The 60,948-nt window shown below is 47.9% G+C and overlaps 1 protein-coding gene across 5 annotated transcripts; it reads right to left on the reverse strand.

The window, feature by feature from the left end:
- Positions 1 to 12,755: 12,755 nt before the first annotated feature.
- Positions 12,756 to 50,332, reverse strand: Pcgf3 (polycomb group ring finger 3). Of its 5 annotated transcripts, XM_074042796.1 has the most exons (12): positions 50,138 to 50,247; positions 40,818 to 40,959; positions 39,484 to 39,523; positions 39,059 to 39,198; positions 37,499 to 37,616; positions 36,430 to 36,526; positions 33,643 to 33,698; positions 27,151 to 27,258; positions 25,885 to 25,973; positions 19,948 to 20,085; positions 16,994 to 17,074; positions 12,756 to 16,238 (listed from the first exon to the last, which is right to left on the reverse strand). In XM_074042796.1, the coding sequence occupies exons 5-12, from the start codon at positions 37,605 to 37,607 to the stop codon at positions 16,191 to 16,193; spliced, it is 726 nt and encodes a 241-aa protein (XP_073898897.1). In that variant the 5' UTR covers positions 37,608 to 37,616; positions 39,059 to 39,198; positions 39,484 to 39,523; positions 40,818 to 40,959; positions 50,138 to 50,247; the 3' UTR covers positions 12,756 to 16,190. The 5 variants fall into 5 exon arrangements, with proteins under 5 accessions (XP_073898897.1, XP_073898898.1, XP_073898895.1 ...); XM_074042797.1 differs by lacking the exon at positions 40,818 to 40,959 and having other exon boundaries at positions 39,005 to 39,198; positions 50,138 to 50,332; XM_074042794.1 differs by lacking the exons at positions 40,818 to 40,959; positions 50,138 to 50,247 and adding an exon at positions 48,416 to 50,054 and having other exon boundaries at positions 39,005 to 39,198.
- Between the last annotated feature and the right edge of the window lie 10,616 nt (positions 50,333 to 60,948).

Below are 60,948 nucleotides of genomic sequence, written 5' to 3' on the forward strand. Positions count from 1 at the left end.
CGGGTGTCTCCAAGATCCCAGTCCATTCTCCGGAGGGCAGAGCTGCCCCTTCAGGGTCCCAGCGCCCAGGGCGAGCCTCCACAAGGGTCAGACTTCCTCACAGCTCTCCCAGATCCTGGGGGCCTAAACTTGAGTTCCTGCCCAGCCCCAAGATCACGCTCCTGCTTGTGGGGCGATCTCTTTTCCCTGGAGCATCAGGTTCCACACCTTTCTGAGATGGCTGTTAACCCAGGCTGAGGCTGGATATTGTGACCTGTCAGCTCTCTGGCCTGGAATGGGCACCCCAACCCAAGCCCACAATGCCCTGTACAGCCCAACTTGGAGGTGCTGAGGCTTTGTCCTCAGACAGGTTTGATTTGATCTCTCTTTCTGGGGCCTCTTTCTTGGAAGCCAGCACATTTGGGTGTCCTGTGATGTCCACACAGGGACCTTCCAGGAAAGCCTGCCCAGTCTTAGTGGGCAGAAAGGCCACAGGTGCCCTTCTCCTGCTGTGGTCCTCCTGGAGTGACCCTGCTCTCTTTCAAACAGAAAGGATGCCTCCAATGTTCCTCCCATGGCTTCTGGGGGAGTGGACACACTCATGTCCTTCCCACTGCCCAGTAGGCCGTAGACACATCCAGGCCCCTTCCATTGATTCTGAGGGAGTGGACCCAGCTCCAGGCATCTCTGAGCTGACCAGGTGACTTTCCACCTGCTGAGGCTGCAGCAGGCCCTCCTTTCTGGAAGTGCATCTCAGACCAAAGTCTCTTCAGGAGATCTGTGGCTTTGCTGCAGGCTGCTCCTCATCCCAGACCCATTGCTAGCATCCACTCCCCTCCATCCTTGTGCCCCACCTCACAGCCTGGTTTGGATCTCTCTTGAGCCCAAGCAGTAACCTTGGATGTGCTACCTGACCCAGAACCTTGACCAGCTGCTTGTCTAGCAATGAATGGGTGCCACCCTGGCCACAACTGTCCTGAGTTGTGTTCTAAGGCCCCAGGATAATCAAGGTCCCTTCCCCATAATTGGTTTTCTAGTGATGAGAGATGCGTTAAATATATACTGTAATAATTGGAACTTCTGCTTGGAGGAAAATCGAACGGGATAAGTGGGCAGTGAGCAATGATGAAGCTGCTATTTATGAGTGGTCTGGAGGGTCCCTCATAGGGAGTGATGTGCAGAGACCCAAAGGAACGGATGCAGGGACCACGTGGGCAGAGCAGTGAGACTGGGGTGTTCTGATAGGCTTCACTGTCTTCAGCAGTCTCTTTCCCTCTGGACATTTAATGCATCTTGAATGGTATTGCATGCACTTGAAGCTGCTTTTGCTCCAGAAACTGTCTTCCAGTGTCTGGTCACATCCTCCGTCGCAGCTCTTGCAGGCTGCCAGCTCCTGGTGGGCCCAGTAGGGCTCTGCTTGGACTTGGTTCTTCCCTCCCCTGGGGACCTGCACTTGAAGGGCAGGAGGCACTTTCAATTACAAACCACCAAGGCTTTCCGGAGAAATTTTAAAAGGTCCAGCAATTAAGGACCATTTTGTCTAGCTCTGCTAATCCGTAGCTAGACAAATCCTGCTCTCCACCACGAAGCCAGCAGGGTCAAGGAATCCTGGGTCTGGGCCACCTGTCCACACAATTTGGAAACGGCTCTGCTCCAGTTCTCAGCCGGCTCCCATCAGTTCTGAAAGGAGGGGACGGTTCCGGTGAGCCAGTTTTGCCAGAAGGGATGGTGAAGGCTGCCAGGTGACATGACCCAAAGATAGAAGGGACCTTGGGGCAGGACCCAGGCCCAGTGCCAGGCGAGGCGCCTTAGAACCATGTCCCTTATTCAAATTCGCCACTGCCGGATGCCGCACGTGGCGTGGGGCATCGGTAGACCGCCGCAGCCCGGAGCATCGGGCATGGAGGGGGAACTGCCGGCATGTAGGCCCTGCCCCTGCTTGAGCTGATCATGGAGTGCCACAGCGGGCTCCATGAGGCCCCAAGAGGGTCACATGTGGAAGCCTGACCAATTAGAGCCAGAAGATGCCATTGCCTCGCCCCCGTGGCCCCCACGCAGGTCGGGGATCTGGAGGAGGGCTTCCCTCCCAGGGTTCTTCTGCCTGGTGCTCTCAGTGGCCTCACCTGGCCTCGGATTTCTTCTGACCCTCCCTGGTCCCGTCTCCTCGGCCACGCCCCCTCACCGCCGGCTCCTCCCCTTTTGTTGCTTTCTCACTTCCAGGCTTTGCAAGGGCCCTTGCCTGCAGGTTTGGAGCCCTCTTTGGCCCTCAGGCCGTTGACCCTACCACGCCCACAACGAAGAAGTCCATGGGGTCCCTTCCCAGACCCCCTCCCAGCCTGGGCTTCCCCTTTTAGCCCACCCACCATCCTGCTGACTAAGGGACCCTCATGCTGTGCCAGGACATGTAGGAGACAAGCCAGGCATCCACTGACCCCTGGCTCTGGGTGGAGGACAGGAGTTGTGGGGTGTCTGTCACGGTGGCTGCCCAGACCCTGTGAGATATAGGTTCATCTTGTGGAGGACAGAACCTGGGGAGGGACTCCAGCTCTGCACAGGTCCCACTGTGAAGGGTGGGCTGGGTGGGTGCAGCTGGCCAGTCAGGAGCGCTTCACTCTTCAGTGGGTCTGGTGCTGAAGCTCAGGGAAGGCTGGTGGCCAGGGGGTGGCCAGAGTACTGGGTGTCCCCAGTGTTCATCCCAGATTGATGCCGGATGCTGCCAGTGGTTCCCTGGTGGTGTCTGGGATGGTTTCTGTACCCCAGAGTCTGTGGCATCAGAGTTGAAATTCAAAGTAAAAGACTATCTCTTGCACCCTTCAGTGTGTTCACTGAGATTTATGCTGCTCAGAGAGCAAAGGACTTTGCCTGAGGAGGTTGAAGGGCCTGGTCAGCTGGAAGAAGGCCTACAGCTGGGACTGGATAGGAAAGGGCCTGACAAATCCAGGGGGAGGGTCTGCTGCTCCTAGAATGAGATGGGGGCAACAACTCCCCTCCACACTCTAAAATGGACAGTGCACAGGAGGTTCTGAGAAGGCAGATGTCCAAATGTTGCTAACTGAGCTTCGGTGGAGCTGGGCATGAACCTGTTTCACTGTAAGAGGACTTTGGTGTTGGACCCTGGCAACAGAGCATGCCTCCTCAGCACCCTCCCACAAGGAGTGCCTGCACTCCAGAATCTGGGTCTCTCAAAGGAGTCCTGGACTTCAGGGTCTGTCAGCCAGAATTCATCCTCTGCCCACACATGTCCACCAGGCGCTGGTGTGGGGTCCAAGGCACTTCCCATGGCACTTCCTGGTCCCCTTCAACTTCCCTCCCCCACAATCCACAGCAAGGCCAGAAATAGAGATGGCAGCCTGGTGGGACTCCAGGCAGAGTGGCACCCTGTATTAGCAGAGGGAATAAAGTTTAATAATCTAACTTCACCAACCATAAGGCTAGAGGTACAGTGCCTGTCTAGCAAACACTGGTCCTAAGTTCAAACCCCAGTACTGACCAGGAGAAATCAGGACTGGGGCAGGAAGTAAGGAAGTGCTAGAAAGCAAACAAAACAAACTAGCAGCTGGGCGCTGTTTGGCTCACACCTATAATCCTAGTTAGGAGGCAGAGATCAGAAGGATCATGGTTTTAAGCCAGCCTGGGCAAATAGAGACCGTATCTTGAAAAAACTGATCACAAACAAGGGGTGGCAGAGAGGCTCAAGTGGTAAGAGTGCCTGCCTAGCAGGCAGGAGGCCCTGAGTTCAAAACCTAATGCTGACAAACAAACCGGCAAGATAGCTGACTATTCCCAATGGTCAAAGCTGAACTGGACCACAGCCACACAGGGAGAGATGTGCACAGGTCCACAGAGACATGATGACTGAGTAAATACATATGTGGGAGAAGAGTGGCGTCTCCCATACAGAGGATTCCAAACAATTACGTGGTACTCTGCCCTGAAGGAGGTGGACTCCTCCTTCCTTAATCTAGGGCTGTGCAGGGTGACTTCTGTTCAACAAGTGCAGCATGAATGCTTTTGCAGAGGTGTCACCTGCAAACACAGCTCTCCTAGTGGTCAAGGTGACCACTGCCAGTGATGTGTTGTTGGCACAGACCCTGATGAGCTCTGCTGAGAGTGCTCATCACTTCTGTGGTCTTCCTCCCGAAAGTCGTGACACCAGCCCAGTTGTTAGAAAAACATCACACTACCCCATTTGAGGGACAAAAGGCCTGACCAGCACTTCTGAAAACTGTTGAGGTCTAGACTGTGGGTGTGGCTCAAACAGTAGAGAGCCTGCTTTGCAAGTGTGAAGTCCTGAGTTCAAGCCCCAGTCCCACCAAAACAATCAAGCAAACAGAAAGCAAGTCTGAGAAACACCCTCCCAGAGGAGTCCTGAGTGGAAACCCAAAACTGAAAGAGGGAAAGTAAAAACCGAGGAAACCCAAGTAGAGAATGGACTTCAGTTAAGCAGTGTGCCAGTGCTGGCTCCCTCATTTGCAAAATACACTTCAAATCCAGGAATATTTACATAAATCAACTGTCTTTGGAGCCAGAAACTAGTCCCAACAATGGAGTGAGGATAAGACCATCTGTGGCTGCCTCAGGGCCTCTAGTCTACAGATGAACCACAGAGAGGTGGTCAGGAAAACCCTATGTGTATGGAAATTAAACTGCTACATCATCCAGTGGTCAGAGATGAAAATGAACTGTGGTGGGTTTTTTGTTTTTTTTTTTCTGGTAAGCACTCTTTTGAAAGTTTTGAAAACTTTGTTTAATATTGTTAAAGTACTGTTCCTGGTAAGCCTTTGTTCAATCGTTGTTTTTAATGTAAATCACTGCACATTGACCATTGAAACAGCAGAATGTGAATAGGCACGCACGGCTAGAATAGAGGGATTAAGAAAACGTGGCACAAGGAGGACATGGAGAGGAATGAGGGCAAACAGGAAATTTAGGAAGGTGATGACAATGAGTCCAGATATCCACGTATGCCCTGGGTGCCCTGCTGTGTCCCAGGAATCAATGTCCTGCTCATCTCCCAGCTGCTGGCCTCTATACTCCACCAAATGCCTTGTTCTAGAAGGCCACTCTGCTTGTGTAAGTAGCTGGAAGTCCCTGGAAACTGATACCCCAGCACTGGGCCTCAGCTCCTTCCACCCTGGAATAAAAAATATGGACCCCTCTCAAGGCATACATCTATTGGCTCATCCCTTTAGTCGCCTGTGGAGCCTTACTCCAAAACCCACGACTGGTATCAGCATCAGGACACTGAACAGTTTAACAACTGGCATTGTCATTTCCCAGGAGAAAGGATAGCTACTATGGGAATTGGGAACCTTCGTAAGAAAGGTCTTCTTACAGAATTTGGGCTTCCTCAGGAGATTGAGGAATGGACTTTGCTTCGCACTGGATGCCCTCAGAAGCGGGGTTACTCTGTAACTGGGCATCGGAAGGGGTGAAGCCCAAAGCTGGGCTAAGGCTGGGCCCAGAGCAGTGGCAGCCATCATTCCCTTAGCTACAAGAGGGACAGCTGTTTGGTCATTTCTCTTAGATAGTGCCTGCACTTTGGCCATGTCCAGACATGACTGCACAGGGCTCTTCTTTGTGACTTGATCCACAAGAGCCACTGAGCATTTTGCCTGACAATGGTATCCTGTGAGACTGGCCATTCAGCTGGGAGTGCAGGCCACTGCTGTTGGTGTCACCAGTGTCCTGAAGGGAGGTGACAGTTTAGGTGAACACCCCCCTGGGGGCTGCTGTGACAGCTAGAGACCTCAGGCAGCCTTTGAAAGACCCTGCTTTTCTGTACTGGAGGGCAGGTGGGACTATCCCTGGCCAGGATGGGGCTGGGAGCTGCAGAACGTAGCAGAGGCAATGAGGGTTTCCTGTGCGGAGTTGGTTGCACTACAGAAATCTGAGACTCCATATTCCCACACAGCCCCACCCTTGCTAGAGGACAGGGGTCCTGGAGACGTAGCAGGTGCCTCACAAGAGGATCAGCCTCATTAGCAGCATCATAATATTCACAGGACCACCCAATGAGGGATCCTGAGTGTGCTAGGCAGGTGAGGGACAGGACTGTACCTGGAGCAGAGAGAGTCTGCGGACACACAAGACCCTGAGACTCCAAGACTTCAGTCCTGGCAAGGGCTTTCTGGAGCCAGTCCTAAAATATAGCATGTGAAGAAAACCAATGTCCTGCTAAAATAAGATGGAGGTGGGAACAGCAACCAGGGAATGTGGAGAGCAGCTTCAAGTCTACTTTGGCTATGGTTTCAATCCAAGGTTGTCTGGCTCAATTGCTCTGGGCCTGAGGTAAGGCTGACCATGGCGGTGGTAAGAGGGGCTTCCCCCATGGTGGTCAGTAAGCAGAGACTCAGAGAGGAAGGGGCTAGGGACAAGATACTCCTTCAGTGACCTGTTTCTTCCAACCAGGTCTCGCCTTTAGTGATTCCATTACCTTCGATAATACTGTCACATTACAAATCCATCAGTGGATTAACCCATTCACGAAGTCAAGAGCCCTCATGATCCAGTCACTTCCAAAAGTTCTACCTCTGAACACTGCTTGCATCAGGGGCCACATCTCCAATATGTGAACCTTTTAGGGGACACTTCATATTCAAATTATAACAGGTGTAAACCAAGGAGTACAATTTCTGGATCATATGGTAAGAATATGTTTATAAGAAACTTCTTGCTGGGTAATCCCAGCTACTCAGGAGGCAGAGATAAGGAGGACTGAGGTTCGAGGCCAGCAAACAGTTCGCATGACCTATCTCAAAAATTCCTAACACAAGGGCTGGCGGAGTGGTTCAAGCAGTAAGAGCGCTTTGAAAGTGGCTGCCTTCCACCAGCAGTGAGTGACAGCTCCTGACCAGCATTTGGTACTGTCAGTGTTCTGGGTTGAGTATCAGTCACTCTAACAGGTGTATAGTTGTTTCTCACTGTTGCTCTAATCAGCAGTTTCCCAATGACATGATTCTGACCATTTTTCATATGTTTATTTGCTATCCGTATATCTTCTTTGGAGAGATGTCTGATCAGAATTTTGCCCATTTTAAAAACTGAGCTGTTTTCTTGTTGAGTTTGAAGAGCTCTTTTTGTGTGTTTTGGATACCAATCCTTTAACAGACATGTGACTTGCAAGGATTTTCTCCCAGTCCACAGCTGGTTTCTCATTCCTATAGTGTCTCTCAGAGAGCAAAGGACTTCATTTTACTAAAGTCTAACTTCTTGGCTCGTTCTCTCCTGGAGTGTGTCTAGGAAGTCACTGCCCTACCCAGGGCCACCTATATTCTTTTCTCCTCTGTTACCTTCCATAACTTTTGTAGTTTTGTGTTTTACCTTTAAGAATGTGGTCTATTTTGCTTTCAATTCAGAGTTGTCAGGTCTGTGTCTAGTTTCTTTTCTTTTTTTTGCATGTGGAGGTCCTGTTGCTACATTTGTTTAAAGTCTGTCTTTCCTCTGTGGCATTGCTGCTGCTCCCTTGTCAAAGGCCAGCTGGCTGCACCTGGGCTCTCGGTTCTGCTCCGTTGCTCTGTTTGTCTGTTCTCTTACCAGGACCAGTCTTGATCACTGTAGCTTTATGGTAAGTGTTAGGAGTTGGGTCCTCACCTTTGTTTTCCCTTCAGTTTTATGTTGTATTCTGGGTCATTTGCCTCTCCATATAACTCTCAGAATCAGTTTGATATGCATAATCAAACTGTAGGAATTTTGATTAGGATTGCATTGACCGTATAAAACAAGATGGGAGGAATGGACATCCAACAATACTGAGTCTTCCTATCCCTCTCCATTTATTTTGTTCTTTCATTTTTTTCCATCAGACTTACGTAGTTTTCCTCATATAGATCTGGTGTGTACTTTGTTACATGTATACCTATGTGTTACATTTCTTTTTATTGCTAATATAAATGATAATGTTTTTTAACTTCAATTTTTAAAATGGACAGGCTAAGTGTGTGGCTAAGTATATAGCATGTGGGAGGTCCTGGGTTCAGCCCCCTAGTACCACAATAAATAAATAAGTGCATAGATAAATAAAAGAAAAAGAAAAACAAGGTTGAACAAATCACACCACTGTGTCAGCGCTTGCACAAGAACAACAACTGAGGCACAGTGGTGCTGGCTGAGGGATGGACAGGCTAGAGATCAGAGTCCAGAACAACTGGCAACCATAAGCAAAAAACTTAAACCTTGATTCAAACCTCACACCTTACACAATTAACTCAAAAGATATCACAAAAATGAAAACCATAAAATATCTAGATGGAAACAGAAAAGAATCTTTGTGACTTGGCATTTGGCAAAGAGTTCTTAGATATTACAGCAAAAGCATAATCCATGAAATAATCCAAACAAGAAATGTTGATAAATTTGACTTCATCAAATTAAAAAAAAAAAAAGTGTCAAGAGAAGAAAAGACAAGTTAAAGATGGGGAGAAAATACAAGTCACCTACCCAGACTAGGACAGGTTCCAGAATATGCAAAACTCTCTTAAAAATCAGCAGTAAGAAAACAAACAACTCAGTATAAAAGTGGGAGAGGCTTGAACAGCTGCTGCACCAAATATGATGTACGTGTTACAAACAAATGCACCAAAAGGTGCACAGCATCGTCAGCCCTGAGGCAAGCAGACTCAACTGCAACGCTACAGCACCTCCTACCTACAAATGGCTGAGAACAAAGCCATCATGGAGCACACATGGAGTCAGGTGGGGCGGAAGGAGCTGGGCCCTCAGACCTCACAGTTATGGATGCAAGGTGGTGCAGCCACTCCAGAAAGCCAGTCTTCCCCAGTGACATGGCCCACTCCCAGGTATCTGCTCCAGAGAAACAGGCACTTATGTCCACATAAAACTGCACAGAAATGTTCATGGCCATTCTACTCTTAGACATCAAAAACTGACATGCAAACACTTCTCACCAGGCGAACTGGTAAACAAACTGGTGTCGCCCATCCAATATTATCCAGTACTACAAAAGGGCAAACACTGATGCACTCAACAACTAGGATGGATCTCAAGGGCATTAAGCCGAGAAAGGAATCCAATCACAAAGGGATATGTACATAGGTTCTATTTATTTGGCATTCTTGAAAAGAGGACTAAAATTCTGGGAGTTGGTGGTGGCCAGGGTGCTAGGGTGTAAAGACAGCAGGTTCTCAGTGAGGAGTTCCCTGGGATGGCAAAGCCATTCCACACTTTGATTACAGGGCAGGTTACATGAATCTCATGTGTTCAAACTTCAAAGAAAAAAGGTTAACAAAAGCTTTTTAACTTAATAAGAAAATTAACATATATTCCCAATTAAACTTTTTCATAAGCTGTAACAGGAGGAAATTCTCAACTTGATAAATGGTATTTACTGAAAACCTACGACTTGAGTCATACTAAAACAAGACACTACAAATACTCCCATTAATGCCAGGAAAGTGCAGGCTGGCTTGGTATCACTGCTAACTGGAACAAGGGGTAAATGCTGGAGGAGAGCTGCAGTGATAGCCCTTGTGGAAATCCAACAAAACCCTTGTCAAGTCCATCACAAAACCAGTGGACATCTCCACCTACAACACACAAGTCCCTGATGGAAACACACCGAGTTCAGACAGGAAGTACTGAGAACTGGGTGAAGAAAACATGTAACGCTTCCAGAAGATACCAAAAGAGCATGAATAAACAAGCTGCCATCTGTGGGGGAGGCTTTTGAAGGCATTAGTGACTCACATGGTGAACTGCAAATCCACTGCAATCCAAACTGAAATTCATGGACTCCGGTATGTGATTGTGTGAGCTGCTTCCAGACTGATCAAGCAAGGAAGAAAAGCCAGCATCAAAGACAAGGAAGGAAGGAAGGGAGGGAGGAAGGGAGGGAGGGATGGGAGAGGAAGGGAGGGAAGAGAGAGGGCAGAAGGAAAGGAATGATGAAGGGAGATTTCTGTATTAAGCAAAAAAATCTTCTGGGTCCATCCTTTCCCATCAGTGTGACAAACACTGAGAATCAACTCTCAAGGAGGAAAGGTTTCTTTTGACTTACAGTTTTGGAGGTTTCAGTGCATGGTTGGTTGGCCATGCTGCTTTTAGGACTGTTATGAGTATAGCTAGAGAAAGCAAAGAGAGAGGAAGAGGCTGGGCTCCCACAATCCCATTTGAAGGCACTCCCGCTAATGACCTAAACACCTCTGATCAGACCCTACTTCTTAAAGGCTCCACCACTTCCCGATAGCACCCCTTGGGACCAAGCCTTTAACATAATGGTCTCTGGGGGACATATAAGATCAAGACTATAGCACCACTGATTCTGACTCCTTACTGAGGTCCCCCACCTAAGCAGTCTGGATGTGGACAACACACTAAGTATAATTAAGATAATTGGAATCCTCACAAGCACCAACTCAGGACAGTCAGGAGAGTTCTGTAGCTAGAGAGGTGGTGCTAGGGACCAGTACATCCCCAACATGTTGACCACCAGTCCTGAAGGTAAAGGATGCACTGGGTCCCACCAACCACCACATCCAGTGACCTCAAGACCTGGACCTCTACATCCTGTGACACTGACTTGGACCTCTGCCTCATGACCCCACTGACCTGGACCTCCACCTCCAGTGACCTTACTGACTAGGTCCTTTACCTCCTGTAACCCCACTGACCCAGACCTCCACCTCCAATGACCCCACCGACCTAGACCTCCACGTCCTAAAGAAAAAGAGCCAAAAGTCAGACCCAGACTTCATCTCTGGGATTAGTAGATCTGTGGATTAGTAGGCATCATGGGGCCTCTGGATAGAAATGCCTACCAATGCCAGTCTCCACCATACCAACGTCTGTTTCCCTTCCACCATCTGCTGTATACTAGAGGATATACTTGGTCTTCCCAAGGCCACACCTGAGTCTGTGATAACAGGGGCTATGTGGTGCTTGCACACAGAATGGCTCTGTAGAAACAGCACCATCTGCCAGGGTGCAGCGTCCAGGGGCCCCAGCCTCACAGAAGCAGGCTACCAAGCTCTGTCTGCTGCAGAAGGAGCAGCTGTGGCAGGCAGGGACATAGCGCCTGCTGAGTGAACTCACAAACTTGTCACTTCTTCCTGGGGGACAGACACTGAAGTCCTGGTCTTGGGTAAAGGTGGAAGCTCAGACCCCTGGTATGCACTGACCTCATGGGACATGGGGGCCTTCTGCCAACATGGAAGGCCTGTGAACATCCTGACCCTAAGGACGCGAGTCTGCCACTCGCTGTGTTTTCTCCAGCACTTGTCAGTGCTGGGCTCTGGTGGAGTCATGATCAATACCTCTGTAAGACGAGTAAATGACTTGCTAAAAGTAAAAGCCAACTTTTAAGTCAGTTTCTTTAGAACAACCTTATTTTTCAAGCTTACTGATTTTAAGGCCATGAGAATATAATTTTGGTCACTGTCTTCTTCCCCTCCAACTCTAGTTTCCTCAGGTTTTCATGTAACTTTTAAAAACTGAAGTCTGGCCAGTGCTTTTTCCCTGTTTTGGGCGAACTGTTCAACACATTTCCAGTCAGCTCACCGACGGGAAGCAGCAGGCTCCCTTCCAGAAGCTTCACTGACTTCCTCTCTGGAAGTAGAGAAGCAACACACACTTCAGAGTTTCTGCCAAACTCTGTACCCAATGCTGGGCCAATTTAAATGAAGTTTTGTACCCACGCAACATTTTACAAATGTTTCATGGAACAAAGGAGGCAGTAAACCTGGGAGGGGAACATGTGCACATGTGGGATTATGGCATGTGTATGCATGTGGTGAGAGTGTGCTCCTGAAGGAAGGTGAGGTCTACCTTAGTGCCAGCACCTGTTACACTTGCAGGGATCCTTGTTATGAGGTGGGGGGTGAGGGGAAGGCTGGACCCCCTGCAGACACCGGACTCCACAATACTTGTAGTACCTTATACAACGTAGTGTAGTTTAGGGAACAGTGACAAGAAAAAGTCTACTTTCACTTCAAAAAACTTCTGAATATTCTCATTCCATGACTGGTTGAGTCTATGTGTGCAGAGTACAAGAGTACAGACAGCTGGCTGTATTCTATAACAGATCGTCTGTCTTGCGCTCTTACATTTATTCTATGTAATAAATATCCAGCCCAGGAGATTTTAGTCAAGTTTTCCTTCTGCTTTTATTACAAGCATATAATATTAGTTGGCAAAACACTGAATACAAGCTTCACTATCATAAAATCAAAACATTAAGCAATAATCCAAAAAAGATTTTAGACAAAAACTAGCCACTGATGGTACAAAAATTACACACCAACACAAGCATAAAAAATGTAAACTTTCAAATTAAACAGTAAAAAACCTGTATCTGCACCATCATTTCCATGTGTGACAGCTTTCCGGTTTGCCGCACCCCAGGGCTCAGGGTGGGGCTGCTGTCTTGAACCTGACACTACTTTTACTTGGGAAAAACATGTCCAGTACCCAGTTGAGAGCAGGAACAGATGCTTATGCTAGCGCTTCACACACATACCTCAGGGACACCCTTCAGTCCACTTCAAAAAGCGCTCGTGGATGGGTGTGAATCACACCCCCAGCAGGGACACCGGGCAAGGCAGCTCAGCCCCTCAGTGTGTTCCCTATGGGAGCCGCACTGGTCTTGCCTGGCAGGACAGTGACATGTGTGCAGCTTGTGGTACACTTCAAGTGCTGGTTTTCTAATCTACGCATCACAGCCTGTTCATGTGTGTGCTTCAGTATCAAGGTGAAGTACATTTGTTTTCATATAAGGTCATGTGATGTGATGGGGCTTAAATGATTTCCTGAGGAAACAGAAATTATTTTTGTATGTGTGATTTAGCAATCTGCACAGAATTTATTTTTAATGTTTTGAAAGCACATTCAATACCCACATACAATGTAGCAATCAGCTGTGTGTTCCTAGAACATTCTATCCAAGGACACATTCCAGAGCACTGTGAAATGCCATCCTGTGTGCCCTCAGAAATGAAAAACTCCAGGACTTTGGTGCCAAGGCAGGCCTCAGAGCCAGCTGTGAAGAGCAGCACTGACAGGTCTGTGGGGTTGAGAACGTGATCCCAACCGCTGGGGTGGCTGAACTGCAAGTACAAAGGCTCCAGGGCACCAGGACCTGGGGGGGCCTCTATGGCTGTGAGCCTGGCATGGTGACAGTCTCATCACTTCCTGCCCAGCTGCTGGTTTCTGAATATTGCTAGCAGGTATTCCCCACATGGACACACAGTCCCCACAACGGCATTCTTACAATAATAAAGACGAAGAAGGAAAACCAAACAGCCGAATGTACGCATTTTGAAATTCCACCTACAGTCCCTTTCAGTTTGGCAGAATCGATGCTAGATCACAATTTAAACACATCTAATAAATGCATGTTGGAACCTATTGCACAAAAACATAGAAATGCTCTTCATCCCTATAAAAAAACATATGAACTGAAGGCTATGCAAAGTAAAAGAAGCTTGCAAAACATCTCACAATTTCATCTTATATGCCTGTAAATAAAGCTGGACCACGGAAACCAAACAATTGGATGGGAAAATATGATAGAAGGCTTAAAATAGAATAAATAATTTTATAAAGTTTTCTTTTTTTAACCCCCCAAATCTTAAATTCAATATTATATATTCTATCTGAGTATTCTATTTTTGTGAAAATGGTGTCTGGAGAGACCTGGTGCTGGGAGGCTGGTCCCGCTGCTGCCGACCATTGCAGAAGGTCGCCTGACAGCACCCAGTTTCCCGCACGGCAGCTGTGAAAACGACTTCGCAGAAGCTCAGCCTGCTGGGACTTTCAACAGGACCAATTGCTAACAATCCTGGTGATCGTGCTGGAAAACAAAATTCAGCCTTTGATGTCATTTGGAGCTTGACAGGGGTGAAACGAGGTGGCCGGAAGCTTCCATTTGATGCAGGTTAACTCTGTATGTGTCTGAGCGAGGTAAGGCTACAGGTCAGACCTAAGGGCAGAGCGCACCGGGAGACGCCTGCAATGCAGACTGGTGTGCGATGGAGCCTAGAAAAATAGGACTTTTGCTGCTGAGGTTTCTCAGGTTAACGTGGTGACAGAAGCAGGGCTGTGGGGCGGCGCCCGGCCGGACGTTGTGCCAACAGTGACGTCTGCCTCGCTGTACACTTCTATCTATCAACTTAGCACCATAGCAAAGTCAAGTGATTCCAAAGGTAGCTACAAAGTTACAAATGTATGTCATGAGATTATACAGCGATACTAAGTTTGATCTGAACTGTGAATTAGCTTTATTTGAATTTGGAGGCTCCTAACTGTTTAATCTTTCTTTAGCTTCACCACACAGGAAAACACCTAAATCCTAATGTTACATACACTTCAGCTGCACTGTGAGAAAGAACATGGTCATGCAGGATGCTTCTGTAGTGTGTGCTGAGGTAGACAGGTAATATTTACTCATAAACCCTTGAACAGGAACTCCAGAAACAATCTGGATGAACAGTGTCCTCAGGAAACTGAGTCATCCAAATAGTCCTGGACTTAAATAAAGAGGTGAATTTTGACCAATTCCTAACAAAGAGCTTGTTTTTTGTGTTTTAAAAAAGGCCTCACATTGAAGATTGCTTGGATGAGTTAATTTGGCTGTTTCCTCATCACTAACATTAGGTCTCAGTTGCTGCTTGACATTTTGTGTATGTGAAAAGTAAGCAGAAGAAAACAAAACTGGTTGTCACCGAGCCCAGCCACAGCTGTCAAAGCAAATTCAAGAAGAAATTCCAGTTGCTAAGGTGAAGACTCATGGACACACTGAGAGCCTCATCTACCCAGCAAGAGCTGGTAGGCAGTGGCTTAGAAGGACCCACTGGGGTAACCATTGGGCTCATCCCACAGGGCCTGAGAAAGGAAGGAGGGAGGGGCCCAAAGTTCAGCAAGAAGTAGCAGACACCCAGCACAGGTTCCCAGGGGACCCAGGACAGCACTTCAACCACCTTGGAAACGGCCCATTCCCCTCACTCCTGCCTTACAAAACTCCATCTCTGCCTTAAGGTAACAAGTGTTTATGTGCTGGCAAAGAGTTTATTCTCTAATTCAATAAAAAAAAAAAAATTACATTTGGGAGGAGAGAAGAGTTAACAAAGAGCATCCTGCTTGTGACCAAAAAAAGCAACTTCTGCTGGGCGGAGCAGTTTCCTGAGCAGTTCGGCCTGCCTGGCCCAGTCCCACAAAGTGTGACTCCAAGGCCACCTTTTGTGGACAAGGGCCACAAAGCACATGCACCATCCCCACCAGCAGGAGGGCGAGCCTGGAAACACCTGCCATGGGAACATGGAGCCGTCTCTGTCTTGCAAAAGGCACCCTTCCTGCAGGCAAACATACCTGCAGCCTTCATCAGGCCTCCCTGCAGGCCGGGTGCTTTCTGACAAGCACCCAACAGCCATCACCACAGCTCACGCAGAACGAAAACAAAGGAAAGCCAGGAACACAAGTGATGGCACCCAGGAATTTGTGCCCCTTTTCAATAAAAGCAACTTCTAAAACAAGAACTTTTCTGCAAGCTAGCGCTATGCTGGCCAAACCAGCTCTGGTCTACCCTGCTGAGTGTGCTGGAATCGCAGTGTGAAGTCTAGGGTAATTAAGGAACCCTGTCTTGCCTGGCCTGGGCCGGCCAGCCCAGGACACACAGCACAGGCCATGAGCTTGGGAGTGGGCCTCTGCTGTGCTCTACAAGATGGAAAAACAAACACCGTGGTTAAATCATAGCATTACTGCAAGCCTCTTTGGGTATGCTTTTAAATTAAATTTTTATATATCTTCTAAAGTCTTCAGGAAGGTAAAGGCAACATAAATATCATTTACCATGAAAAGACTTTTTCAATAACTTAGGAAGGACTCAATAAAAGTACAAGTATTTTTGAGGCTTAGCATGAAACCCAACCCATGAACTAAACTGAAATGAACTCAGATTCTCAAGGCAGGAAAGCAAGCAAAGGTGCTCTGTGTCAGAGGTGACTTGGAAGCGTTGCCACACTACACTTAATTCTCTGGCCCATGGATCTGAAGCAGAGAGGAGCACGTCTGGCCACACGGAACTGCAAAGTGTTTCCATCCTCTGTAAACGCGTGCTGGTAGTGTCTTGTTGGGCGTGGATTCTCTCGTACAAAAGTTATAAATATCCTCTATTCAGAAATCTGGTCCACATGGCACCCAGAGGTGACATTCCACGGCAGGGTTGCCGCGTGGAGCCCGGAGCGCAGCCAAGTCTGGCCGGGTCACAGCAAGTCCATCTTGGGTCTGTAGTGCAGCAGGAGGGGTGCCTTCTGCAAGACAGAGATGGCTGCTCAGAGGGAAGAAGGGGGAGGTGAGGGGACCAGATGGCTGTCTCCTCAGAAGGCTGAGGCCCACACTGTGGGCAGACAGACAAGGGCACAACTGCACCTGCAGTACCACATCTGAACCTTCCAGTCCTAGATGATGTGGAGGTGTACAGCAGCAGATGGAGGAATGAGCCCCACTTCCTTGGTGCCCTGTGCAGTGTTTGGGAACCCTGCCAGGGCCCTCACGACTTCACTTTCTCCTCCTGCCCATCAACTGGCTCTGGTCCTTCCTATTCTGTCTTTCACACTCTCTAGGCCTGGTACTGCTCAGCCCTCATGTTGATGAGCCCCTGCCCTTGGTCAACCCCAGTCCCTAGTCATTCTGCCCTCCCACCACCCCACAATCACTGTGGCCTTTGATTAGCCCTGTAACTGATCAGTGGCTCAACTGGAGGGGGAGGACCTGCTCCCCAGCCCTAGGTCAGGGATTCACCACCAGTTTCCTGCCTCAGTAAGGTACTAAAACTTGGGTGTTCACTCTGACTATAGCAGTTGCTGCCCCCTGTGACCTCTGATGTCTGGTCCCTTGGACTGGAGCAGGGAGTGAAGACCCTGGCTGGGGTAGATGATTCCAGAAAGAAAACTGCTTCACAGCAATCCCTGGGATAGGAAGGAACCATCACGTTCAAGCCAGCTATGGCAAGCAAGGACCAGCCTGCAAAGTCCAATGACCAGGAAACAAGCACATATGGTCTTACCTTGAATCTCCACCTGGTGACAACCACGAACTTGAGGGTGTGATCCTTGCCCAGGATCTCCTCATTGCATAAAATGTCCAGCTGGGGGGAGAAGAGGCTTCAGTTAGGGACACATGACACACACCAAAGCGGATGACAATGGTCACAGTGTAAACTGTGCTGCCATAGGCCTGAAGCTCCTGTTCTGTGGGAACGGCACTCGTGGGAACCTTTACTTGGCTCATCAAACAGAAGCCTGATACAACACAAGCTACCACATTCCAGGAACAGTTATGAGCACCAGACCTTCCTCAAGGGTACAGACACAGGTGGTTCCATGAAGCTCAGCCTGGGTGCTCAGTGTGCCAGTGATGCCCGGTGACCAGGCCCAGCGCCTCTGCTCCCTGAAGCTGCACATGGCTTGTGCATATCCAGCTCACTGCTTCTTTACCTGGAAGCCTCCCAAGTTCCCTCACTGTACCTCAGGTCTCATTATCCTAGGCCTGAGGCTGTGTGAAGGCTATTACTACTCCATGCACTGGCCCTTTGGGCCTTAAAGTCCTCTAAAGTCACCAGCATTCAGTCAATCACAGGGACGGTACCAGGTACCTGGTAGTACAGGTGCAAGGGAACAAAAGAGAGGTCACTGGATCATTTCTGTCCTCACAGAGCACACGGATGCCTTATGCACAAGAGTACATAAGGACCTCGTCCACAGAGCACGCAGAGCACATGGGGCCTTGTGCATATCCCCTCACAAACAGGTTGCATCAACAGGCTGTTTTCACCAAGACTGCCCTGCCCTTTCTTCCTGGTCATCCTGTCTTCTCACTTCGATAGAATAAGGAAATTGGCTTCCATTTTCCTATTATATACTTTATATCTTAGAGTAGTTTTAGGTTTCATCAAACTGATCAGCAGCACACAGTTCCCACTGCCATGACCCCACAAAGGCTCATCTGGTACACGGACTAACACAAACTGTGGTACCTTCAGCCTTGTGTGAAGCCACCTGGGTATCAGTCAGAGTACTGTGCTGTTCTCATCCCTGCCAGGGGTATGTACTGCTGTAGCTGCTTACCTGTCCAGCACTGGGGCCTGGTGCTCTGGGCTCATCTATCTGGCAGTGGCCACCCAGGACCCAGAGCCACTTGAGGATATGTGTGTTGCTGCTTCACAATTGTTTCTATCTGCATTTCCCTGAGTGCACAGGATAATGACGCAGTCTGGTTTTTTGAGCTTCTCCTTCAGGCACAGGACAAAGCTTGCCCTAACTGTGAGTTAATGGTGAGTGGGTGACTGGCTTCTGGGTCCATGGCAGCTTAGCTGTTTACAACCATTTCTATTAAGTGCTGCTCTGTTTCTTCATACACAGGCTTCACACCTGTGTGGTACCCAGTAAGGCGTGGTGTTCTCACCCTGTGACAGGTCCTATGCTGTGGACCTCAGAGGAAATCCTCTGTCTTGCCCAATATCTGTGAAGGTGGTGCTCACCTTTCCTGCATGGCCTCAGGGACCCTGGAGCTGAGAGCAGAGAGACCTACCTAGAATGCCAAGTTGACCTTGGTCAGAGCCCCCAAGAAGGAAATGTCCCTGTACCTGGAAGCTGACCTCCCCCATGTGTGCAGATGCCCCTTGCAGACAAGTTTGTCACCTCCACCTGCATACACCCAAAGCTCCTCTGCCCCATCTACTTCCTCCTCTCCTCTAGTCCCACCACACTGGACTCAGTTTTTTCATGCACCATTGGTGGCTGGTTCTCAAGGCATGCCCTTACTCTGACTGCTATCCCCTCCCCAGTCTTAGTAGAGCAACTCAGGGTTAGGACTGGGCCCCCTGATGGCCTCTCCAAGACCCTGGCTCCTACCCTATAAGCACCATTCTGGAGCCCAGTGTTCTGAAACTGGGCTGTGGCCAGGCTGTTGGGTGTGTCTGTGCAGCTGTAACAGAACAGTACAGACCAGGTAACTGGTAAAAAAAACATATTATTGGTCACAGTACTGGAGGCTAGAGTCAGGTCATGGGGCCAGCATCTTGGGAGGCCTTGCCTGTGTCCTTGCAGACCAGACGAGCAGAAGAGAAGCCACTCCGAAGCTGGAGTCCTTGTGACCAAAATGCCTCCTCAAAGGGCTAGGCTCTTCACACCCCCACCTCCAGCACTGCACAATGGGATTGAGTTTCCAGCATGTGGATTTGGGAGACACACTCAGATCACAGAGAAAATCCTCCTGCCTGAGTTCCTGGGCTTGTGGCCATCATTCCAGTTTCTGCCTGCCATTTCCTGGCCTCCTTTACCTGTGTCTCAAATCTTCCTCCACCTCATGTTTATGAAGGACTCTCATCACTAGATTTAGATCCAGCAGATAACCAGGGATCACTTCATGTCAACATCTTTAACATGATCACATTTGTGAAGCACCTCTTCCTATGGGTGAGCCCACAGGTTCTGATGGGGACATGGGTTCTCAGTGGACTGCGCTCCAAACCAGTCTCTCAAGCCACATGCTGGCCCTTCTCTCTTGCAAGGCTGACGGTACATTTTCAACATTGTCTGAGGGGTCTTTCAAAACTGTGCCTCACATCATGGACTGATCAGAGCCAGCTTCTGCTTAGTAGTCTGCACCTTCACGTAAGTGCCACTGCTAGGGGTGGTTCACTCAAGCTCAAGTGCTCAAAGTTCTCCCTGACAGCCTCTCTCCATGGTGGGCCTTCAGGTTTGCTTTATTCTCAGTTATTGGTCACAACCTTAGAGTATCACATCCATGCACCATTCATTCATCTACACACATACTCATTCATGAAATGAAAGAACAGAATTTCTCCTTATTACAAAAACCTCTAACCTACTCAAAAATAATCTATTCCCTGGGCTTTTCACAGCTCTTACTGCTGTTTCCTATCGTACTTACTGGCAGAGTAGGAAAGACAAATTATGAATTCTTTTTTCTCATTAAAATCTTCAAAGCTGTTGCTACCTCATTAAAGGAGGAGAGGTTGAGCTTCTTGGCGATGAACTTCTTCAGGTGCAGAACTGTTGCCTGGGCTGAACATCGAATCCATTTCCGCTTCAGGCCCCGGAGTTTACTGCTGTTGCATTCCAGACAGATGCTCACCTGGAGAGGGAAGGTGGGACGGTCAGGAGGGATCTACTGTCTATTCTTTGGAGTGCTGGCCTTTTGGAAATTGGAAGTCTGCTTTGCCTCAGTGTGGCAGAAGGGATTTCGTACCAGTCATTCTCTTAAAACATGCTTAGTGCCTAATGAGAAACACGCTCTGACCTATCAGCTGCCTCCCTGACCTACAGTAGCTTAGAACACTGAGTTCCTGGTGTTCTGCTCAAGGGCATTGAGCAGGGTGTGTGACGGAAGCAGACCCAGTGTGGCCTAGGCAGAGGAAAAGCCATGAGCACAACACTGGTCTGGCATCACATAGTGTACCTCCAATTAGTCACAATTCAGTGGAGTGAGCACAGACAGGGGGCCAGGATGGCAACAGGAAGTTAGCTAAAAGTTGCTGTAGGGTCCTAACAGCCACAGTTGCCCAGCAATGCAAAGGGGAACCTGCTTCTAAGGGTCAAGGCCCCATTCCAAGATACAGAGAGCCCCACTTCCATACACACAAGAGCCAACAGACAGCCTCTGGGAGCAGACACCATAAATGGCACACTCAGGCTCCCCAAAATTGATAAAAGAATTAACAAGGGAATGAATTGAAATACATATGTCTAAGATTACAAGAAATACAAAGGAGGAATTAAAAATGCAAGACTGGGTAAAACAGGCACAATAGATAATCAAACATGACATCTAAAAACAGTAAAGTAAACTCACTGGCTGAAGCTAAAAAGATGACACTCAAATGTCTGAACCACAGATCAGTCTCAGCTCAAGACAGCAACTTTTTGCAACATCACGTGAGGAACTTATCCATAAGCAGCACAGATATAGAGATACCAATTAAAGTGGAAAAGGAAGCTGACAAGGCACACAGACCTGCCCCAGGGGCTCAGAGAGAAGGGACAGAAGACGAGGGGCAGAATTCAGGAAATGGACGAAGGAGTCACCCAAACCCTCAGACTCAGGAAGCAAGAGAATCAAATGAACAAAAGTAAGCTCGCCCTCCAACTCAAAGGCTCCAGGAGCAATGGGAAGTGGCAGCAGACTCCATCAGGGAGGCAGCAGGGGAGAGTAGAGGGCTCTGCCCACAGGAACAGAAAATAGACCATCACTAAACCACACTCCAGAGTGACAATGGACCAAAGCCACTTGCAAGCACCCATGGAAAGACAGAGTCCCTGACGGAGGGAGAAGTGAGTACAGGAAGGACAGTGGAGCTGGACAGGACCAGGTGCAGACTTCTACTAACTCTGGGCTTTAGAATAGCAGACATAGAACTTATAACTTACAAACAAGTAGAAACAAAGGAGTGGTTAAAGAAAACTTCTCTGCCACCAACCCAACCTCATGCTAGAAAGCAAGGGAAACAGAAAAAAGGCACATGGGCCGTGTGAAGCAGAAGTCAGCTCAGCCTGAGCCAGGGCAGCTCACCATGAAGTGTCTGCCTGCCCAGCAAGCTGAGGCCCTGGTTTAACCCAGTACTGCAAACAACAACAACAAAAACCAGTTCATGAAAAGTGTGAATGACTTAACCAGTTAAAGAAAACTTCTAATTTGATTCTTTTAAGAGTCTAGCAGACACTATGAAAAGTGTCACAGTTAAGATATTAACAAGTTGAAACACCAGCCTTAGATTAATATGAGATAAGGCAGACCTTAATGAAATTCCCTAAGGATGGAAGTGTCTCTAAATGTGCATGTGCCTAGTGACATACTCACATCCCCACTTCTCTCAACCACTTAAGTCACCTCCCCAGGTGCATACAACATGGATGCAGGTGCCACAAGGCCACAGTTTGGTCTAGTCTGTGAGGTGTATTGGGCCACACTCAGCACTAGCTAGAGGAAGGGGCTGATCAAGGTCAGCCCAGACACCCAGGGGTGGGGAGGCCCGAGGGCACCTATGTGCACAGTACTGTCCTGTGTGTGTAGCAGGGACAGCATGACGCACTTATTCCACAGGTCCCAGGGTCTAAGCCATCAGTGAAACATGACTGGGTGGCTGTGGAACTTCCCAAGGATGGAGCTGGATGCACACTCTTACTGGAGCGTGGGACACCGCAGTGGCTGCCTGCAGCAGTTAGAGCTCTGGTGAGAGCAGCCCACCAGGCCAGAGCCTGGCCTGTCTCATTTGCCCCCAGAGAAGGACAGAGAATGGAGCCCAAGCCCATCACGATGGCTACGTAAGAGGTCACTGATACAGTCCTTTCCCCATCTAGGTGCTGCCACCCAAATTCCAAAGTGCATGTGGGAGTCTAAAACCATAGAGTCAGTGAGCTGGTTACAGGCAGGCGGCCCACAGAGAATCCTATCAGCAGTCAGGACTGTTCAAGGAACTCGGCAGCTGGTTCATACCAGGACCCCAAGGTCACCAGCAGTTTACTCAGGCCTCCTGCTCTCCCTGGCTCTGAGACCTTGGGAGGCCTACTCCATGCTCCCTGACATCTTCCTGCCAAGCAGCACCAGCAAGGTCATCAGAGGGAGAATGTCTCCTCAGAGGCCAGTGTAGCAGACAGCATCCAGCTACCGACATGCTGCCAGTGCTGGCCTGGAAAGTGGAGGTGGGTGAACAGCACAAGGTGGGTGCTTTGGAAAGGCCTGTTTGGGTAGAGAATGAGAGTAACTCAAATTTTCAAATCCAGGAACAAAGGCAGCCAGGCAAGGCTCTGAGCTAGATAAGCTTGAGAAAAAGGGAAGCTATAAAGGAATGGGAACTATCAGGGACTAGAATTCTGAGCACTCTGAAAAGGCAGATGGGATTAACAGAAAGGCTGACCAGGAGGCAAAGGCACTCCCATCTGTACCCGACTTCAGTTTAGTGGAAATGACTGTAAGAGCCATGGAGAGGGGTGGGCCTGGGGGGCTGGGGCAGAGCAGAGAGGTAGCACCAGGGTCAAAGTCAGCTAGAATGCTCTGAGGCCGCACACTGGCTGTCTGAAACATTAATACCCCATACCCTAAGACATTGAGGCACTAGCACAGGGCCTTTGTGGCAGAAGACCCACCCCCAACAATGCTGGTAGCCATGCCCGTTGGTACTGGCCAGGCTCCTGGGGCCCTGTCCAAAGCCTCTCTCCTGAGGAAGCAGTTCAGAAGAGAGAACCATGACAGGAGCCACCTGCCTGCCACCCACACCATTCTGAAAGAAGTCAGGCTCTGAAAAGAGACCTCAGGTTAAACACACACAGCTTATGTGCTAGAGAATGAAACAGCTGTGATGCAAAGTATATCTGAAGGTTTAGCCCAGACATACTTGACTGTGAGCAAGGGCAAAAGAGGAGGATGAAGCTGAGTGGAGCAGAACTGCAGAGCAGAAGGAAGGCGTTCTCAAGCAACAGTGAGGGAAAACAACCCAGGGGGATTCCCAGGTATCTGTGACCAAGGGAGTGTGATGCAGCTCCAGTTCTGGAGTGGGAGATGCAGGTACCTGGAGAGGACAAGTAGAGGATTTCCACAGAAACAGCAGCATAATCACCTTGTTCCAGAAAGTGGAGGAAAAAAGCCCTTGTCAATACTTTTTAGAGGATGTTATTCTGAGTTAATAAGTTTGGTCTACTTTTGTGCTGCTAAGCAATCCATTAAACTTGGCTCCCCAGTGAGACCATGTGGCTGACCCGCTGGCTAAGCCTGTTCAGAAAGATGGGAAGAGGGCAGAGGGGTGAGCACAACCTGAGGGTCCAGAGGCCACTCTCAGGGGGACCCTTTCCAACACCCTGATGGACAAAATACCAAAGCCCAGCATGGCTCCAGAGTGGTCAGGACCTTCCTCCATCATGTGCCAGTAGATGCCCCCTCATTCCAACAGAGTCCAGATGAGGTGCAAGCTGGGAACACACACACAGACTGCTGGCTTGTCCTTCTTTCATTGGTTTTCATTTTCTGATTCTAACACTGAGTGTTAAAATGACATAATCCAGCCAATTTATCTGTGTGATTTAGGACTGTTTATCTTAAAAGTTACAAGGAAATATTATTCTACATCTATGCAAATTATCCAAATGAAGGGACAGTAACAACTATATTGACTACCTATGTACCTGCTCTGAAATGATGGAAGAACACAAAACAGAACCCACAAAAGAGGAAGGCAAAGGACAACTCCAACAATGGGTTAAAAAAAAAAAAAAAAAAAAAACCAAAAGCCCAGAAAAACTGTAAAATTTTTTGATAAATCTACACAATTACTAGTATTATGTCAAAACATTTATAAGTGACAATTCCTAGAATAACAGTGACAGGAAGTAAAATCAAAATTATAACAGTCTGGAACAAAAGCTTAGATGAATTAAGATGTAAATTTAAACATACTTGAAAATTTAAGACCAGCTACTATGTGAATAAAAAGATGTAAAATTTCCAAACTACTGAAGGAGAAAGAAGAGATCAAAGCCTGACAGAAGGCTCATAGGGAAAGGGAAAAAATGCAAGCAAGAATAAAACAGCAGTTACCTCAATAAAGACAAGTGTGCTGAACCACATTTAAAACAGGACACAAAAACTAGCACCACATACCCAAACACAGGACACAGAAAGGTCCAAACAGAAGCTGAGGGCAGCAGCAACTCCAGAGCCAGATGAACCAGGACTAAGAGTCCAGGAAAAGCAAAGACCTCACACTGGGAAAGGCACAGCTCAGCAAAACTGCAGAACAACCACGAGCCTGCACAGCCCACAGCAAGCAGACAGGAAACAATGAGGGATCATAGAAGGAGATGGATGGCACTTCACCAGAGAAGACAGGTGCAAACCCCTGCACCAACACCTCCCTGGCCTGCCTGCATGCCTCCCTGTCCATCCAACCAGCCTAACACTGCCATGCGCTTCAACTGTACAGGATTTGACCCTCTCAGACATCACCACCCCCCATGTCGCAGGTGGGTAAACTGAAGCTCAGAGTCACAGCTTGCAAAGGTCACATGCTGGCTATTGGCAGAGTCAGGAAGTAAGCCGATGGGCCTGAAGGGCCCATGTGCTTAACCATCTCACGAACAGCCAATGTCAGGAAGAACAGGTTTGACCCATAGACCCAGGTATGTGTGAGGACATAGGTAGGAAGACTGTGGCCTGAGGCCAGTCCCAGAAAAAAATGCAAGACTACCTGAAAAATAAAGTAAAAAAGGGCTGGGGATGTGGCTCAAGTGGTAGAGTGCCTGTCTAGCAAGTACAAGGTTGTGAATTCAAAACCTAGTACCACCAAAAAATAAACAAACGAACCAAAAAGGCTGGGAGCACAGCTCAAGTGGTAAAGCATTTGTCAGGCATGCATGAGGCCCTAGATTCAATCCCTTAGTACTGCCAGGAAAAAAAAAAAAGGAAGTTCTGTAGGCAGAGGCAGGGAATTTTATCAAATCCTCTACAGTGCCTCTGTGATAGTCTAGTTTACTTTTTCACCTGGTAACATGGTGAATGAAAAAGGGGCAGTCCTTAACACTGCATGCTTACTTTCCTTCACTGTGCTGCTGAGTCCCTCTCACATTGTGTTTGCACATGCACAGAAAAGCATCCAGCAGAGAAGGCACCGAACTATGAATGATGAAAACCTGTATGTGTGGGGGGCGGGGGGGCAGAGGAGTGGCTGAAAAGACCAAGACCTGAGGTGGCCTGTAGTTTTTTGTTTGAAATGCTTTATAGTCAGCACATTTTGTTTTGGTAATTTAAAAGAAGAAAGAAAAATAAAGTGAGTTCAGAGAAAACCCAGGGGTGTTTGACTTTTAGGGTTTCATGAGGTACTGCAGTATGGCAGCACCCAAGCCCACCAACATTGGCCCAGAAAACTCACAGAGGAGGCATCCCCACCTGCTCGTCGCTTCTGTGATAATCGTTGTCCTCTTCCTGCTTCTCTTCTGCTGTCTCTTTGTTTGAACTGTCATCTGCTTTGGTTTCACCTTTTAGCACAAACAGAAAATATCGTACAGATTGAGAGTCCCTAATCCAAAATGTTCTAAAACACACAACTTCATGAGCTAAAGGTGGAAACTTCCACAACTGACCCCATGTGACAGGCTGCAGTAAAGGGCAGGCAATCTAAGAATGCTGCATAAACTTACCTTTGGGGCCATGTATACAAGGGCTTGTGGAACGTAAGAGACTTTATGTTTAGACTGAAATTCCACAAGTATCTCACTGCGTATGTGCAAATGTTCCATAAATTGGAAATGCTTCTGGACCTCCATTTTGGATGACAGATACTTAATCCCTATTATGAAATCCCATTACACTGTTTTAAAAACTCCACAGTATACTCAAAATGATGCTGACTTTCACTCTAGATCTTAGTGGGAGAAAAACCATTCTCCAAGGTCTGCTGAATACCACCCTCCTCTGTGGGGTCTCCCTACAACCTCAGTGGCAAAGTGAGTTTTGGGCATGTGTCTAGGGGGCTTGGAAAATGAAGAGTAAATGAAACCTGCAGGAGGGGTAGAGGCAGCTCCCAGGGCCACTAAGCACTCACTGCAACAGCATTCTGAACACCTGGCTTTCAGAACCTGATCACTCTCTTAAACATGCAGCCATGACTGGATCCAGATTGCCAGACATTCCTCCCAGCCTCCCTCTACCCCAACCCTGCAGCCTGTCCTGTCTTCCCTGCCGCCCTGAGTGCTGGTTCTTCTCAGGTTGTTAGGAGTATGCAGGATGGTCTGGAGGATTCTTAGGAATGTGTATGGTCCACCACAAAAAAGCAGGCCTCAAAGATTGGTATAATTTGTGAAACTTACAATGTTAAAAGCACTATTAACTTTATGCTCAAACCAAATTGTGATTTTTGCCACTTTATCATAAAGCAAGCCAAGTTAAAAATCTCATCTTAGGAAATCCAACTGTCAGTACTTCTTTCTAGGCCCTCTGCCCCCTGACTCCTGCCTTCCACCCTCCCCCACCCAACCTGCAGGCACTTTGTGGCAGCTTCTGCTCTCCACCCTGCAGTGTACCAGGAGTGATGGCGAGCGTTCCCAGCACCCACCAGGGCCTCGTCACTTACGGCGAACCACTAAGCAGGGCTCAAGACACATGGCTGTGAGTGACAGCTCGATATGTGAGCTTCTGAACTCCACAGCTACTCACCATTTCGGGGATCTAAATGTTGTTTCGTGGAGCATGCCTCCCCCTTGATGTCACCCGGCACCTCCATGCCCAGCTTGTGATAGAATTCCCTCTGCTTCCTCATTTCCGCTATTGAAAATTAATAGATAGTCTTTAATCTCAGTAGGCAAGGAATTACAGTAAAACTTCATAAACACCACATTAGGAAGTTGCACCTGTGGGCTGTGAAGTTTAAAGACTGCGACTGGTAAGAAAGTAATAGTTGTAAATGCGGCATGTGAGTCTAACTCGGTATCTGAGACCCACGCTGTAGGCCTGTGGGAACAGTGGAGCAAGATAGTGTGTGAAGACTTGGTGCAGCCAGACAGGCTCTGGAGCCCCCAGGACGCCGCACCATGACTGTGACCCCAACCTCCTCAGCTGCCTTTGAAGTCCTGCAGCTAACTGTCACCTGCAGTGAGACCGACGCTAAGGGAGGCAGCTCCAGTGACCCCTCAGATATCACCACTGACAGTATGGCTGCCACTGGACTCTTGTCTTGCACACCATTTGGGTATGGGTGGCTTAGTGACCCAAATGTGCTCTCTGGTGCTGCCACTGTCCCTGGGGCCATGGCCTCCACCAAGGAGTGCAGAAGAGTTCTCACCAGGCTGAGTTTGGGGAGGTGTCAGGACAAGGACAGTCCCAGGGAAATATTCTGGAAGCTCATGCCTCTGTGCTGAGGTTACTTGGTCCTCACAGTCTGAGGGCTAGATGCCCTCTGCTGGGCACTGGATGAAGCCTGCCCCCTGGTGTCTGTGGCCAGCAGCCCTGGAGGAAGTTTCTTCCCAAAGACAGGCAACCAGTCAAGAAGCTGCCCCCGTCCCCTGGTTACCATGCCTTTTCTGGATCAATGGCCAACAAGGCAGTTTCATCTTTCCTCATGTGGTCAGCACAAGGTCCCTGCCAGCTGGATTAGAGGGACCCTCTAAGCAAGCCATCAACCTGACCCCTCTGGGTTAGGCAGAAGGACCAGGCCGAAACCTTACACAGTGCAGGTCCCCAGTGTACACCAGCTTCTTGTCAGACTCTCCTACAGAGGTCAAGGTTGCCATGAATACTTGCAGCTCTGCACAAAAGGTGCCTACTGCCACTACCACCAATGGAGCTGACAGGCAAGGCAAATCCAACTCTGGGACCAGAGTAGGGGTCATTCACCCCACAGAATCCTACGCAGACACTGAAAACTGTGGCGCAGGCATATTTATTGCCAAGGAGCAGCAGTCACGCTGCATAGTCACAGAAAAGTCAGACTAAGTAAAACAAAACTGGCTCAGGGCCCACCAATGTAACACCATCTAAGAAACCACAGGACCATCTGGAGACATTGATGCAGAAAAGCATCTATCCGAGACCCCACAGCTGCTCCCATGAAACGCTTGGCCATCTGAGTCAGCCTGATGAGGTGTCCACTGGAGCCCATGTGGATGCACACAAAGAGCAAGCCAGGCTCTGCTCATTCCAGTCCACTCAGCACCATGCTGGGTCCCAGCCAGCTGCAGGTTCTCCTTATGAAGAAGCAAAGTGAACATTACAGGCTCTGTGACACAAGGGTGCAAATGAGTTCTGATGGGAGCTTGGTAACAGGAGAAAAGCAAATTTCCACAGCTTTTTAATTGATGGAATTCAAAATACAGTAGGTTTTTTTTTTTGTAATAAAGGTCTACTGATAAGGAAAACGAATCCTTTTGGGGGATATCACTGGTTCAATTGGAGTTATAAGTTAGTGTTCCTTATTGTCAAAACTGGTTGAACATGGTCACCCGCTGACCTTCATCTGTCATGAGATTTTATGTACTTCATCTTTGAAAATGTCTTTTCACACACAAATGCCAACATCAGTCTCAAGCTTAACTAGGGGAGTAGTTACATAGTTGCAGCCATGGACTCTGAAATTTTCCTGGAGGTATTTGCCTCTTGACACTCAGCTGCGTACCCATCAATCACTTCCAAATGCAGGTCAGGTGGGGTTCCTCAGCTGCACATTTCAACAGATTCTAAAATACGGAATTTCCTTCGCACTTCTGTATCCAAAAACACCATAGGATCAGTAGTTATAGCCTGGAAAACACATCTTCACAAATCTGTGGAGGAATGCAGACCTTGCCTCTCTGACTTCTGACAGCACTGGATATCAGCAGTGTTTGCCCAAGGCCCATGGGTTAAAGGCTTGGTCCCCAGGATGGTACTGCTAGGAGCCAGCAGAACCTTTAAGAGATGGGGCCCAACAGGAAATCTTCAGGCCACCAGAGGTGTGTTCTCCAAGGGGTCTGTAGGACTCCAGGCCCTTCCCTTTTCTCTTTTGCTTCCTGATATCAGGCAAGCAGCTTTGCTTCAGTACACATTCCTGCCACGATGTGCTTCCTCACATGGTCCACAGCCATGGGGCCAAAAGACAATGGACTGAAATCTCCAAAACTGTGAGCCCAAATAAGCCTTTCCTCTCTATAAGTTGATTATCTCAGGTATGTTGTTATAGTAGTGGAAAGCTAACACAAGCAGCTTGACATTGTTTGTGATCTGAGCAACATTAATTGTCTAAATGATTTTCCTGCAATGTAAGTTTTTCATGTAAGTATTGTTTTGCCTTAAAATACTAGGTTGAAGTTGGGCACCAATGGCTTATACCTGTAATCCTAGCTACTCAGGAGGATTGAGGTTCGAAGTGACCCCTGGACAAACAGTTCACAAGATCTTATCTTGAAAAAAACCTATCTCACACACACACACACACACACACACACACACACACACACAGGGCTGACAGAGTGGCTCAAGTGGTAAGAGTAAGCAGTCTAGCAAGCATGAGGCCCTGAGTTCAAACCCCAGTACTGCCAAATATATATATTTAAATTCACTTAGAAATACTACCGTATCTTTAGTGAAAGTTAATCTGCAAAGCCATTCAGGGTCTGGCAACAGTGGTTAAAGGTGCTGCTTCATTCAGAAAATGCTTTCATTGAGAAAAATGCCCATCTCTGTCCTTAGCTCAAAGAAACATGCATCCACTTCACCTTGCCAAGTCATGGAATGCATGTGGTGGAGAAGCCAGGATGTTCAGCTTCTAACTGTCAGAAATTCAGAGAGCTGTGTTATGGCCAGGGAGTCTACCAAAGACAGCAGTGATTTCATTCCATTCAACTATTTTCTGCAAAGTACCTGCTGGTGAATAACATAATAAGCTTCAAAACCTTACACTTCTGCCAGCTTTGCTATCTGTCCAGCCAAATCTTTTGTTTGGTACTTGTGCTTGCTAGGCAGGTGCTCTACCACTTGAGCCACAACCCTAGCCCTTTTTGTATTTGTTATTTTTGGGATAGAGTTTTGTATTTATGCCCGGGCCTGCCTGGACCACACTCCTCCTATTTACACTTCCCACCTAGCTGAGATGACAGGCACACCCAGCTATTGGTTGAGATGGGGGTCTCACTAACTTTCTGCATGGGCTACTCTCAAACCATGATTTTCCTGATCTCTTCCCTCCAAATAGCTGGAATTACAGGTATGAGCCACCATATGCCTAGCAACCCAGCCAGGTTTTTCTCTCTAGCATACATTTTTGACTCCACTGGCTATGACATGTCCTAGCAGGTGCCACACCAGGCTCCAGGAGAGCCCCTCCCAGAGGCCATTCTCCAGCACTTCGGTTCGGCACTGACAGCACCCACAGTGAACTCAGTCATCACCTTGCTGCTGACTGCTAGGCTGCTTCCATCGTCCTTGGTCTCTCAGCCATTCTAACCCAGAGGCTAAGAGGCTGAAGCAAGTAGATGTTCTCTAGATGTACGATTTCAGTTGCTTTAGCTGATTCACATTAGTGTTTGCTGACACATGAGCTGGTCAGAAGCTTACTTTCTAGCCTTGTTCTGTTTTTCACTTTTTTCTAGATACTGCCTTCCTATGGGCTGGGAACACTGGTGTGTTTGTGTCTGCACTGTCCACAGCATCACTGCAAGATGAGCACAGTGCTTTGCCAACTAGTGGTGACAGCTAACAGCAAGACAGCCCAGCACCTGAGCTCCACTCTTCTCCCCTCCTTGTTTTGGCATGGAGTCTTCACAGAGTAAGGCTGCAGGCACTCAGAAGCTGCCAGATTATACAAGGGCTGAGGCAAATACCTTGGAGGGTGAAGAAATAAGACGACCACTAATGAGCATGGCTGTGTTTCAACGAAACTTTTTATTGGAGGGCGGGAAGCATTTGAGACAGGGTCTCTTTATGTAGCCTGGATTAGCCTTGAACTTGTGATCCTCCAGCCTCAGCCTCCCAAGTGCTGCAATTATAGGTATGTGCCACCATGCTTGGCTTCCAATAAGACTGTTTATGTACTGTGAAATTTCAGTTCATATAATTTTCATTTCACAAAATATTATTTCAATTTTATTTATGTAACTATATAGCACATAGTTTGAGTTCATCTGCTATATGGAGACAGGGGAAAGGTCAGCTAGAGCCTATGGGATATGGTGAGCTAACTCCTATTCCAGTCAGCACAAGGAGAAATAAAGGAGATAAAAATGTAGATACCTTTTGGCCTAGCAATTCTACTTCCACAACAAAGCCAACAGATACTTTAACTCATACTCACACATGCTTTTATTAAAAAGCAATTAAGGGGTTGGAGATTTAGCTCAGTGGAAGAGCGCTTGCCTGGCAAGTGTAAGGCCCTGAGTTCGGTCCCCAGCACCGGAAAAAAAAAAGGAAAAAAAAAAAAAAAAAAGCAATTAAATACCCACCAGAAGAGGGCTAGTAAGTAAACTGCAAGGATTATCTACACCGCCAGTCATGTGCATGGACATGGCAAGCCCCTAGCAGTGTGGGAGAAAATCAGCAAGGTGGTGGTGTGGCATTAAATAGTGGGCACCCTGATAAACTTTGTAGATATGGAAATTACCTCTGGGAAGACAGGTTTTTAAATATTACACATACAAAAAGAAACAACTAAAAATGAACCTCCCACCTCTCATCTACAAGGGAACAGAAGAACCCAGTCAGCAGCCACCACTGGTTCCACAAGCGCAAGACGGAGACTGTAGAGGAAGCCAGTCACCCGGTGGCTGAGTGAAGTCAAAGCCCAGAGGGGCTGAAGCCATGCTGGTTTTCTGCAAGAATTAAACTTGGGACCTCAAGGGTTGATGCTCTGTCTCACCACAGCACCGTTGTGGTTAAAACATGTCCTAGGCTACCTGGAGGCCCAGCAAGAGGACTCTGGCTTGAGAAATGAGGTTTATAAATGTTGCTACAATAAAGAAAGCAAAGAAATCACAGACAGCCACACTGTGGGTCTCAGAGCCAGAATGAACCTTCTAAAGAGCAACAAGTTGCTAAAGCTGGAGTGCTTGAGTGAACACCTGCCTCAATAGGCACAGGCCACTCTGAGAACTCTGCAGGGCATCGCAGCAGGAAAGCAGTGTGTGAGTGTGAGTTTAGAATCCCTGGACTCTTGGCTTCTTCAACCTCCAAGTGGAGTCAACTGCAACCAAGCTGGACAGGAGCCATTGTGATGAGGAAGAGGACAGGAGCTTGGTGTGATGAGGACAAGAACTCAGTGTGGTGAGGACAGGAACTTGGTGTGTTATGGACAGGAGCTCAGTGTGGTGAGGATGAGGATAAGAGCAAACAAGGTAACCAAGCCAGACACTCTTCTATCTGCACTACTTCCTTCACCTATAACAACTCCAGGACAGAGCAACACTGAGCACCCAGCACACAGGCTGTGGTCTCAGGACAGCACTGCCTACCAGGCACTGAGAAGCCCTGTGGAAAGATCTGGTTGGCTCTGAGTTGGGAGCCACAGCCACCCAGGACTACCAGGGGTGTCACAGGGATGCCCACCAATGTGAGATGCCAGATGGCTACAGGACAGAGAAGATTCAAGCTTCAGAAGGCCAACAAAGGCAAGGAACTGAGAGCACAGGACCACAGCGGCTGGTGAGGATAGGAAGCAATCTGATGCCATGAGGTCCTTCCATGTAGCTTGGAATGACAGGCACATCCATCATGCCCAGCTATTGGTTGAGATGGGGTCTTAAAAACTATCTGCAGGGCTGGCCTCAAACCATGATCTTCCTGATTGCAGCCTCCCAAGTACCTAAGATTATAGACTTGAGCCACTGGCAGCTGGCTGGCAAGCATTTTTAAAAGAATCCTTGTTTCTGGGACACGAACTACAGCACCACAGATGAAACACCACAAGGTGTGGGGAGCAGTCGGAATCAACTGCACCTGCCAATGCACACGGGGTTCCTCACTCACTGGCCCTGTATGAGTATAAAACTATCACAAATGTCTCTTAAGGTCTTAGCATTTTATTTTAAGGACTTCTTTGCCCTTTCCCAGGACTAAAACAGTCTACATGTGCTGGAAAGACAATGGTGAACCCAGAGTAAGAGCAGAGATATGTGAGGTGGGGATGTGCAGAGGGAGGGGCTTCAGTTCAGCTTTGGCCCAGGGCTGAGCAGCAGCTGGACTCACCTTCCTGAAGGCCCGGCACCAACTTGTAAACAATGTCCTGCATGGTCCTGTCATGACTGCAGAGAGACAGAACAGGGGGTCAGCTGGGATCTCAGTCCTGAAACGCTCCACATTTTTCTAACTTCTGAATCACTACTTGCAGTTTTGGTGGGATTTTCCTTCTACTTTGCATGAAAAAAAGTTTGTGCTATAAAAAATTATCTATGACTTGAAATGATACATCATTTAGTTTAGGTTCTAGCTGCTTATGAACACTTCAAATAAAGTCTGTCTGGAACCAGGGCCCACAGCCTGCTGGACACAGGGTTAGTTCACAGGACCCCTCTCTCTCAGGACAGTAGTCACCAGGCATGTGGCAACTTACACCTCCCACCCATGGTCTGCTGGACTTTCTGTGGTCATTCTGATCTACCTACAAAGGTTCTCTGAGAAGGTACAGAAGCACCATATCTAAATATAGTTCCTACTCTGATTTGCTATTCTTAAACATAAGCTACAATTATATCCAAGTAACTGTTTTCTTTTCTTGGGTAAAGTGTCATAGGATTTTAGTTTTCAAATCAATGTTAAATTTTAAACATACATAAGAAAACTCTATGTATCAAAATAACTGACATGATTACATTTCTCAAAATTCATAGACATCTAGCCCTCCAGAGCCCAGCAGAGCAGCCTCTAATGGAAAACAATCCTGTTGGAATCATAGCTGTCCAGGTGCTGCAAGACCATGACTTGCTGTCTCCACCAACTTTCTATGCTCTGGTGGCTCTCAGCTGTGAAGCCCAGCATGGTGTGGAGCCACACAGAGCTCCCCAAAACCTCCTTACCACCACTCACAGGTGTGGTCCACACACACCACGACCAGGTCGCACGTACTCATAGCTCCTACTATACCTGCCTGGCTTCCATTAGAACTCACCAATCCCCAAGGCCATGCTGGGTGGAACAGATGACCACATAGCTTCATACCTGGCTTGAGTGACAAGGCCAGGTCTCACCAACCTGACTGGGTTGGGGAGCTAGGAAGTACGGGTAGGGGATGAGCGGGACCATTGTTTCCTCTAGCAGCCCCTTGAAGTGGAGCCATCTCTATGGAGAATGCATGCACTCCGGGCTGAAACCATCCTTCCTTCGTTCCCAGCATGCTCTCCACTAGGCCCTTCAGGCCCAGGGCCAGCACCTGCCCAGGGCAGGTCTCATGCCACCACATGTCCCACATCACTCACCCCAAAGTCCTAGAAATGGATATTTCAAGCCAAGAAAACTGCACCATACCCAGGCCTGTACTTCATGCTGCGGGGCCACAGGCTGCCCTGCCTTGCTCTGAGAATAGAGAATCTGGCAGGAAGCAGGGGCAAAGTTGCCAGCCAAGCAGTTCTAGGCAGAGCCTGGACACAGCTAGTGGGAGAGGGGCTAGGAGCCCCCAGAGGCCCAGAACACATGACAAGGGAGCATCTCCACCCAGCTCACAGCCACTGCAGCACTGTGTAGAAAGAAACTAACACCAGATGCAGGTCAGCCCCTGTTGACCCAAGCCCCCCATGCTCAATCCCCAGTCCTCACCCCTCCACCTGGCGCCACACCTGCCTCCCATTCTCTCCTCATGCCAGTGTGACAGCCTAAGACTGTGATGAAAGTCTGTCCCCAAGATAGCCCTCCCTGCTCAGCCTGGGGCATAACAAACTCCAACAGCCTGGAGAGAGAGGTGGCCTCCTCAGGCTCATGCCCTGGGACCACATGAAGCCCCTGCCACCAGCAGTCCATGTGGTGAAACTCTCCCTAGCTCTGCAACACCACACTCCAGACAAAAAGCAGGTGATGCAGCCTGCCCACAACCAGGACATGCTAGGACCTCCAAACAGGTAGTAGAGCAGAACACTAAGATGGGTGGCACCCACAGAGCAATCCCAACAACCAGTCAGTGCATTGGAAGGTAAGCTCAGAGAAAACCAGGGTAGGAGGGTAAGGTTCCCTATAGTCACCATGTTGGAAAAACTAAAACCTCGCACTGGCCAGAACACAGCCTAAGAAGTTGCCCATATGTGGTTCAGGAGCTAGCAGGAAGACAGACAGAAGTTCCTTATGCCAGATATCCCTCATATACCCTGCACATGGGACATAGCAGAAGAGCTCAGGAAGAAAAACCAGTGGATGCCTCCAGACGTCTTCACGGAACAAAAGGACCATGGAACCCTCCCAGGGACAATGTGAATGGGTGATTTGTCAAAGGACCAGGCACACAGAAAGCGCATGCTGTTCCCAGAGTCGAGAGCTTGAAGAATAGTGGGACCCAGCAGTGCTGTCTGGGAAGCTGCAGGGGCTTCTGAGGATGGCAGCTGCTGCCTGGCCAGGACCTGAAGTTGCCCAGGTATGTGAAACCCATGTATGTAACATGCTGTGCAAGTCTCTTCCTTCAACTAGTTCTAGACTTGTCTCTGAACCCCTTATGTCATGTGGTGGGTATTTCATTTCCTTCAGAGTGACCCTCAAAATCTAAAACTTTGCCCACTGGCCCCCCTCATCTCCTTGACCTAACCCAGTCCAAGGTGGTTACTCCTGCAGAAAGGCAGATCTGGTACATCTTCCAATTTAGGAAAACTCATGAGGTTCCACTTGGTCTCAAGATCCCTCAAGTGACCTGGACAGGTGCTGCTGGACATCCACTGGCATGGCCCTGGCCACCTACAGTTTGATGAATGGGCAGCCTAGAGCAGAGGGGCTACTACTGCCATGTAGCTGCACTGGGCACCATGTCTGGTAAGCCCTCAACTTGCACACGACACTCACCCAATGTACTGCAGTGGATGGCTCTGATGGATCACGATCCTGCATGTGGGGCAGGTGTTGTTCTCCTCCAGGTACTTTACCAGGCAGCTCCTGCAGACTGTCCAAAGGGCAGCAAGTGAGAGCAAACTCAGAAGAGAGACGTCAGCCACACATGAAGCCAGCTGAACCTCAGAGAGCTAAGGGGACACTTGCATGGTAACCTCCTCTACGCAGTTCCTAGCTCCTGAAAGAAAGTACCTGCCTTTGGGTTGCCCTGCAAAAAGAAGCACTGCACTATGTGGTGGCAGGCCCACTCCAGACACCTGCATGAGGGACTGAGTGAGGAGGAAACAGAAGGAGCAGCAGTCAAAGGCCGGAGACTTGCTGGAGATCATCAGAATACAGCAAATGTTTAAAACTTTTGTAAATTGGCCTACAGCATCACAATGTCTTGTACAATAAAACCAGATAAAATTCAATGAGAATTGCTTGACATAAAACTATGCCACCAGTTTCTAACAACACAATTAACTTTAACATAAAAATTCTATGAAAGTGACAAGTATTTTCTAAAGAGAAACTACAGGATCCAAAGTCAGTTGTGTTGAGAGTCTTTACTTTAATGAGCTGCTCCCTGGTGGTTACCAGATGTGCTGTTTGTTGCCTCTGTGATGCCTCCAGGTGATCCATACAGGACACCTGCCTTCAGGTGAGACAGAAAAATCCCATCCCACCTGGCAGGTGGAATAGAGAACCAGGTGCCAGGAGTTAACCAGCAAATCTCTGTCTGAACATGTAAGGACTTCATTTGAGAATTTAAAACACAGGCATCTCCCTGCTAGAAGTGAACATGGCTGTTCCCCAGTGGCTGACCTCACCAACACTCAGAACATTCAGGTTTCCTGAGTGGAACCTTGCTCTAGGGAAGTCACCTATGGCATCTTTAGTGTGAGGTAATTTTTTTGACCTCTGGCTTGCACCTGAGCCAAAAGCTTTTGGAAAATCACAGCCAAAGTTCTGAGGAGCATGTTGCAGCAGTCCCAACAACCATCTGGATCCACCCACTGCAGTGCAGGGCCACAATACTCACATGTGTGCAGACACTCGGTCACTGTGGTCGCATCGATGAGGTAGCCGCTGCACAGGCGGCAGGTGATGTGGGCATTTATGTCCCAGAGCTTAATCTTCCTGGTCAACATCTTTGGCTTCTACAAAAGAAACACACGTGAACTAATTAACATTTCAACTGCTCTGTGTTTCTTTCACCAACAGCTCAGCCTTGATAATGTCCTCCAGGGATGGCATGGCACACGCTGAAGCCTCCTGGCTGTGGACTGAGTCCACTTCTCCATCCAGAAGGCATAGTGAACAACCAATGGTGATACTGCAGTGATACTGGGACAGGAAGTTATAGTCAGTGGGGTTGTGTGATGAGGAGACCTTCCCACCAGCAAACTGCAGCCAGTGAGACCTAGCTTCTCTTTGTTCCTGACGCCCTTCTTCCTCTCCTGCTCAGAGCTGGTGAGGTGATGGATGTAGGCAGGGAGGGTTTATAAGGCAGAATGGAGACAGGATGGGGCCCAGGAGGCCTGGAGCAGAGCAACCCTACTTGCTTGCAACTCTCCATGTAGCTACAAGGGAGTCTGCATTATGACGGCAAAGAAGGAAGGAGGAAAAGGGGCAGGGCTGCTGGGATATCAGTCCGGCACACACAACCTGGAGACCCTGAGACCCCTGCAGCATCTAGGCAGCAGGTGCTCTCTGGTTACTTGATGCTGGGATTTCAGGGCCTCACTGTGTGTCTGCCACAGCTCCGTGAGCACAGAGGACTCCTCAGTCTTTCTCCTGAGACCAACATGATGCTGACCCTGGGCCTCCTTCCCTGAGGGGCCTCTCTGTCCATCTGCTTGTCTCCTCCCCCACTACCCTCGGCTCTGTCCATGGGACACAGGAACAGGAACCCATCCTGACCTCTCAGCTAGGTACACAGGCTGACCCAGAACATAGGACAGCAGGCTGCAGTGGTAGGTGGAGGAAGAGCTGAGTTGAGGACCCACAATCGGTCATTATCCTGTCCACCAGGACCTGCAGACTCCAGGAAGACACAGAGCCCCAAAGGAGACTGAGGTCCTGTAGGATTGGCCCTGTCCCCAGCCAGTTTGATCTGGATCTGCCACATGGCCTTTGAGCATGGAAACTGAGGGCCAGGCCCTCATTCTACTTTACCATTCAAATGCTATATGAGAAGGCCATGGTTAAAAGTGTCCACTCAGCAGCATAGGAAACCAGCTGGTGGCACTTTCATCACCCAGTTACTCATCAGAACTCTGCTGAGCTCCAGGCCCACCAACTGCCCCTTGGTGCAGCATGATTATCTCACTGCCCCTCAGACATGACAGCGTGCCAAGCATGGCCATGGAGCCCCAGTGAGGCCCATTCCTGACCTTTCTACCCCTACCAATCACATACCTCCCCTGGGCAAATTGATGGTCAGCATCATCCTTACATCTGCCCCTCCCTGTGTCCTCACTGTCACACAGACCTTTAAATGTTACACCTACCCCTAAGCTGACAGGAATTAGGAGACAATACTCACTGAGGACAACAGGAGCCCAGCTCCTCGTTCTTGGGATGGAGCCCCAGGTCTCACCTCCTCTGACGTCTGCGTGTCCCCCCTCACGCCGTGGCATGGAGGTTTCAGGCCACCATGAGGATGCGATGATCCCTCCTCACTCTGCACTCTGGTTTGCTTCTGCACCTTCCTTCTAGCCCTTGCTCTGTTTCCATTTTCTAACACAGAAACAACACTGTGACTCAGGCATATCACTGACGGTTCTGCATAAACCCACCACTGAACCCTCACTAGAGCTTAGATGACTCCTACACAGCAAGCAGAGTGACAAGGTCCATTAGAAATGCTGACCAAGGAAAATGAGGCATGGTAAACTGCCAGCACGATGCTATAGTGAACTACAAGGAACTTTTACCATGGTTACAACATACTTGTCACATGCAATTCTAGGTAAATTTCATCAATTCACAGACAGCGGAGAAGGAAGATCAGCTTTAACTTACCTGCAAATGAGAGCCTGGATTCCCGGCTACATCGTGAAGCCTACAGAGAAGCAGAGATGATGTCACCACAAGAGGACACGGGATGCAGACCCAGCCCATGCTGGGTCCACCTTCCAGAAACTCTGAGGCTTGCTCAGTTAAGCAGATCTGCTTGTTTACTTGCTTAAACAATCCAAAGTGAGAATTATGATGGTGAAGGAGGGGGTTCTACCAAAAAGACATATCTAGGAGTCACCGAGCCCAGCCCAGAGCAGAGACACAGCTTGTGGGGGTGAGGGAGGGAGGCAGAGGCTCTGTCATACGGCTCTGGGGCTCAAGAAGGCAGGACAAGAGTATGTGGAAGCCCTTAGGGAGGTGGTGAATTTTAAGGGTGACCTGTGGGGGCCTCAGGGGAGGGACAGTGAGCAGTGAACTTTGTTATTTACTTCATGTGCTGTCTGTGATTCTTGCGTCCTTGGATCCAGACTGAGCTGCCATCTCTCCTGGTCACAGACTTGCCACCCACTCAATGAGTGGGCACTGAGGACCACATGGGCACTGTGCCTGTGCTGAGCTCAGGAGTCTGACAATGGTGAGCACAACATACATGGTGGGACTGGAGCAACCCTGGCAGGATGACATGGGGCCTCTACCACTTCTCAGCTTGGGCATGAAGTGGCAACTGTGCCTCAAGAGTGCCCAGAGGCCTGGCTGAGAGTTCCCTGATATTGTCTTGAGGTTCTGTCCAGAGCTCTATCCACCTGAGAATAGGCATCACTGGAAAAGAGCTTGAAACATCACCTGCAGCATAACTCTGACAGCATCAGAGCCGCAAGAGGACACAGGGTGTTTGTGGCTTAAGGACAGTGATTAGATACAACTTGGAAACAACTGGTCCAGAAATGACTTTCCTTTATATCCAACTCATACCATTTGCACACTTCAAGTTTTTCTGTAACTGCATTTCTATAAACTGTTCAGTTAATTCAGGAAAGAGAGGGAGCCAGGAAGGAAGAGCCCATCTTCAAAGACCAACCGAGGGAGGACTGAGAGGCATGTCTGAGGTATTCAGATGAGGGGGATGAAGCCGGCTCATGGCCAGGCAGGCCTGACCTAAGATGACCATGCCCAGCACGGCAGCCAGTGTCCACTCAAGGCCACTGACACTGGAAAGGCAGTACATCTGACCGAGGACCCAAAGTTCTAATTGTAGTTCATTTTAACCAAGTGTGGCCAGTGGTTTCCTGTGCTGGGCAGCACAGCTGGAGAATTCTGACCAAGCACCACACACAAATCCCCACAGCCTACATCCCAACAAAGATAGGAACAGTAAATATGGGAAGCACGTAAATTACCTAGTGTGTTGGAAAGTGGCAAACACTACAGAGAATCAAGCAGAGAGGGAGGAGCCAGTGGGAGCGTGCAGTCTGCCAAGGTGACAGATGACAGCCAACAGGTACATGAAGATCAGTGGATGCCCCTTGGGGAATGGAACACCTGAGCAGTAACAGAACACTGTGAATAACTCCATGCCAGCGAAACTAAAATTTATGTGAAACTGATAAATTCCTAGAAAAATAATTTACTAGAATTGAGGCAAGTGGTGAAAACCCAAAACATCTATTCTGTTATGGGAGCTGAATAAGTAATCACAAATTTCCTTCAAAGAAAACTCCAGGCCCGGGAGTCTCTAGATGGTTCTACCATGTCCAAGAGCAAACAACCTCTCAGTGAGTGAAAAGACAATACTTTAGGACTGGGGATGTGCACTTGCCTGTCATGTGCGAGGCCCTGAGTTCAATCTCCAGCAACACCAAACACACATACACACACACACACACACACACACACACACACACACACACACACACAGAAGCTCTAACTCACTTTATGAGACTAACAATTGGCAAAACACACAAAGGACAGACCCTAAGTGTCAGCCCCTGCATGCAGCAGTACACAGAGGGACAGTCATTCTGTAATAAGTTAGCTTTATCTCTAGAATACAGATGGCCACAGTACAAGGAAGCACATCATTAATGACAAAGGGTAAAAGAAGAAAAACCATGTTTTCTTCCCAATAGATGTATAAAAATCTTTTCATAAAATCCATTATCCATTCATGATTTTTAAAAAGTCTTAAAAGACTTTTTAAACTAAATAAAAGTTCTCTATTTAAGAAGACACTCATACACGACTGCTGAAACATGAACACTCGAAGCAATTCCACTCAGGAAAGCCATAGCTGGAAGCAACCATGCTACCCCTCACCAGTCAGGACAAGGGGAAGGGTGCCCCTAGCACAAGGCTGCTGGAAGGACAAAGCTGCAAACAGACCACACAGTGCTGTTCCCAGGGACACCAGGCTTCAGAAAGGTAGGCTGGGGCAGGCTTGAAAGGGAACCTTTGGTCATTACTACAGAATAAACTGGTGAATATACCTCAAGGAAATGATTACTTCACAATTTAAAACAAGGTGGCAGACATGGCTCCTAGTGATAAAATTGGAAAAAGCCACCAAACTAAGCTTGCACCATCCCTGTCCCACGCTGCCTGACTAGAGAAAATGTAGAAGCTAGAATTTTAAACCTTGAGAAGATACTAAGGAGGACCTCCTCTCCACCCTGGGTGAGATTTAAGAGACAGAAAAAAAAAAAAATCCACTAGCCACAAAGAAAAGACTAATAAAATCAACTTCATTAAAAGCATGTTCATTGGATTATCTAAAAACAGAGTGAAGAAAGCCACAGACTGGAAGAATGTAGAAAGTCAGGGGCCTACAATCCCTCCACTCTGCCCGGCTGGGCAGCTTAGGGGCATTCAGTACACTTTCCACTTACATTTTCAGTTTATGCTGTGTTCACTGGGACAAGACCTGCCGTGAACCAGGGAGCCGTGTCTATAATGCATGAGGCCCTCAGGCCACTATGGTGCTGCTGCTATATAGCTTCATGGGCCAGACATTCCCACATTCAACTGTCAGAGTTGAGTGGTTCTGATGCTGTGTGTTATCCCTGGCCCTTTACAGACAAAGTTCACAGACCTTGCTCTAGATGATAAAAGAGCTTCACAAAAGAGAAATTCCAAACAAGCATATCTAAACCATTCAACTTTTCAGTGTACTGGGAAGTACAAATTAGAAAACTCATGAGACTCAGTTACAGACCACCAAACCAGCAGGATGGAGCCTTGCATGCCATGCACTGGTGAACAGTGGTTCCTGGTGCTGGCTGCCATACAATACACAGGCACAGTCCTGAGATAGTCTGGCATTCCATGGTAAAGGTGACACGCACCCCCTGCCAGCCTCTGCACCCAGTCACTTCCTGGAGAGACTCCAGCTCCTCGAAAGCCAGCCAAGTCTCAGTACCCACGTTATCCCAACACAGGCAGCCAGCCCAGCTCTCTCTTGTGGGCCTTCTGAGGACGGCCTGTTTTGCGTGCTTGTCACTCTGCACTCCGTCGTGTCCATGGTCATATGGACAGGCATGATCTCTGGACATGGCTGACCATGACAACAGCTGGTTGGTTGGCTGCTGGGATAGGCAGAGACAATTGGAGGTTTATTCTGACCCACTGAGAAGATGGTAGAGGATATGTATAGCTCCTGAAATGAGGAAGGCACAGGCTAATGGCTTGCTGGGTTCAAGGAGTTAGCAGACCTCTGGGCTTGGGGTTCTAGGAAAGGTCAGCAGGCGTCTGAGGGTGGGAACCATGCAGGCAGTCCAGGTCACCCATCCTCACCTACTACAGGATGGATGCCAAGTGGTGTGTCATCAGGGACACATGTGCCCTGAGTGCATGTTTATTCCATGAACAGAGTGGCGGATGAGGGGACCTTACCCTTTTTGTAGGTAGGGGAGAGCAACATCCCTGCTGTGGCAGCCTGGGCCCCAGAACTCTCCTGATCCCTCAGAACATGGCCACATGTGGCTCCTCTCAGTAGCCTCCCCCTGGACTGAGGGTGAAATATCCGGGTCTACTCAATACCTGATCACAGGGTCTCACTTTACCATGGTCTCCTGCTAGGCAAAATCTAAAAGTTGGAAAAGTAAACTTCCCTTAACAACACTTGCTCTACCTACATGACCCAGGTGCACCTTACTCAGCCTTGGAAGATGGGGACAACCATCAAAACCCAATGAGAAGACATTATCCTCATTAAAATCAGTAATGCAAACAAGCTCTCCTGTGAGTGGGATCCAAGGAGAAGACTCTGTTGGACCTGTGGTCTAAAGCACCACTGATCCAATTCCAAGCTGGTTCCCAAATAGCCCAGGCTTGCACATGTTAACAGGAATGGTGACTTCAACACTAAAAGAGTATTTTCTAACAAAAGAAAACAAACAAACAAAAAACATACAACAACAAAAATAAGAAAGAATGGGCCTTTTATAAGCAACTAAGACCTTTACCTGCTTGAACAGGCACATCCCTTACTCTGTGCCACAGGTGGGCTCCACTTTCTGCTCCACACCAGCACAGAACCAGAACAACGTTCTATGGTGACAGACCCTTCCCCTCTGTGCTGACCATCCTAGTAGTCAGCAGTGACTCAGCCCTTGACAGTGGTTGCTGCAGTGAAGAACTGGCTGTCATTAATGGCAACCTCCTGCATTCAAGATTACCCTCCTCTTCCCTGCCTCCTTCACCATTCCAGCCTCCTCCAGCACTTCTCCTATGGCTTAACAGCTGGTAAGTCCTGAGATGCTCTCCTTCAGAAGACTGTGGTCAGCCCTAGCTGGTGAAATTCTCTACACAGACTGGAACTCTCCCTGAGTAAGAAGTGCTGTGCCCTGCCCAGACCACTGTAATGACAGGCCATGCAGTTGGTTGCTGGCATTCGGTGCAGACAGCAGAAAAGCCTATGTGGCCAGCCTTCAGTGACAACCTAGACCTCATGGATGCATGCAACCTCCCACATGTCCACAGTCTGCTGTTAGGAAATTAAGCCAATCTAGACATGTGACTTCACCTCATACTCTTCTTGCCTGGCTGATGTGCCCAGTTCTTTCCCTGAGCAAACTATAGCCAGGAGCAGAAAGAACATTACAGCAAATCACCTAGCCTGGGTGGCCGTGGGGCTTCTGCAATGTCACAGACTAAACTGATCTTACATGGACTGTGTCAGTCTAACTGAACCTCATTGAGTATGACAAGATCGACAGATATGAAGCCAGTGTCTCTGGGACCTCTGTGAATGTGTCAGGAAGGATGGACACCAACCACACATAGGAATTCCCTGAGTGTATCTGGAGGGACTGACACCAACTCCACAAGGACCTCTCTGAGTGTGTCAGGAAGGACTGATATTAACCTCACACCAGACCTGAATGTGTCAGGAGGGACTGACACCAACCCCACACCAGCCCCACAGATCTGGCTCAGGGTAAACACCATGGATCCTCCAGTCAACTAGTAAAACTGAAAGGGCCTAATAAGCTATGTATGGACTATGTCCAGCCTTCCCATCTACACTGGAAGCCAGGGTGGGAACCCACTATACATGGGCTAGTGTGCTCTAAAGATCTCTGGAAGGCCGTTGCACCCTCTGCCGTTGCTCTCCTGTCACCCCACAACAGTAAACTGATATTTAGAGGAAAAGAGGAAGCAAATATCGCCAAGCAGAAAACCATGTTCTAGGAGTGGGCATAAGGGTCCTATCCTAGTCTGTGCAGCTGCTCACAGAATACTCTGAATTTGGAGACTTACAAATCACAGAAGTTTATTTCTCAGTGCTAGAGAAGGGGTCACCAGCCCTCCTGCATCTGTTTCTGGTCCAATCCTGATGGCACCTCTTGCTAAGTCCTCCAGTGGCAGGAGGGGCCAGGGAGCTCTGCTGGGTATCCTTTACAAGGCACTAATGCTGTCCCTAAGGGCAGAGCTTTAGGATTTCAACTTAATGAATTGATGAGGGGGGGTGTGTGTGTGACATAAACATTCAGACCACGGCAGATACTCATTGTATAATTCTTGCAAGTTTTCTTCAATTTTTTTCTTAGTAAATGCTAAAGTCCCTGAAATAAAAAAGAAAGGCTCACTCTTCTCTGCCCCACCTGCTTATGTGCAGGGCGCAGCTTCAATCCTTTGTCAGGCAAATCAGGGTGAGCAGAGTGTCCTGGTACCTTTAGTGACCAAGGCAAGCCACACCACACCCTCAGAACACAGCCACAAAAGGCGCTGGTCCAGATCTGCTTTTAGTTATGGTTTGGTTAGCACCCAATACCGCCCAGGCCCTGCTTGGGAACCAGGAGATGGAGCAGCTAACTCACACGGGACTACAAACCCCTAAAATCCCCACACAACCAAGGGACCTCCACAAGGCCCATGAAACCCACGCAGGACCTGAAGGGTAGTAGGGGCTCTGAAGAGGTCTGCAGACACCTTTCTGTTGCATGCTTTTTATTAAACATGTGGAATTTGCTGTGAATATAGCAAAGTTCTGCAAATATCAATTAATTTGCAAAAAAAAAAAAAAATTCAGTTAACCTCCACTGTCAAGGTTCCTCTAAACACTAGAGGGTCCCTTCAAATGAAAGAGGCTAGTGAGGACAGTGCTTCTAGTGGGCACTCCTCCTGTCAGAACCTTCCCTAGACAGTGGTGAATCCACAAAATGCATGTAGGCAACATCAATTGCTCTTTGCCCTTTTGGCATTTGTATAGTTTAGTTCTATAAGAAGAATGTGGCAGATCTGAAAAGACAGTTCTGTCATTATTTTTAAAGGCTTCATGTTTTTACTCATTATTTCTATTTTTGGACATGGGATCTCATTCTATTTCCAGGTTGGCCTTGAAGTTCTGGGCATTTTCCTGCCTCAGTCTCACGAGTGGCTGGGACTACAGGTACGCACTACCACCCTGACTAAATGTGACGATAAACTATAGACTTGTGGAACTGAAGAACAGTTCCAATTTACTGAAGAACAGTTCCAATTTTTGACCTACAACAAATTGTGCAGTATTTTTGCAATAAATAAACAGCAAGTACAGTGAGGGTAATAAAAAACAGACAGACAATGGGAAACTGCCCCTAAACCTCAACATAGTTTAACAGTAAGGAAAAATTATATCTTCAACCTTAAATTCAACTCTAAACATCAACCAAGGCAGCAAATAACAAATCCTGCTATTAAACAAGCCAAAGAGCAACACAGCTCCAAGGCAATCTTACTTTGTGAGATTCCAGTCAATGGCAAAGGGCCCTTCCCCACCCAACAGTTGGGTTATTCTGTGGTAGAATCTCCCCAGGGCCCGGGAGGGCAGGGAGATGGGAGGTGGCCACCAGGAGCCCAGCATCCACACAACCTTGAATGAGCCCCACACTAGGCCGGGTGGGGAACAGGGAGTACCTGGAACCTAGTACTTCCATAGGAAAAATATCCCAAACTTTTCGGGATCTTACATCTTAGACGCCATTTTGTGTTTTCTTTTTTTTAGCGGCACTGGGGTTTGAACTCAGGGCCTCACACTTGCTATGCAAGCGCTCTACCACTTGAGCCACTCTGCCCACCATTTTGAAGAAGACACTAAACAAACAGATGCACAAGGTCCAAAGCAATAGGAAAAACCCTTTCTCCACATATTTTAAAAGGTTAAGAAAAACTTCTTACAAAGGTCAGTTTATAACTTCTGGACCTTGTCTTGGGCAAGAATAACATGAGACTCTTGGGACACCAGCAATCCCTGCACTCAGAGGTTTGACACCCCCCACTCCTGCCCCACTCCATCTGCAGAGGTTGGACTGTTTGTCAAAGCGTTCTGAATGGTAAGTTACTTCCTAGGAATCTTTTCTAACTTATGTTCCTTCCTGTGTAGGAGTCACACCTCACAATCATCTCAACCATTATAGTGATATCAAAGGACTCTGTATGAGTCAATTAGAGAGCCTCATTCTAACATACAACTCTGAATTTACTTAGGAGGTTTACTCAGGTTCAGGACACACAGTACCTAAAACCTGATAAATGCCAGGCTCGCATACCTCCTGGTGGGCACACCTGGTATGCCCACCCTATGGAATCTAGACCCCTGTGTCTGCACAGGGCCTAGTGTTTTGCTTCTAACAAACAGAATTAGGCAAAGGTGACGGCGTACCACTTCCAAGGTTAAGTTGCAAAGCCTATTGCTTCCTTCCTGTTAATGTCCTGCTCTGTTGCTGGCTCCCACTCAGCTGCCTTTTGTGAGGCCCCAGGGAAAGGAGCTGGTGGGCAGCTGACAGTACAGAAGGAGGCCAGGTTGGGAATGCTCTGCAGTGGAGTCCTCAGGTGAGGGCCTGGCCAGCACCCTGCCTACAGGCCTATGGGATGTAGTCAGAGGACCTACCAAGCCAGGCCTGGGTTCTGACCCACAGAAACTAAGTTTAGGAGTAAATGTTGCACAGCAATATAAATACAACCACTCATCACTATTACATTTAAAAGTCCAAAAAGTGGAAAATGAAGAGCCTAATCAAACCTGAATATATACTTAATCTTGGTTTTCTCCTGAGAAATCAAGAAGTGAAACTGTGTTTCAAAGGAAGACATGGAATCACCAGTTCAAGCATCTGTCTCTGGGAGTCCAGACAGCCCACAGTTTTAGACTCATGCCTCACCCTATGCCAACTTCTCTCTCACTCACTGACCACCCCAGGCTGGTTCTGGAAGCTGGGCTAGATAAGGCCCCTGCTCCTACCCCCTGCTGCCACGAGCTTTCTAATCCCAGAACACATCTTAAAGGTGTCACTGGACACACTCACTCAGTGTCTGCTCAGTGTCTGCTCTAGTCAAGAGCAGCAAATCACTCCCTCATTAACACCCCATACAGCTTTAAAACTGCACCCCACTTTTCCATGACCACTTCCAAAGTCCAGGAAAACACCACATTTTAGATAAAAGGCCGATCTGGAGGTTTCAGAGAAACAGACTTCTCCCGACTCGAATGTCATCCTTTCCTGGAGTGGAGAGGCAGTACCTGCCAGGGCTCACCCTGCAGCCCCATTCTTGACTGCTTGTCTGGCTCCTCCTGAATGCTCCAGGAGTCCCTGGACACTGGAGACACCTCTAGACCAGGAAGGTACCTGCACAACCTTGGGAAGAGGGAGGGACAGGGGATGAAGGTGCCAGACACTGACCAGGAAGGGAGAAATAAGCACATTCTGGGCTCCACAGGAAGGGCTGGAAGCAGGCAGAAGGCCACTTTCTAGGTCTGGAGCATGGAGTACTCCTGGACCCAGAGAACCCCTGACATCCTTGAGTGCCCAGAGCCAGAAAAATGAGCCCAACCTTGCCTCACACTTGCCACCAGGTCCCCACCCAGGCAGCAGTTCCTGAATGTCTATAGGGCCAGCCTGAGAGCTCATGATGCTGGGGTGCTCAGGGGACCTCCTGGGATTCTGAACTGGGGTTTGAAGCTTTAGGCTCAGGCGACCAGGATCCCATATGTCAGCACCTTTACAGCAAGAGGTGGGGATAGATTTGGGGCACCTCTGGACCCCATCCCAGCACTCTTTTTGGCCTAGTCTTGGGGTCTAGCTGTCCAGAGTCCCAGAACTCCCTGGGGATCTATCTTGAAGTGCTAGCTATAATCAGGGCCCTCCCTGGGAGAACTTTCCTCATGGCCCAGCCCCAGCACCCTCACCCTAAGTGAGTCCCTGGGGTCCTGGTTGTCCCAGAGCCTGCCCATGTCCTGAGCCCTCCTCATGGCTCAGCCCCAGGGTCCCAGTCTCCTGGGAACACAGGACTGTCTTGGGGTCCTAAAGTGCTCTCACAGGACTGTGCCAGTGTTCCAGACCTCGTTTGGTGCCAGCGTTGGTGTCTCAGTCCTCTCCAGTGGGCTTGTCCCACAGTCCTGACTCTCCTACAGTCTTGTATCAGGGTTCTGGCCCTCTGCTATAACCTATCTGGGATTGGACCCCTCCCTCAGTGGTTCTGGCATTCTTTAGGTCCTGTTCAGTCCTGAGATCTAGGTGTCCTTGATGACCTTTCCCAGGTCATCGCTAGGCCCTCGCTAGATCCTGATGCCAGTTCCCAGGCCTGCCCCTGACCCATACTAGGATCCCCAGCTCTTCTCAGTAACCTTCCCTGGGGTTGGACTCTTCTGGATGACCTGTTCTGTTTTCCCAGCACTCTGTGGGTCCTGCTCAATTCCAGTGACTGACCCTGTTGGTGACTGACCCTCTGTGGCTCCTGCCTGGTCTGCAGTCCTGCCTGATCCCGGTCCTGGCTCTCCTAGGATCCTGCCTTCCCAGGGTTCTGTCCTGTGTAGGCTCCTTCCTTCCTGGGGTTCTGCCTGGTCTCGGGTCCTTTCTGGTCTAGGTTCCTGTCCTTCCGGAGTCCTGTCCCATCTGGGATACAGTCTGGTCCACGGTCCAGAGTGGTCCGGGGTATAGGTGGTTCCAGGTCCTGCCTGGTCCGGGGTCCTTCCTGGTCTGGGCTCCTGTCCTCCCGGGGTCCTGCCCGACCCGGGGTCCAATCTGGTCCGGAGTCCAGCCTGGTCAGGGGTCCTGCCCTCCCTGGGGTCCTGGTCTCGTGGGGTCCTGCCTCCCAGGGTCCCGGCCTCCTCGCTGGCCCTGGGGTCCCGCCTCCCGGGCCTGCCGATGGCTCCGGGCTTGCAGCCTTCCGCCGGACACGGGCCGAGGCCGCGGCCTGAGGAGCTGGAGCGCGGGCCCAGGCCGGGCGGGGCGGGCTCACTGACCTGCGTCTCGGGCGGCGGGCGAGCGGGCGCACGCGGGGGCTCGCCGGGAGGGGGAGGGGGCGCCGCTCCCTCCGGGTCCCCCCCAAGAGGAGGAGAAAAAAGCCGTCCGGAGTTTAAAACAAAGAGGCGGAAATGCCCGAGCAGTGCCGAGCGCCGAATCGGGGGCGCCGCGCTTGGAGCATGCGCACTGTGCGGCTCGGCTCCCACCCCGCGGCCGGGCGGGGGCGGGACTGGGGGCGGGGCTTGCAGGGGTGGGGTTCGGGCGGGGCCAGAAGGCGCAGGCGCGTGCAGGCTGCGTTTGGCCCAGGCGAGACTGCGGGGCGAAGCCCAGAGGCGTGACCACAGTGCGGGGGCGGGGACCGTAGGGGGCGTGGTCAGAGTGTGCGAAGGGGCCAGGTCCGCAGGGCGGAATCTCGGGTTCGGGGCGGGGCCTGGGCGGGGCCCGGGCGGGGCCGGAGGCGGGCGTGGGCACAGCAACCTGAGTTGAAGGCAGTGACCTGGGCGCAGGCGCCAGACTCGAACTTCATGCTGGGGAGGGCTCTTGACCTGGGGTTTCCTCCCTGCGAAGCCATCACGTTCTTGCATTCCTGTTCTTCCTTGAATGAGGCAGATTCGTAGAACGCCGCGGACAGGCAGGAGTCCTCCCTTCGGATTCCACAGCTCGTGGGTGCGTCCACCTATGCGCAAGCCTGCCTAGAGCCATGAACAATGGCCGAGGGTCACACCCTGGTGGGGTCCCCACTGTAGTGGAAAGGGACCGCAACTAGGAAGAGGAACTCTCTGTCTCTTAAGGGACAGAGAGGCTGAGGCAGTGGCGTGGTGGGATGTGCTGCCACAGAGGGTGGGGTAAGGAAGGAACTAGAGGGAGCCCAGCAAGGGTCTGGTAGTGGGGTGCAGGGCAGGAAGTCCAGCGAGAGCCTGTGTGCGGAGAGGTCAGATGGGGCTTCTTGAAAGCCCTGCTCTGGCGGTCTTATGATAGCAGGGATGGGGAGCACTAGGCCATTGGACCCACCAGGGGAGGCAGTGAGCTGCCGCTGCTAGTCTGGAGGTGTGGGGTCAGGAGTGTAGCCGTGATCATTAGACATTGGTGGAGTGCTGCAAAGCTCCTTAGCTTGTAACATCTAGAAGTGGATGGTCAAGTGAGTGACCAGAGGTGCCACATAGTATCTGGAGTCCAGGAGGAGCCAACAATAAAGACCCAGACACAGAAGCCACTGGGCTGGGGTACTCCAGGGCTGAGCAACCTTGGTGGAAGGAGGTTGGCTTAGGTCAGTTCCTAAGAGAACCTGAAAAGGTTCGGTAGGGCTCCCAGGGGCCTTGGCCAGCAGTGTGGGTGTGTTGTTGAGGGGTGAAAACAATACTGGTGTGTTCAAGGGAGGAAAACAAAGTGCACACGTGAGACATTTTCAGATGTGTCGTGGTAAAGGGAAGAAAGAAAATAGGGCTCTTGCTGCAGGGAAGTTAGGGTCAGAGAGGGCTGTTTTCTGGGGCCAGAGCTCTGAAGGCGTCATTGGGCAGATGGCTCCCAGTGGAGAGAGAGACTGGCCACACTGTAGAGGAGGGAAGGCTGCCTGGGACACAGGACATGGGCCCAGGTGGGGCAATTGACCTCTACAGAAGAAGCCTTATAGCCCTTTATATTCATTGAGAGGCTCCTGATGAGGAGTAGGGAGGGGTTGGAGGTTGTCCCAGAATTTGGGAAGCTGAGGTATTGGTGTTGGGGACAGCAAAGAGGTATGGATGAGCAGGCCAGGAGCTGCTCCTGGGCTGAGGGCAGAGTGACTCCAGGAAGTCATCTAACTTGACAGACAGATAGACTCCATAACCACCTGTCTGCAAGTGGGCTTTGGGGGCTACGGGTAGGACCATCTTGAGAATTCATTCCAGGCCTAGGAATGAATTCTCCATGGAGAGGGTGCAGATCCAGCAACTGGGCTGCTCATCTGGCCAGCAGCACCCCAGACCTTCACCTCCATCCCAGTTCCTGTGTCCAGCCATCCAGCCATATATCTATTCTGCTGAGATAGCGCCAGGGAGCCCCACCTCCACAAAGCAACTCCTGGTCTTCCCTGGAGGCTGTTGCCCACTCAAGTCCCCTATCTGTCAGCACTGAGGCTAAGACCCTGGGGTCTTCCTCCTGCTCTTTTCCTTTCATGCTCACACTGGCCATCAGCTGACCCATCAGAAATCAGCCATGTGTCCCCACCTCCACACAGATCCAATATACTTGGGTTAGTGAATAGCTTCCAACTAGTCTCCCTGCTCTGTCCTTCATCCATTATCATTATGCTTTGTCCAAATTCATCATCAACACAAAAAAGTGACTCACATAAAACCTTAATTAGTACACATCCCTCCTGTGTCCAAAACCCTACAGGGGCTTCATCAGAGCAGAAGCCCAAAGATGGAGTATCCCAGTGGCCTGAAGAAACCTGGAATGATGGAAATGTGTTGTCAAGGTGGTAAGTTGACAGGTGTATACACAGGTCCTGGCTCGGAAAAGTATTGTAAATATGTACAAAGAAAGAAGGAATCTGAAATCATGGCACCCAGGGAGGGGACACCTTCCTCCCTGTGGGTGAACTGTCCTCAGTCTTGTCTACCACAGTCCTCCTGGTGTGCTTGCCTATTTGCCTGTGGACCATCTAGTCGCCTTTCTGGCAGAGAGGAGCCCACAAACTCACAATGAGTCTGCCTGTCTTAACGACAGAAGATAATTAACCAGTCTCTCTCGACACTATTCTTCACTGCAGGTTCTCTCTTAAACTCATTAGGCTTCCTGGACTTCCTCTCACACCAGCCAATGGTGAGAGAGGTCAGAGCGCAAGGAGTATGCCAGGAGGGAATCAGTGTGTTCTCACTGCCTAGGAAGTTCTTGTGGCATCCAGAAGGCTTCCAGCAGTAGGCAATAAGCTAAAAGAGACCAAAGCACTTCCAGGTAACTTAGCCCTATCCAGAACAGCACAGGAGTATTCAGAGGGATGCACCCAGTGAACACTTGCAAGGAAAGGGCACAATGCCCATATCTCATCAGAGCAGTTGGTAAGACATGCAGAGGAGGAGAGTGTGACCCATAGGAAGAGATCTGCTCCAAGCAGACCTAGAAACAGCAGTGGTAACAGGGTGAGGAGCATATGTTAGCAGTTGTTGAACTATGTTCCAGGTGCTCAGGTGGGAGGAGGGCCACATGGCTGGGAAGTGGGTCAGGAGATGGGCAAAAAGACAAAGATGCTGTGAAGGCTACAGGATCCAAAAAAAACTTGCTGGCAAATCACAGAGAATAGCAACAGGAATAAAAACACTTCAAGGTTCAAGCCTTAGATGTATAATGCATCTAAGACCATTCTAGACCATTCCTTAAGGACACTGTCAAATAGTGAAAGACAACCAGCTGTGTACCTTCCCTTCTCTGCGAATTACACATTGGGTTAACCACAGATGTGTAGGTAACAGCTTTCCTTTACAAATACTGTAGCTAATAAGAGGAGAAGAAACAGCCCTGACCCAAGTCCTAATCTCAAGCTCTTCTTCCTGGGGACCCACACCTGACACTTGCCAAGCCTGTGGTTCTCACATCAGTGGATAGGAAATGCAGGCAAGAGATGGAGCACAAGCAGCAGGAAACTAGGGGCAAGGAAACTATTTCTGCCACAAACCACTTGTAAAGGAGTGCAGTGCAAGCAAACTAAATCAGACTAGGGTATACTGAACAATTGGGTCACCCAACCCTGATTTAGGTCTCTGATGGTGTTGAAGACTTAGGGTCCCTGTTAAAGTGTAAGGATGGTGTTGTGATTATGTTTTTAGGAGTCCTTATCTTTTAGAGAGATACTAAAATACTACAGATGAAAGGGCATGGGCCCAAGACTTCTCAGGATAATTTGGAGGAATGGGGAGGAGTATGTGGACAAAACAAGACTGGCCATGGTTGATCATTATTGGAGCTGTGTGATGGGCTGGTAGATTTATTATACAATTCTTTCTCTTTTTGTTTTGAAATTTTCCACAATAAAAACTTCAAAGATGGGATGGACACATAGCTCAAGTGGTAGAGCACCTGCCTTGTGAGCACAAAGCCCTGAGTTCAAATGCCATAAGTACTGCATAATAATAATAGTAATAATAAACAAAACTTCAGAGAGACAGATGCTTGTGGTTCATGCCAATAATTCTGGCTATTTGAGAGGCAAGATGGTGAGGATTGCAATTTGAGGCAGGCAAAGTTAACAAGATCCCATCTCAGCAAATAATCTGGACATGGTGACTCATGTCAGTCATCCCAGCTATGCAGGAAGTCATAGATAGAAGGACCTCAGTCTGAACCCAGGTGAAAAGTGGGAGATCCTGTCTGAAAAATAACTAAAGCAAGAAAGAAAGGGCTGGGAACATGACTTAAGTGGTAGAGCACTTGCCTAGCAAGCTTGAGAACCTGAGTTCAACCCCCAGTACCACACACACACGACAGTTGTTGACATATGAGAAGCAATAAATGAGGATAAATTCACTAACAGAAGTACGTCTGTGCTATAAACAATGGAGCTGAGGGTCACGATGGATGCTGCAGGACAGGGAGGCCAAAACCATCCAAGGACAATCACCACAGGGTAGAACTGATAATTCCTGAAGGACAGAGGGAGGACAGAGCCATGGTGGTGAGTGAGGAACTGAGAACTGCAGAACACTCAGCTGACTCCCTAGATGGAGACACAAACTTGATGATGAGAGCATCCTGGACACTTAGTGACCACAGAAAGAGGGAAGTGGTCTCCCTTGGCCATGACGTGGACAAAGCAGGATATATACATGTCTGTCAGACTATCAGCAGAGAGCGCATTGACAACAACTGAAACCTAGTTACCATTTGGTGGTAGAATGAAACAATACCAACCACTGAATTGTGAGGTTTTTATACAATAAACTAAAAACAATGGCCATGAGAAGGACAGGTTGGTCCAATGAACAGGTAGCATATCCCTAGCTCCTGATCTATTTGGGAAAAACCTACAGAGGCTGCATAAGTTTAGGCTTTCTTGGGAAAATGTACGGTTAATTGTAGGTAGTTAAAAATTTAATGGCAAGTCCAAAAAGAATGGAGAGAAAGCAATGCATTTCATCCATGCAACAAGTGGAGGAAGGGAGAGCAAACTCCAAAAGAGAAACACGGATATGATCATTTTGGTCACCTCTAAGTGCAGAGAGAGAGAGAGAGAGAGAGAGAGAGAGAGAGAGAGAGAGAGAGTGAGTCACCTGGTACAAGATGGCTATCAGTTGGGTAAGAAGACAGTGTCCTGATGATGAATGCTCCTGACAAGAGTCACAGCTGGCAAGCCAAAGTGAAGATGTAGGAAGAGACACAAGGAAATGCAATGACCACATTCATCCCAGATGCTGTAGAACATGGGGAAAGCACTAATAGGATAAAGAAGTTACAACCGTACAAATAATAAGTCATCCAGCAAGAAAACTTAAGCTAACAATTTTCTTTTTTTTTTAATTTTTATTTTATTCATATGTGCATACAATGTTTGGGTAATTTCTCCCCTCTTCCCCCACCCCCTTCCTTACCCCCCTGCCCCCAACCTCTCCCTCCCCACCCCCTCGCTACCTGGCAGAAACTATTTTGCCCTTACCTCTAATTTTGTTGAAGAGAGAGTATAAGCAATAATAGGAAGACCAAGGGTTTTTGCTGGTTGAGATAAGGATAGCTATACAGGGAGTTGACTCACATTGATTTCCTGTGCATGTGTGTTACCTTCTAGGTTAATTCTTCTTGAACTAACTTTTTCTCTAGTTCCTGGTCCCCTTCTCCTATTGACCTCAGTCGCTTTAAAGTATCTGCTTTAGTTTCTCTGCACTGAGGGCAACAAATGCTAGGTAGTTTTTTAGGTGTCTTACCTATCCTCACCCCTTCCTTGTGTGCTCTCGCTTTTATCATGTGCTCAAAGTCCAATCCCATTGTTGTGTTTGCCCTTGATCTAATGTTCACATATGAGGGAGAACATATGATTTTTGGTCTTTTGGGCCAGGCTAACCTCACTCAGAATGATGTTCTCCAATTCCATCCATTTACCTGCAAATGATAACATTTCGTTCTTCTTCATGGCTGCATAAAATTCCATTGTGTATAGATACCACATTTTCTTGATCCATTCGTCAGTGGTGGGGCATCTTGGCTGTTTCCATGACTTGGCTATTGTGAATAGTGCTGCAATAAACATGGATGTGCAGGTGCCTCTGGAGTAACCTGTGTCACAGTCTTTTGGGTATATGCCCAAGAGTGGTATTGCTGGATCATATGGTAGATCAATGTCTAGCTTTTTAAGTAGCCTCCAAATTTTTTTCCAGAGTGGTTGTACTAGTCTACATTCCCACCAACAGTGTAAGAGGGTTCCTTTTTCCCCGCATCCTCGCCAACACCTGTTGTTAGTGGTGTTGCTAATGATGGCTATTCTAATGGAGTGAGGTGGAATCTTAGTGTGGTTTTATTTGCATTTCCTTTATTGTTAGAGATGGTGAGCATTTTTTCATGTGTTTTTTGGCCATCTGAATTTCTTCTTTTGAGAAAGTTCTGTTTAGTTCACTTGCCCATTTCTTTATTGGTTCATTAATTTTGGGAGAATTTAGTTTTTTAAGTTCTCTATATATTCTGGTTATCAGTCCTTTGTCTGATGTGTAGCTGGCAAATATTTTTTCCCACTCTGTGGGTGGTCTCTTCAGTTTAGAAACCATTTCTTTTGATGAACAGAAGCTTTTTAGCTTTATGAAGTCCCATTTATCTATGCTGTCTCTTAGTTGCTGTGCTGCTGGGGTTCCATGGAGAAAGTTCTTGCCTATACCTATTAATTCCAGAGTATTTCCTACTCTTTCCTGTACCAACTTTAGAGTTTGGGGTCTCATATTAAGATCCTTGATCCATTTTGAGTTAATATTGGTATAGGGTGATATACATGGATCTAGTTTCAGTTTTTTGCAGACTGCTAACCAGTTTTCCCAGCAGTTTTTGTTGAAGAGGCTGCTGTTTCTCCATCGTATATTTTTAGCACCTTTGTCAAAGACAAGTTGGTTATAGTTGTGTGGGGTCCTGTATTCTGTTCCACTGGTCTTCATGTCTGTTTTTGTGCCAGTACCATGCTGTTTTTATTGTTATTGCTTTGTAATATAGTTTGAAGTCAGGTATTGTGATACCTCCTGCATTGTTCTTTTGACTGAGTATTGCCTTGGCTATTCGTGGCCTCTTGTGTTTCCATATAAATTTAACAGTAGATTTTTCAATCTCTTTAATGAATGTCATTGGAATTTTCGTGGGAATTGCATTAAACATGTAGATTACTTTTGAGAGTATTGACATTTTTACTATGTTGATTCTACCAATCCATGAGCATGGGAGATCCTTAACCTCTTTCTTCAGAACTTTATAGTTTTCCTTGTAGAGGTTGTTCACATCTTTTGCTAGGTTTACACCTAGGTATTTGATTTTTTTTTTTGAGGCTATTGTAAATGGAATTGTTTTCATATATTCCTTCTCAGTTTGTTCATTATTAGTGTATAGAAGTGCTAATGATTTTTCTATGTTGATTTTATATCCTGCTACCTTGCTATAGCTATTGATGGTGTCTAGGAGCTTTTGAGTAGAGTGTTTTGGGTCTTTAAGGTATAGGATCATATCTTCTGCAAATAGGGATATTTTGATAGTTTCTTTACCTATTTGTATTCCTTTTATTCCTTCTTCTTGCCTAATTGCTCTGGCTAGGAATTCCCATACTATGTTGAATAGGAGTGGAGATAGTGGGCATCCTTGTCTAGTTCCTGATTTTAGAGGGAATGGTTTCAGTTTTTCTGCATTAAGTATAATACTGGCTATAGGGTTGTCATATATAGCTTTTATAATGTTGAGGTACTTTCCTTCTATTCCTAGTTTTCTTAGAGCTTTTATCATGAAATGGTGTTGGATCTTATCAAAGGCTTTTTCTGCATCTATTGAGATGATCAAATGGTTTTTGTCTTTGCTTCTGTTAATGTGGTTTATTACGTTTATTGATTTTTGTATGTTGAACCACCCCTGCATTCCTGGGATGAAGCCTACTTGGTCGTGGTGAATGATCTTTTTGATGTGTTGTTGAATTGGGTTTGCCATTATTTTGTTGAGGATTTTTGCATCAATGTTCATTAAGGAGATTGGCCTATAGTTCTCCTTTTTGGAGGTGGCTTTGCCTGGTTTTGGAATAAGTGTAATACTGGCTTCATAAAATGTGTTAGGCAGTTTTCCTTCCCTTTCTATTTCGTGGAACAGTTTAAGGAGGGTTGGTATTAGTTCTTCTTTAAAGGTCTGATAAAATTCAGCAGAGAATCCATCAGGTCCTGGACTTTTCTTTTTTGGGAGACTCTTGATTGCTGCTTCAATTTCATTTTGTGTTATAGATCTATTCAGGTGATTAATATCCTCTTGGTTCAGTTTTGGATGACCATATGTATCTAGAAATATGTCCATTTTTAAAGATTTTCAAATTTATTTGAATATAAGTTCTCGAAGTAGTCTCTGATGATTTCCTAGACTTCCATGGTGTTTGTTGTTATCTCCCCTTTTGCATTCCTGATTCTACTAATTTGGGTTGTTTCTCTCCTCATTTTAGTCAGGTTTGCCAAGGGTCTGTTGATTTTTTTTTTTTCCAAAGAACCAACTTTTTGTTTCATTAATTCTTTGTATGGTTTTTTTTGGTTTCTATTTCATTGATTTCAGCTCTTATTTTTATTATTTCTCTCCTTCTATTTGTTTTGGGATTTGCTTGTTCTTGTTTTTCTAGGAGTTTGAGATGTATCATTAGGTCATTGATTTGGGATCTTTCAGTCTTTTTAATATATGCACTCATGGCTATAAACTTTCCTTTCAGGACTGCCTTTGAAGTGTCCATAGGTTCTGGTAGGTTGTGTTTTCATTTTCACTGACTTCCAGGAACTTTTTAATTTCCTCTTTTATTTCATCAATGACCCATTGTTCATTAAGCAATGAGTTATTCAGTTTCCAGCTGCTTGCATGTTTTTTGTCTTTACTTTTGTTGTTGAGTTCTAGTTTTATTGCATTGTGATCAGATAGAATGCATGGTATAAATCTATTTTCTTATATTTGCTGAGGCTTGCTTTGTGCCCTAGGATATGATCTATTTTGGAGAAGGTTCCTTGGGCTGCTGAGAAGAATGTATATTGTGTAGAAGTTGGATGAAATGTTCTGTAGACATCAACTAGGTCCATTTGACCTATTGTATATTTTAGATCTTGGATTTCTTTATTGATTTTTTGTTTGGATGACCTATCTATTGATGATAATGGGGTGTTAAAGTCTCCCACGACCACTGTGTTGGAGTTAATATATGCTTTTAGGCTCTTCAGGGTATGTTTGATGAAATTGGGTCCATTGACATTGGGTACATATAGGCTGATAATTGTTATTTCCTTTTGGTCTATTTCCCCTTTTATTACTATGGAATGTCCTTTTCTATCTCATTTGATCAATGTAGGTTTGAAGTCTACTTTGTCAGAGATAAGTATTGCTACTCCTGCTTGTTTTCGGGGGCCATTGGCTTGGTAAATCTTCTTCTAGCCTTTCATCCTAAGCCTATGCTTATTTCTGTCAGTGATATGGGTCTCCTGTAAGCAATAAATTGTTGGGATCTTCCTTTTTAATCCAGTTCATCAAACAGTGCCTTTTGATGGGGAAATTAAGTCCATTAACATTAAGTGTTAGTACTGATATGTATGTGGTGATTCCTGTCATTTAGTTGTCTTAGTTGTTTGAAGGTTTGATTGTGTGTACCTAAGTTGAGGTTACTCTCTACTGTCTTGCTTTTTCTTTTCCTGTGGTTTGGTGCTGCCTGCCCTTTCATGGTTAAGTTGGGTTTCACTTTCTGGGTGCAGAATCCCTTGAAGAATCTTTTGTAGTGGTGGCTTTGTGGTCACATATTGTTTTAGTTTCTGCTTATCATGGAAGACTTTTATTGCTCCATCTATTTTGAATGATAGTTTTGCTGGGTAGAGTATCCTGGGGTTGAAGTTATTTTCATTCAGTGCCCGGAAGATCTCACCCCACGCTCTTCTTGCTTTTAATGTTTCTGTTGAGAAGTCTGCTGTGATTTTGATGGGTTTACCTTTGTAAGTTATTTGTTTTTTCTCTCTTACAGCCTTCAATATTCTTTCCCTAGTTTCTGTACTTGTTGTTTTAATGATGATATGCCATGGGGTAGTTCTATTTTGGTCTGGTCTGTTTGGTGTTCTGGAGGCCTCTTGCATCTGTATAGGAATAGATTTCTCTAGATTTGGGAAATTTTGTTATTATTTTGTTGAATATATTACGCATTCCCTTTGCTTGCACCTGTTCTCCTGCTTCGATGCCCATGATTCTCAGGTTTGGTCTTTTGATGGAGTCAGTGAGTTCTTGCATTTTCTTTTCACAGGTCTTGAGTTGTTTAACTAATAGTTCTTCAGTTTTTCCTTTAATTACCATTTCATCTTCAAGTTCTGAGATTCTGTCTTCTGTTGGTTCTAGTCTGCTGGATTGGCCTTCCATTTTGTTTTGCAATTCTGTTTCATTCTTTTTTCTGAGGTTTTCCATATCCTGGGTGGTTTCTTCTTTAATGTTGTCTATTTTCGTCCTGGGTTCATTTATCTCTTTATTAATCATGTTCTTTGTTTCACTTTGGTGTTTATGCAGTGCTTCTATGGTTTCTTTTATTTCTTCTTGTGCTTTTTCAAATTCTCTATTTTTGTTGTCTTGGAATTTCTTGAGTGTCTCCTGTACATTTTGGTTGACCATATCCAGT

This window comes from Castor canadensis, chromosome 9, assembly GCF_047511655.1.
Source record: "Castor canadensis chromosome 9, mCasCan1.hap1v2, whole genome shotgun sequence".
In the NCBI taxonomy this organism is placed as follows: Eukaryota; Metazoa; Chordata; class Mammalia; order Rodentia; family Castoridae; genus Castor; species Castor canadensis.

Excerpts from the sequence above, each read along its gene's own strand:
- Pcgf3 (XM_074042794.1), bottom strand. The coding sequence starts at position 48,598 with ATGTGCTTATTTCTCCCTTCCTGGTCAGTGTCTGGCACCTTCATCCCC. Across the intron at positions 39,199-39,483 it reads ATCCAGGCTCTCATTTGCAG|AAAATGGAAACAGAGCAAGG; the intron begins GTAAGTTAAAGC and ends TTTCTGTGTTAG. Across the intron at positions 16,239-16,993 it reads TCACCAGGTGGAGATTCAAG|AAGGCACCCCTCCTGCTGCA; the intron begins GTAAGACCATAT and ends TCTGTCTTGCAG.